Genomic DNA, 72089 nt, shown 5'->3' on the forward strand with positions numbered 1-72089 from the left:
TTTTAAGCTGTAAGAAAGCTTTCACTTTGTCCTTTTTGTATGAATTCCAAATTTCTATAATAAACATGTATAGTCTTCATAATGAGATTCAAGATATATATAGCATATCATTACCTGAGCAGTGTCAATGCCCCAGATATGCATGCATTAGTCAATCAATTTTATACTACCTTTGCAATTTTTAAAATGTTATTTAATGGAAAAGCTAAATCAAATTAATATACGCCTGCACTGAATTATCAGAATTGTATCCATTGTATTCATATGAAGGGTTCACTTCAAGTTAATGATGAGTACAAAGTACATGGAAGGTCAGCCCACAAATGTTAACCTGACCCACCAAAGCTGACTGCTCAAAGTTAATTGTTCTTGAACATGTGCTGTGTGTGTTTTCAACAGTGACAGAACATAAGAATAATCTCTGTGGAGAATTCTGACACAGGATTCTTTCATCTCCATAAGCCAATCAACAGGTCAATAGATATAGGTGTCCTTCAGATGCAGAGTGAGTCATTCTACACAAAAATCCATGCCCTGACTACCAGACCCTACTCCTGTCTTAAACTCTTCTATTAGGGTCCTACATAATCCCGAGGCAATGATTCAGATGTCATGCCCTTAATGGATGAGTGCTGGGAGACCCTCTACTCAATTTCTTGTGCCATTTCTCCATTAAAACCATGCTCTGGGTAGTTTTCTAAAGGGCCCTAGAGAATTGGGCAATTCATTGAATTTGCTCTGCTGCATTAAGACAGCAGTCCATTGGGTACCACTTATATTTCAGTCCAGAAATCAATAGAGCACTCCATTTAATGCAGAAGAAATTCACAGTCATCCTACTTTTGTGTGAGACTTATAGTCAGTGGTCAGTTTAAATTTTACTACCAAGTACATACATGGAGATTTCTTTGGAACCACCTAGTCTTTGGGCACTGATCAAAAACTTGCCACAGACAGAAAGGAAAGGAAACTCACCATAGGTCCTGAGGTCCGTTCTGGAAAGGCAAGTATATTTCACAAGATTGAAATGCAAATAAGTACTTAAGCTGTTTTTCTTCCTTCTTCAAAGTGACTAGACTTAAAATTTTCCATGTGATGACAATAAATAATTGGAGAGATAAGTAAAAGCACAATCCATGTCTTTAATATTAGTAGGGTTTTTTTTTTAGCTTAAACCTGATTAAGCAACTGAATGATTTGTTTGAAGCTAATAATGTCACTTTATTTGATTAGAATATTGAAACTGGAAAGACATTAGTCATGTCAGGAAGAAGGGATGGTGCCTTCTTAAGCACAGTTGTACATGGTTGGCCAAATATACATGCTGAGATCTCAGTGTCTGTTTAAAGTAACATTCTTGATTATTCACACTTTCTAAACATGTCTTGAAATTCCTCTTCAATTCTAGACTGGTAGGGAAGTCAGACCAATGTCAAGCAAAATTGAGACTTGCAACCAATGAAAAAAATCTCTTGAAGAATCAGTCAATTCTCAAACACTGTATTTTTTTCATTTTAACTAGCCCTGATCTTGAGTTTGACTTTAGAATGGATTGTTTTATAATGATAAGGATTCAAAGCATATATACTTGAGCAGCAACAAAACCCCAGATACACATTCATTATGTTATCAATTTTATAATTTGCCTTTAGGCAAGTGACTCAACCTCCCACCCTTGGTTCAGGAGAAGTGGCCAAACCCAATTTCACAGGTAAAACAAGTCAGCTTTCACCGCAATGTAGCTATTTATAAACAGGACATCCAGCCCCAAAATAGAAAGTGCTTTATTCTTACACAAAAGGTCAGAGACATCTGGCCTCAATATTGTTTCATGTTCTGTTGGCAATAAAACATTTTCTCTCTTTGAAAACTAAAATGTTGAGTACAAGTTAGGAAAATTGCCAGTCTTTCCTAGTTAACTGAGTTTAAATTTATTCCTAATATTTGTTCTCTTATAATTTAATAGCAGCCTAACAATATCCAACTTCCTTTTAGCTATTTGCATCAATGTATAATAAAAAGATATGGTAAAGTGGTTTTTGCAGGGGATAAAAACTTTATGAGCATAAAGTCTCTAGTTAAATGCTTATGGATGCTTATTTAGCTGTTTTTCTTCATTAAATATGAATTATAGCTCTTTAAATGCTGATTTGGAAATCAGGAAGGTTTAGTTTTACTCTATTGCTTTATATCCACAGGCAACATAAATCTGTTTAAAAACTGATTTAAGAAAGCAACTTGGGGAAGCAAATTGCTGAAGATTTGATCCCTCAAATTTTGCATGCTACATAATCAGAATCAGGTTGTATTGAATATCAAAAATGTTTACTTGAATGTGACTTAAAAAGACAATATTTCTTAAAAGGCACTGGATAGGTAGTAGTGGAGTTCAGGGCCTACTTGCAAAACTAAACACATGTAAAGTATTTAGAACTGAAACAATGCCCCATCAAGAACAGATAGGGTAATAAGAAAGCCTAATTAGACACAATCTACCTGAAGGCAGGTTTTTAAAAACAACCATATGTTGGCTTCTTTATTGGAATATATTGATAGCTAGTAAAATCACAACCCCAAATGCCAAAAACACTTGAATTATAATTTTAATACTGGAATCAAGCTATTTCTTTGTTAATACATCATTAGCCTAATACTTCAGACAAGAATATTTTATCACATAGTAGATTAAGCAATGTGGCTGGTGTCTCTGAGATCAAGGTTAGCCTAATTCACAAAGCTAGTTTTCCAAATCTTCCATGGGCCAAAGTAAAGAAATGAGGTGCAGACATTGCTTTATCTTGAGACCACCCTACAGTGATATATCATCGAACATGACATCAAGAATTGATGGAATTAAAAAGAATTGTGTGCGACAGTGTTTTTTAAATAGTTTTCTCACTCTAAATGAAGTGACACAAACTGATTTACTTCCTATTTGGCTGAAAAAGAAAAATTGACTTTCTATGAATAATATGCTAACAAGCAATATATCTCCCCACTCCCTCACTGTGAGCTGAAATGAACACACACAAGAAAAAAGAAGGGAGAGAGAGAGACTTTTAATTGTATTTTTTTCATTTTTATTGCAGATGATCAGAGACAGACTCTTGTCCTCAAATTTCTTCTTTTGATTTACTAACCATATGTCCACTTGTTGATCTTTTGACCCTGTCAATTTCCATTATTTAGAACAAGTACATTCTATGACACCAATTTCTGACAGCTTTTTGTTTGGCTTACACATAAGCCCCCTTTGCCAATCCACAATAATATAGGTCAACATCAGGTATATCTTTCTGGAAATAAGCAAAAGATAAAGGAGGCACATTTTCAGAGCCTTCCATTTTTGACTAGCACACAAGAGTCTAATCATTCACAGCTAAATCAATTCTATATTGCTTTATTTTTTTAACTTCAAAGGAAAGAAGAAATTAAATTATACAGCTGGTCATTCATCAAAGAGCTGAACTTCTCATAAATGGCCAACTATTCAGAAGTCAAACTGAAAAATCTGTGTTTGCAAGAAAAACCAGCAAACTTATGAACCCAATTTTGTAACTGGAAACTATTGTAATTTTACAGTGAAATTAATGTTTGTATATAAAAGATTCTGCTGAATAGGGAACCATTCAAATGCTGAAGTATGATGGTTGCAGAAATTATTTCAGAAAAAAATAAATTTTCTTTCTGTTCAATCTAAATCATTTTTATTGTGTTTGGGGGAGAAATCAAACTGATTTGCATATCAAAATTAGAGATGTTGTACTGACTACATCACTACTACCTTTAAGATAAAGAATAGAGAAAAGAAGTTTGAACTAAAACAGTAATATCTGAAAAGAAATGGGCTGTAAGCCACTTCTTAATATATCACTGAAAAAGAACTGATTAATAATGATAATTATTTTAATCACTAACTATTGATAAGATGACAATTATTCAGACAAACTGGAAAATAGTTTTGACCAAAAAAGCCATTCCTTAAATCCTCCTTTAAAAAAAAAAAGAAGTTTTATGGAGAACCAAAATGAAAAGAAATTTCCAAGGATTTTCTTCACAGCCTAAAGTAATTTGGTTAACTCCATTGAGAGTAGTAAGATATTTTTCACAACAAATTACCCATACATAGGGCCAATGAATTGCTGAGTAAGAGGGAGAGATACAGAGACAGAAACAATAATCTTAGGCCAATCATTTAGTGTCTTTTTCTAAATTGTGGTGAAATGTCAATTGCAATTAAAAAATGAAAAAATATTGTAAGAAAAGTTATTTTTTCTTTTTAGGTAACTCTCCCACCTTCCTCTAAATCAGCACAAATATCTTCTTAACAAGTTCCCATTCTATCTACTAAATTCTGTCTCTCATGAAACTCAATCATGCTCCTTATTCTTTGTTTTAATCCTCACCCGAGGGTATGTTTACATGCAAACATCAATTGGTTGCTTCCCTTACGTACCCTGACCTGGACTGAGCCAGCAACTTAAGTATGTGTGCTGACCAGGGATCAAACCTGCAACCTCTTGATATATGGGACAATGCTCCAATCAACTAAGCCACCTGGCCAGGGCACATGCTACCTATTCTCGAGACATCTCTACTCATTCCACTCTTGATTCTAATTTTGTTGTCCAAACATTTGAGATTTTTGTTGTTGTTAAAGAATAAAAAGCATCTGATCTGCATATCCAGATTCCATTAAGGCACAGCCCAAAGTTCATTTCACTAATGTATTCATTTGTAGACCTAAGAGCTTTATTTGACTTAACTATATTCCCACTTCATTCCACAAAGAACTTGAGGTCATTATGAAAGTTTACTATATCCTGGTATTTTCTCAATTTTAAAAATAGTCAACTCAAATATGCTTATTACTACTATACATGGAGAATGTATATATATGTGTGTGTGAGCATAGATGTGTGTATATATATTCCATTGTGTGTATGTATATATATTCAATGGAACATATATATGTATACACATATACTATATATGTATTCCATGTATATACATATATTTCATGTATATACATATATATGTGGAATGTGAATACATAAATATACTTAGTACATAAGTACATATATCCTATACTTTCTTGGTAGTTAACCGAGACCAGAAAAGAGAAAGCAATTGGGTAAAAGTAATTATAGAATTAGAAAACACACATGCATTGAGCGCGGGCTGTGAACCAAAGTGTCGCAGGTTTGATTCCCAGTCAGGGTACATGCCTGGGTTGCAGGCCATGACTCCCAGCAACCACACATTGATGTTTCTCTCTCTCTCTCTCTATCTCCCTCCCTTCCCTCTCTAAAAAAATAAATAAATAAAACCTTTAAAAATAAAGAAAACACACATGCACAATGTGAAAAGGTCAGTTATTCAAGTATAGTGTTCAATGTGACTTTCTTCTTCTGCCTTTTCAATTTCTTCCAAGTGAAGAATGTTTACAAAAGAGTGTTAAGATCAGATGGGGAATCAGAACATTGTTAAGGATAGGACCTAAGATAGAAGCAATAAAGGCCTAGCCAACTCATATCAGCATTAGCATATTTCACAATATATTTGAGTCATTTTGGTAAAACAAGCTTACTAGACCTATTTTGTTTATTTGTTCTTGCATCTTCCTGGTCACATTAATGCATTATGCATTATGTAAATTACAAAGAAATATAAAGTATTTTATAGTAAATATTTTGCTTTCTTTATTTCTGAATCTATATCCACAGTTTTTTTAAACTGATTCACAGCTCCCTCAATTTAATTCAGCAAGTTTTTTGAACACCTACTATGTACTGTATAGTAAGGTCCCTTATAGTATATAGAGTTTCAACAAACAGCATTTAGTGTGGGTAGGACACTACAAAAAGATAACACATCTTGGTTTTGTGTGGCAGTCACTATGGGCACTGTTTGAACATTCCCATGACTTTTCTTAAGATATATACATATAATAGTATTGCACTCAGAAGATGGGCTTAAACATATGACTGACTTAGACCAGTGAAATGTTCATAGAAGTAATATGAATCTTGTCTAGGTAGAAATTTTAATTGTCATTTTGTGATTTACTACATTCTCTTGTCCTTGTCTAGATTTTGTATGCATTCATGGATTGAGGTGAATCCTCTGCCAGCTTGTGTCCATGACTAACCATGAGAAGCAGAAGCTCCAGCGAATGTTTGATGAGCATACAAAGTGAGTGAGACATGAACTTTTTTGCCATAATTAAAAACTACAACAACAACAACATAGAAAGGTAAACATTTGAAAGGCATAGGAAAGACCAAAAAAATAAAAGCCAGTTATAAAGATATAAGAAAACCAATATCATGAAAGCCATAAAGGAAGAGTTTCTAAAAGAAGGGAGTTCCAACCATTCAAGAGCTACTGGTAGAAAGGGACGAGGAAGAAGGGGTAGAGGATATAGAAGGCTAAATAAGAAGGAGTGAAAGAAATGTCCCAGAGCTGAAAGGAGATCAAGTTAAGGAAAAGGTTACAACATTCACCTTAGAAGACTGGTGAGAAAAAGAAGTATGATGGAGACAAAAAACTTTGAAAAAAGTCAACTCAGGTGATCTTATCTTCTCATGAAAGAAGAAAGATTGTTCAGAAAAAGGCAGGAGGGGATGGGCTTGAATAAGAAGGTTTAGAAGAGCCATTTCAGGGAATGTGATGAGGAGTCCATCATGGTGGGAAGAAGATAATGTAAATGCACAGTCGATCCACTGAGTGCTGGTTCTGTAATTATACTCCATACTGGGGATATAATTCATTACACAAAATGATCATACACTCAGTGCCCTACCCATTCAGCCCTACTGACTGATCATGTTTAAATATAAACTGAAGTACCATCTAGAATTTGTTTATAAATCCAATTCATTTCTTAGCTCTTCAGTGAGGATTCTGGGACTCTAGATAACTAGCTAACTCCACTTGGCAAATTTTAATTCTTAAGAGGATATTGTGAATTATATCATTTTATATAGTTGAATAAAGAAAATCTTCCTTACTTAAGCTTTAACAGGTAATAAGTCATACAGATTAAAAAAATGGAACATAATCTTTATTCTCCTGCTCTATAAGAAGAAATATTTCTCCTAAATAAACACAAGAATTGATGGTGACTATGAGCCATTTATAATATAAAAGGGGCAATGAACCCCTTATTATTATTATTACATAATAATTGAGGATGGAAATTCCTTTCACATTGAGCATCTGCATGAGTCAGAATGGCATAAGGCCAGGGTCTGCCTTAGACCTGAGCATACCCCTCAGGCCACTACAGTGAGGGCCTAAAATCCTTGATCTAATTGCAAAGAAATTGAAGTGACTGTGATGAAGCTGTGGTGGGACAGCAGTGAGGAAATGCAAACTTCTCTAAACCATTCTAAGTTCTTCATTACTGAATTCTAATGAAAACTAGTCCAATAAAGAAGAAATAAAAGACAATACCCAACAGAAAAAAATGCACCCTTCCCACCCTACTCTCTTCCAGTCTGTTTCAGTTATTAAGATTATAAAGAAAAATGAAATCTCTTGAAGCCTAATGCACAATTGTGCACCACACTTGTTTATCCCTTTGAAGCTATATCAGGCACTGCTCAAAAGAGGCAAGCAAAACAGCATTTTGGTGTTTACGAGAAAAATCATTCTCTAATTTTCTCAGAATTTAAATGAAAGCTGGGGTTTAAAGCCACTGAAACAGAATTAAATGTGAAGTTTAGAAGGGATTAATTTCATAAATTTCTTACGTTGTTGATGGAACCATCTGGCAGTTTGAGAGATAACCATTAAAGTCTACATAGAAGAAAATTTCTTTCTGTAAGATTACAATGACTGTGGATTATAACAGCAGGAGTATAAAAACTAATGCATATTTTATCACTGAAAACAAATGCTCTGGACTTTAAAGTCATGTGAGATTTTTGCTCACTTCTAAAGGAAAGCAACTAATGTGGGATGCACACCTCTGAGGGTCTCAGACAGACTACTTCATCTGATCTTCATGGAGAGTTGCAAAGGAATTTTCACTTGTACTTTTCTGAGGAAAAAAATGGAAACCAAAGAAGTTAGGTGGTATTCACCATATTACTAAGTATAAACTGTACACACAAAGTTTGAACTAAGATCACTCTTGCTGAAAACCTCTATGACACCATACCGTGCTGCCTCCCACAGCAGTGAATGTTATTTATCAGGTAGGAGGGCCAGGGATTTCATTGTAACTACCTACTTCCTACTGTAACTAACTATCAGGTGCTTCTGGCCAATGGGAGAGTTCTTGATTTGACAAGTGCCAGTTCTCCCATTAGTGTCTCAATTCAGTACTGACCAAACTTCATTATCATTATTCTGTGGAAGAGAATATATTCCATTTCAAGATAATGTGACTCACAGACAAAAGCAATGCACCTTAAACTTGAATATTCATTGAACTCTGCTGAGAAGCCAGGAAAATATGCAGATACATGGGCCAAAAAGTGGCTCCATGATACTGGGCCCAGGTATCTGTATTTTAATAAAGTCCCCAAGTGCTTCTGATGCTTCTTAAAATTTGAGATCTATGAAAACAGGATGGTCATAATGTAGAACAATGGTCAAATCACCTACTCAAGCCAGAATGCCAGGAACAGAGTTCCAGCTCCTCTTTGTGTGGGTTGTGTGACCATATAAAAGTTATTTAATCTTTTTATAAATCCGTTTTCTCACCTGCAAAATAGGAGTCATTAACAACACCCATGTCATAAGATTCTTGTGAGGACCAATGAACCCATGTGTTCTGAGAAGAGCATCTGGCAATCCTAAATGCACCAGGAATGATAGGGATTCCTCATCCAATGCTTCATTTAAGGAGGCTCAGTGAGAGGGCTTCATAATGCTTCCAGAGTCAGGTGGCCGCTGCAAGTTCTCTGCCTTTCTTTTAAAGCAAAGCCACTTTCCACAGGTGTCCACCAAAACTCAGGACATAAATAGACTTTTTAATGACCTTAGCTATGCACAGAGGGACACACTGTCATCTGCTACTGTGGATGACATGACCCCAACCCTCATCATTGTTGTGCAGACCCTTTTACACCTTCATTACAGCTTCTCTGAAGGTGCCTACTCAATGCCTCAGCCAATTTCTTAGACAGCTATGTAAAGAAAATGTCAGTATTTTCTTTACACAGCTATCATGAGTAATTTAAAATGGCAATGTAGCATAATATTCATATCCTAGGCATTTCTTTAAAACCACTTCTGTGAAATGTATAATGGTTGTATTGGGAACCAGTCTTAGGCAGTCTTGCCCTACAAACTAGGGATCACAGAGGTTAAACAATTTTCAACAAAGGTCACGCTGACAATAGACAACATCACTGAGACTTCTGAACCCTGTTGGATATAAACATCATGAGAGCTTCCTGGGTGAAATCTGAAACTGGCCCCCATACAGAGAGGGCTAGAAGAGACCAAAAGAAAGGGCAGACTGCCCCAGAATGGTAGGTGGTCATTTTAATAAGCAAGGGAACTTATGAAGCTTATCACCTTGAGTGCAATGAGGCAAGCTGATCTCCACACCTGCCTGCAGAATCTCAAAAGTTTATATAAAAAATATAAACGACATATCACTTTTAAAAGTTTATACAGAGGCCTTAACTGTGTTCAGTCACGCACACCATCCACACAGTCTCAACAGCATGCTGTTCTCTCAAGGCTCTGTCTGTGGAAATGGCTGCCAGTAGGGGGACACTGGGTGGACCACACATTCCAAGAACAGGGGTGCTCAAGGAGCCTTCCACAGACCAGATAGGGCTCATAGGTCGTGTCCTCTTAATGACCTCCCCCAACAAACCCATGTGCTATACTTTACCCAGTTCAACACCACTCCCCTCAGCTGTTCAGAGAACTTCTCTATAATATGCTACCAACGTTCACCAACATCCTGTACTTCTTCTCATCTTTACCTCCCTCTCTGCCCTGTACAGACCACGGTTACCATGGTTCTGCAGCCTTGGTTATTTGTCATGAAATTGGACACCATATTGTTTATTGGTTATGACAGCCTTTTCAAATGACTTCCTTTCCATCTTTCCAAATATATCACCACTCTACAGCCATTCTTGGATTAATCACCTTCAGATTCCTGAAATCTCCAAAACGCACCCTTAATTGTCAAACCACTTTGTCTATCCTCTTCCTGCATTATCTGCCTGGAACCACTCTTCAACCCCCACATTGACATTCAATCTGTATAGCTAACTCCCATTCCTCAAGACTTTTTTTAAGAGCCCTTAACAATTAACTATGGAGACAAGGGAGAGGATTTCTATAGTCCTTCTGGTTCTGGATCATTAATTTGTTCTGAATGAAAACAAATCAGGAATTTCTTTCAGTTTTCTCAAAGACTTTTTGACTATAAACCAATACATTATTTAAGCTTTTTAAACAAATGATATTTAGGCCATACCAGATTCACTGACTGGCACATGGAAAAATATACACTACTCACAGAGTATGACTACTAAAGATCAGTATATTTATTTATTCATGATTGAGTTAATCAATCCTGCATTCAGCAAGCAGCTATTAAGTGCCTTCTGTATGTCAGGCACTGTCTTGGTGCTAGGGTACCACTGTGAATGACCAATAGACATGTGCTCTGTTCACATGTAGTGTACATTTTGGTGACAGAAACCTAAAATTAAAAAGGGAACAAGTAAATAAAAATATAATTCTTGTGACTTATAAAAAGATAGGGAGAAGATAAATAAAAATATTATGATAAAAAGTGAATGGAAGAGGCTAATTTAACAGGGTAGACAGGAAGGCATATCTCACAAAGACATGTTTGACCTGAGGTTGAATTATGAAGAAACACCAAATCAAAGATTTTATTTAAGGAAGTGGGCAGTGGCCATATTTCAGGACAAAAAAAAAAAAAAACAAGTCTGAGATAGAAACAAATTTTAATTCTTGGAGAAAAAGATAGGATGCCAAGATGGCTAGGTGATAATGAGCAAGGCTGGGATTGGTACAAAATGAAGGCAGAGAAGTCAGAAGGAGACAGAGCCTTCAGAGCCTTGTAAGTGAGGATAACAATCCTAAATTCTACAGAGTTGAAAGTGACAATAATCAGACTGAAATTGTCTTTTAAAGAATGTTAGGTTTATGCATATGGGGAACAGACAACACAGAGATGAGAGTTGAAGCACAGAAAAGGCTACTGAGATAGTCTGTGAAAGAGATGTCAGCATTAGTCCTGAACAAAGTACATCTTCTGTGTAGTATCAATTAATAAAAGACAAAACAAAACACAGAGTAGGCTTTGCAGAATAGATGTTGCTATGGTACCCACTTATTTTTCCCATTACTTGAATATAAGGACACTCTGTACAAGAGCTCTCAAAGGCCCTCATCTTTTCCCACCAATTTTTCTGAATCTTTTCAAAGAGAAACACCAATTGGATTTATTAGTTCAACTAGCTTGTATGCATCAATTCTCCATGTGGAAATCAGCCCACCCTTGAACTTGGGAACATCCTTGTATTTTATCATCTCACTGGATGCAGTGCACCTGCTATTTTCATAAAGTAATTATTTCAGGAAAGAGACAGTCATTACATTGTTTTCTCTGCACCCGGCACTCTGTAAGTGACAGCTGAGTGATGGAATAATGAGCAGAGCCCTCATGGGTGCTCAGGCTTTAATGCTGTGCCCATTTAATGATACGTATGAGTAAGAGGTGTTTTTTTCTCCTATTTCTTTGAAAAAAGTTCCCTTTCTTGGCAGCAGTGGCTTATTTCTGAACTGTCATCAACTTATCAACATTTTAGCTAAATGGGAGTACAAACGTCTAAGTATGCTTTCACATAAGGTAAACATGTCAACTGATTCACATTCTGTGATAAATAATAAGGATTAATAATATGAAGGATAACAGTGATATTGGGTAAAGTTTAGAATTCTCTTTTACCTACTTAGTATGGCTTACTACTTACCACTTACTAGCCAGAGAGGACACAATTAGCATTTCTTTATTCACAGAATTGAAGCACAGGAAAACATGATATGAAGATCTGGCTACAGCAACAGTCATTTTGGAACATGAAATGCAGTGATGCTAACAGTACAGAGAGTTCTAAAGATGATAAAGATATGATGCATAAATTTAAACCAAAATTTGTACCAAAATATGCTGCCTACTTAATTCAAATGAAAGCAAATTAGATGTTTGTGAAAGAAGCTAAATAGCACAGCAAAAAGAGACTAAAGCAGAAAAAATATTTAAATATTAATATAGGAGTTTTAGATGACTTGTTTACCTGCTTAAGAGATTCATTTATACCTAAAGGTAAAAAATATTTTAAATAATAAGATAATAATCTAAAATTGAGAATAAACTATTGTAGTTATTCTTAACAGGAAGCAAAGGAGTCTTTACCAAAAATGGTAAAAATGTTCTAGTAACAGAACTTTACAATGTCATTGAATGTTGAAAATTTTGTTGTTTTATATTCATTCATTCACATTTTTTATGGTAAAAGATGCAACAAATTATATTAGTAGAACTGGTTAAGCATCAATGATAAACAATTGTATTGTTTATTATTTACCACAGAATATAAGAAGAAAAACAACTAGGGGCAGAGAAATTCTAGACACATATTTACAAATATACTTTGTAAAAATTGAAAATATTCTCAAGTTAAGAATATTTATTATAAAATTCTTCAACAAATAGTGAAAGGTCAATATATACAATTATTTTCTTAATTTCTCCTTCTTATCATTCATTATTAGTGTATAGAAACAGAATGGATTTCTATATATAATTTTGGACAACCTAGAGGAAATAGATACATTTCTAGAAACACACAACCTTCTAAGACTAACCTGAGAAGAAACAGAGAATCTGAACAAACCAATTTTTAGCAATGAAATTGAAACAATAATTTTTTTAAAATCCCAAAACACAAAACCCCAACACCAGACAGCTTTAACATAAGCTTTATGTTAAAGGTAGGATATTGAAAGAGGCCCAAGTAAATAAATACATGCTATAGGACCAACTTGAATTCTGACTTTACTTTTCAATGAGAGAACATTTGGGAGCAAATGTTTATTCATTTTGTTGTCAACATAGAATTAATCATATATAATTCCTATATTATAAACTTCAAAGAATCTACTTTGAAAATGCTACTCTTGGTTTATGATATGCAATTATTTTCCAATGAATCTCTGCCATGCAAAAGAAGCAGTCAAAGAAGGGGTAAGCCTACAAATATTACCATAAAAGAATTGCTCCTTTTAAAAACAGTCACTCTCAATTTCTAGAAGACGCTACTCTATTTTTGTGTGTATAATGTTCACTTTTTTGCCCCAATTTTTGAGGGAAAAATAAGGATGTATATTGTACATAGGTATAATGATTGTATGTCATGTATAATAATGTATATAATAATCCCATGTGTAATGTGCACAAAAATGTGGGTGCTCCTTATACATAGCAAAATATGGTATATTTTCCTTCTCTTCATTCAGGATGGAGTTATATTTACTATTTTTTTCCCAAAAGGTAACTCTGTACATTTCTTTTCCCTGTTTTCAATTCTATTTTTGCCTTTACAGTTGTTAACAGAAGTTTCAATAACTTTTTTCTTCGTTGTACACTAAGAAGAGTTCACAGAATAATTGTCCCATCACATAAATATATCTCATAGTGTCTAATCTTGTTCCTTCTCACAGTTACCATGGCCAGAGACTTAGTTACAAATAATATGGCTGAAGCTCACATATACCCACCTGTGGAGTAAAAACAGCTTATATCTCCCCAAGGGGTATCTGACTCAGATTAATGGGGCAATGTTCACACTATGAGTATGTTATCAGAATTATCTTATCATTGGGCTTACAAAGACATTTTAATACATTGTATTTTAGAAAGTTATGCTCTTAATGTCAGATAGGTAGATAAATAAATGAGAATTTCTTACATTCTAGAATTTCAATTCAATACTTTTGAAGTTTTTATGTTGGCCTTGCTTTCTGTCTTCATCCTAGACAACCCCTTATGCCCATATGTGTTTACAGCACAAATCTATTTGTGTGTAATGTCTCCCTCTGCTCCACTATAAAACCACATATGTTAGATGCATTCAGGAGGGATCTTTGTGAATTGTACTATAACTGAAATGAACAATCATGCCGAGCTCATGATAGAAAAGAAGTTCTCATTGTTTAGAAGGAAATAATCATGCCTATATTGCATTTTACTTTTCTTAACCTAGAACATTTTAAATTGAAAACAGTGTGTTGTTCCAAAAGCCCGTTAAAATGGAAAACTAAGGATTTTTTTTTGTTAGTTCTTTTTAAACCATAGATATTATCCAATTCTCATGTTACTGTGACTTAACCTACCTAAAACAACTAAAATCAAAACATTATAAAGTAAACTAATGTTTAAAAAATTCAAACTGCCTTTCTTTTTCTGCCTAAAGGAAGAGGGGTGACAAGGCTGCCGTGAGTGTGAGGGGTGCACTTAGGAAAACAAGCACTATGATGAACATTCACAATGCTGGTATTATGCTGCTGATCAGGGTGTAAACTAATTTCAAGTGCAAAATGTAGGTTTGGGATTCATGCCTTGGATAAAACATAATCAACTTCCATTACTTCGATGAGTCAGAGCATTTTAATCTTTTCTAATTAGATGTAATTACTATTCTTTCTCATAGCAGGATAGCATAGGAGTATAAGAAATGTAAGATGCCACATATATAAGGGGGGAAATTACAAAAAGGGAAAATACAGCCATCATTAGAAAATCAGAGTGTTTTTGTTCTCAGATGACACTGGCCATGCAGTCAGTGGGAAAAATGGACCCTGTGACAAAGCATCTTAGGTAATTATCTTTTGATAATACTCCTTTATAACAAGTAGGTCAAGGTTCAAGGATAGAAATAATTTTCATGTGAAGAACAAAATTTTAATGTCAGCATTTGTGCATTTTTTTAAATATTTTATTTATTTATTTTTAGAGAGGGAAGGGAGGGAGATAGAGAGAGAGAAACATCAATGTGCAGTTGCCGGGGGTTATAGCCTGCAACCCAGGCATGTACCCTGGCTGGGAATTGAACCTGTGACACTTTGGTTCGCAGCCCGCACTCAATCCACTGAGCTACACCAGCCAGGGCATATATGTGCATTTTAATTAGGGTAATTCAGCTGATCAAAATAAGTTGTGTTTTAAATATTGTAAGTAATGTACTTTTTACCATATAGACTTCTATACCTTTTACCTTTACCTTCTAGTAAACCAAAGCCAGACTTCTTTATAGAAACAAAATAAAATATCATCCAGAACTTAATGGATCAAAGATGCACGTTTCCAACTGCAATATTAAAAGCTGTTTCCATGAAGAAACATCATAAAAGCAGAAATGTACATGAAATTTTCCAGATGACTTTATTTTCCATTTAGGAAAATTTTTTATCAAAATATTTGTTCATGTAGAGAAATTCTTTACATGTTATCTTTTACATATGTGTTCTTCAGTGAATACTTTTTTTCCTATGTAGATTCTATAAAATCTTTTAAGAAGTCAACACAAATTTAACAAGTTATTTTACAATTATTCAGTCTGCTTGCCATGTAAAACATATAATTCTTTTGGGGAAAGCAATCTGTTTTGACACCTGAATTAACTGCTTAAGTTGCCTACATAGATCAAATCAACTGGTTAAATATTAATTTTAATTCATCACTTAACCTTATGTTCTTCAGAGAGGGAAAATCAATAAGCCAAAATAATAAATTTTACTAATTAAAATTATAAAGATTCACCCTGGCTGGCATAGCTCAGTGGATTGAGCGTGGGCTGTGAACCAAAGTGTCACAGGTTCAATTCCCAGTCAGGGTACATGCCTGGGTTGTAGGCCATGACCCCCAGCAACCGCACATTGATGTTTCTCTCTCTCTCTCTCTCTCTCTCTCTCTATCTCCCTCCCTTCACTCTCTAAAAATAAATAAATAAAATCTTTTTAAAAATTATAGATTCACCTTTTAGATGCTGAGTTTTATGTTTCTTCCATCTGTAAAATGTTAAATTTGAAACTTTATACAAATAGATTATACAACATAACAGAATGTCCCCCCAGGTCATTATTCTATTTCTGAATTTATGGTGCCAAACTCAGACAAATTCTGGACAAGCAATATACATTACTCAGATTACCGAAGTTTTCCTAATTGGCAATTCATAACGTCCAGCTGCTCTGAGAAAAAAACTTATCACCCATTGAAATGTTAATTTTTTCTGCCTCATTAAAATCTTCTGCAATATTCTGTGTGAATATATTGTTCAATTAGCCATTATTTCTGAAGATACACAAGGAGGTGATAAATGATTAGGACACCAAATACAATTTGTAGTATCATAGCAAGCCTATTTAGCACTGTACCCACCTACATATTTAGACAATGTTGAACTGATACCATGGTGGACAGGAAGAGAGTTTCATCCATGGAACACATTACATTTTATATCTTTCAGTTTTCCCATGAATTCATTATTAGTCTTTCTAATATATTTTCATAATTACTAATGTATTTTAAAGATTTTCTACAACAAAGTTAGGAGATCTTCTCACAAATCCCTTGGTATTTAGATATAGTTCATCCCGTGAATTAGATATAGTTCAATTGGGCAAAATTTTTACAATACAATCCCTGATTGTATCCTCTGTGCATCCACAGTGTGACTCTTAGCTATTAAGATCACTGTGTACAATTGCACAGAGGATAGGAATCACTACACTAATAAGTAATTTCTAGATTTTTAGTCTGTCCTAAAATTTAACAGAGAATTTCCAAAAAATTACAATTAATGGGAATCTTACTCATGCAATACTAATCTGTTCTTCTCTATTAAAAACAAATATTTTATCATATATCAGAATAGAAAATCAACATAAATCAACTATATTTTGTACAGAAATGTCTGCTTTCAGTCACTGTGAACCCACATCCCATGGCATGACATATACAGTGAAAAGGTAGAATATGTTCAGACATTTAGGATTGGTATATGGCAGGGTTTTCTTTCTGATGAGTAAAGATTAGCAATTTTTATAAATGCCATAGAACATACTAAACCCTAACATATTCCCTATTTATATAGTACACTTATGGTAGTTTTAAACATTCCCTACTGCCTTGGAGAATGTTTTACTTATTTTCATTTTTTTAATAGCAACAATAACTACAATAATATTCATAGTCATATATAATTTGTCACTTTTCTTTTTTCACAGTGTTTTTGGGGGTCCTTTATCTGATCTCTTTTAGTAGAAGGTAATGTAGGACTCTGAAGACTCTGTAACCAGGGAACATAAATAATAACACAGCAAACAATAATATAAATTCTGAACTGCTGAATTTAAGTTGTTTCATCTTAAGAATGGTTCTACTAATAAAGTCAAATAAGCTATAAAGGCCACCTCTCCCCTCAGCATCTCTTTTCAGTTAATGTAACAGGAACATTACAATATTTCTTAGAACATTGTAATATAGATATTATTACATTGACATTTAAAACTCAATTTTTGCTGAAACTTTTGAATAAAATCAATCTATTTCAAACAGAAAAACATTTGTACATTACCTCACCCTAATATCAACCAGTATATTGTGGCTCCATATGAAAATATTCAGATATTTAAAGATGAGGTTAATTTTCACATGGGGCTCTACAAAACCATTCTTAATGATTTTTATCCCAGATCATTTCCCACATATTTTTATTGTCTGTCTTTAAAGATCTAAGGTCATTGACTATTACAACTAGTGTCTACTAACTAGATAGTGCTACTTTTCTTTTTAACTTACTAATTTTTTCTCCTTTCCATTTGTTTACCATGCAATGCAAGGGGATGTGGAGCATATTAAACTAAATAGTACAACAGACCGCTCCAGAAAGTCACATCCTGAGCACCCCTTAAAAGGAGGGTCTCTCACTAGTCAGCATTCCCTTGTTGCAAACTTGGAAGCCCTGATCTGTTGCAGAAGCAGCTTCCAGAGAACTATGCATTCAACTGGCCATAGTCTGGGGGGCCCTCCCTACTCTACAAACATCTCATCTGGCATCTTTCAAAAATGTACAGCTTAACAGAGGTTAAATTAGCATATAAAAATGAGCACATATTCAAAGACTGCAGCTTGATTAGATTTCACATACAGATACACTCAGGAGAGCATCACCACCTTTGAGATGCTGAACACATCTATCACCTCCAGTTTCTTTGTGCCCTTTTGTTATCCATCTTCTCTGCCCTTGCCTGACTCCTTCCACAGGCAACCACTGGTCTGTATTATGCTATACAGATTAATTTTCATTCTTTAAAACTTTATATGGAATCACACAATATGTACTCATTTTTATAGAGGAGCATCTGGCTTCTCTCACACAGCAGAATTACTTTGAGATTCATGCATGTTGCTGTGTGTTTTAAAAGTTAATTCTTTTTTCGTCATTGATTAGATTCCCATTATATGGATATACCACAAAGCATTTTATCCATTCAGCCTCCTGATAGGTATTTGGGTTGTTTCCAGTTTTAAGCTATTACAGATAAATCTGGTATGAACATTTATATAAGTCTTTATGTAGACAAATTCCTTTATTTCTCTTGAATAAATGCCTCAAAGGAGAATATCTGGTCATTTGATAGGCATGTGTTTTGCTTTTGGAGAAACTGGCAAACTGGTTTTGGAAGTGGTCTACCATTTTATCATTCCCACCAGGTTATATGAGAGTTCCAGTTCTTTCAAGTCCTTGCCTACTCTTGAAATAATGTTTTATTACTAGTGGTTCTAGAGACTATATATGAGTAACTCTTTGTGGTTTTAATTTAAATTTCCATAAAGTATTATTGATATTGAACAACTTGTAAAATACAAATATGATAGTCATATATCTTCTTTAGTGAAATGTCTGTTCAAATCATCCATTTTTAAATTGAGTTGTCTTCCTGATATTGAATTGTGAGAGTTCCTTACATAGTATAAATATAAGTCTTCTGGCAAATGCATATTTTGAAAATATTTTTCTCAATGACTTTCTTTTCATTTCTGTAGCATCGTCTTTGAAAGAGCAAATGTTCTAATTTCAGCAAAGCACTAATCACTTTTTTCCTGCAGTTTATGCATTTTGTGTCCAGTTGAACATTATGCATTTTGTGTCCAGTTGAACATATCTTAGCAAAATCCAAACTAATCTCACTTTCTGTTAATTAATATTAGCATGTTATATATAATTTCATATTTTTTTTACTTTTAACCTCTTTCTGCTTTTATACTTAAAACACATGTCTTGCAGGCCGTCCACAGCGGAGGCTTTTCAAATCTAACAGATAACTCTCTACCTTGTAATTGGAGTGGTAGACTATAAACATACTATGTAATTATTGATATGGTGGTGTTTAACTCTACTATCTTACTTGTTGTTTTCTATTCGCTCCACCTATTTTTGTTGCACTTTTATCTCCCTGTCAACCTTCTTTTGAATGAAGTATTTTTATAATTCCACTTTATCTCTTTTATTGGTCTACAAGCTTTATGAACTGGTTTATATATGTCTGTTTGCTTTTGGTTTTTAGTGGTTGCACTGTAGACTTTAGAATACCTCTTTCACTTACCTTAGTGTACCCTCTATCAGTGTTAATCCAATTCACATACAATGGAAAGAGCCTTTGGGCTCTTACCAGGGCGTACTTACCAGGGCGTACTTACCAGGGCGTACTTACATCTCACCTCTCCCAGCCTTTGTTTTATTGTACTCCTCCATTGTATTTCTACATATATTATACATTTCAAAATTCAGCCTTGTTAGTTTTAAACACTTAATTCTATTTTAAAGAGATTTCTAAGATAAAAGGAAAATGCAGGACATTTATATCATTTTATCATTTCCACTGCTCTTCCTTCCTTTGTGTATATTCAGATTTGTATCTGGAAACATTTTTCTTCTCCCTAAAGAGCTTCCTTTATCATTTCTTGGAGTACAAGTCTGCTAGTGATGAATTCTTTCAGCATTTGTATGCCTGAAAGAAGATTTATTTTATATTCTTTTTGAAAGGCATTTTCACTGAACGTAGAATTCTACACTGACAGGCTTTTGTTTCTTTCAATACTTTAAAGATGTTGCTCCCCTTTTTCCTGGCTTCCATTACTGCTGAGAAAAGTCTGCTCTTATTCTTATCTTTGTGCCTCTGCCTAATGCATTTTTTTAAATGTTACTAAGATTTTCTCCTTACCACTGGTTATAAACAATTTCATTAGGCTTTTCCTGATAGAGTTTTATTTGTTTTTAGTATTTAGACCTCATTGAATTTCTTGGATCTCTGAGTTTATCATTTTTATCAAATTTAGAAAAATCCTGGCTACCATTTTTTTAAATATGTAATCTTTATTATATTTTTGCATTACAATTTAGTTCCCTTAAAACCCCCCTCCTCCCAGGAATCACTACACTGTTGTCCATGTCCATGAGTCCTTTCTCCTTTTTGCTCAATCCTTCTACCTTCTAACCATTTTTTTAATTAATAAATTTTATTTTTTGCAGAAGTTTTAGGTTCACAGCTAAATTGAGCAGACAGCACAAAAACTCCCCTCATAGCCTTCCTTGCTGTAGACATTCTGCGGGGTGGTATGTTTGTTATAATTGGTGCATCTACATTGACACCTCACTATCATCCAAAGTCCACAATTTACTTTAGAGTTCATTCTTGCACATCCTATGGGTTCTGACATGCACCCACCACTGTAGTACCATGCAAAAAATTTTCACTGTCCTAAATGTTCTCTGTGCTCTGCCTATCCACCTCTCCCTCTCCACAATTCCTAGCAACCTCTAAACTTCTTACTGAATCCATAGTTTTGCCTTTCCCAGAATATCATGTTGTTTGGAACATACTGTACATAACCTTTTCAGATTGGCTTCTTTCCCTTAGTAATATGCACTTAAGTTTCCTCTATGTTTTTTTTTTTTTTCACAACTTGATAGCTCATTTGTTTTTAGTGCTGAACAATATTCCACTGTCTGGGAGTGCCACAGTTCATTTATTCACTCACCTACTGAAGAACACCTTGGTTGTTTCTAATTTGAAGCAATTATAAGCCAAGATACTATAAAAATCCATGTGCAGATTTCTGTGCAGAAACAAGTTTTCAATTCATTAGAGTTGATACCTAAGAGTGTAATTGCTTGATCATATGGTAAGAATATGTTTAGTTTTGTAAGAATATTCCAAACTGTTTTTTAAAGTGGCTGTACCAGTTTTCATTCCCACCAACAAGAATGAGAGTTGCTGTTTCTCCATAGTCTCATCAACATTAAGTGTTGTCAGTGTTGTAGCTTTTTAGCCATTCTATTGTCGTGTGGTGATATCTCATTGTTTTAGTTGTCAGTTACACACTGATATGATGTTGAAGATCTTTTCATATGCTTTCTTGACATCTGCATATCTTCTTTGGTAAGGTATCTGTTCAGATCTTTTGCCCATTTTTAATTCATTTTGTTTATTTTTTTTACAGTTGAGGTCCCTTATCAGATGCATCATTTGCAAATATTTCTCCAAGTCTATTGCTTATCTTTTCATTCTCTTGAGTCATAATTTTTCAAATACTTTCTCTATTTCCCTTTATTATTTGAGAATTCCCTATTACATATATATTAGGACACCTGAAGTCACCCCAGGGCTAATGTGGGTCATTTTTTGGTCTTTATTTCTTTACGTATAAATTTGTATAGTTTCTTATAAAGATTACCTCCTATTCACTTTTCTTTTATAATGTATAATTTGCAGTTAATCAGCTATTAATATGATCTAGTGTATTTTTCATCTCATACATTGTATTTTTTATCTCTAAAAGTTTAAGTAGAGCCTTTTTTATATCTCCCATATATCTCCTTAATGTTCATTCTTTCCTCTACTTTTTTGAATATATGGAATATATTTAAAATAACTCTCAATTTCCTTATCTATTAATTCTACCATCTGTGTCATTTCTGTCTTTTTCTGTTGATTAATTTTTTCCTCATTAGAGTTGCATTTGCTTGCTTCTTTGCCTGACTAGTGATTTTAGATGCCAACTTTTCATGCTTTATCTTATTGAGTGTTGAACAGTTTTACATTTCTTTAAATATTCTTTAATAAATTTTTATTTATTAACTACCTTGTGAGTTGTTTTTTTATTGTATTTTTTCCATTACCATCTAACCCCCCTTATACCTTCCACCCTCCCCCCACAATCACCACACTGTTGTCCATATCCATGAGTCCTTTTTCCATTTTGCTCAATCCCTCTGCCCCTAACTTCCCCCACCCCAAAACTGTCAGCCAGCTTTCTATGTATGAGTCTGTCTCTATTTTGCTTGTTAGTTCAGTTTGTACATTAGATTCCACATATAAGTCATGTCAAATGGTATTTGTCTTTCTCTGACTGGCTTATTTCACTTAGTGTAATGTTCTCAGGTCCATGCATGCTGTTGCAGAGGGTGAAATTTTTTTCTTTTTTTATAGCCGAGTAGTATCCATCATGTAAATTTCCCATAGTTGTTTTATCTCTGAATCACAATGAGTTATCACCTCACACCAGTCAGAATAGCTATCATCAATAAACCTACAAATGACAAGTGTTGGCAAAGGTGTGGAGAAAGGAGAACCCTTTGTACTGTGGTGGGAATGCAAATTTGTACAGCCACTGTCGAAAGCAGCAAAAAACTATGGTACATTTACACAATGGAATTCTATGCAGCAGAAAGAAAGAAGGAGCTCATACCCTTTGCAACAGCATGGATGGAGCTGGAAAGCATTATGCTAAGTGAAACAAGCCAGGAAGTGAAAGACAAATACCACATGATATCACCTTTAACAGGAATCTAAACAACAAAACAAAACAAAACAAAAAACTAGCAAAATATAACCAAAGACACTGAAATAGGGGATAGTCTGACAGTGGCCAGAGGGGAGAGAAGAGGGAATTTCAGGGGGGAATGGGTAGGGATTACAGGAACAAATTTGGAGGACACATGGACAAAAACTAGGGGTGGGGGGTAATGGGGGGAAGGGGGGAGGGTTGGGTGGAGGGGCTGGAACGGGAGTAGGGGGGAGAAAACTGTACTTGAACAATGATTGAAATAAAAAAAAAAGAAAAGAAAAAAAAAAGAGATACCTCAAAAATTAAAAATGGAACTGCATTATGACCCAGTGATCACACTTCTGGGAATTTATCCAAAGAAACACAAAATGAATTATTTAATTTGAAAGAACATAACCACCCCTATGTTCATTGTAGCATTATTTGCAATCTTTAAATATTCTTAAGCTTTGTTCTGAGGTGTCGTTAAGTTACTGATAAACAAGCTAATCCTTGTAAGGCTTTATTTCAGGCTTTTTTTAAGGTGGAACCAGAATGGCTTTCAGTCTAGGATCACCTTAGCCCCACAGCCAAGCACCCTTCTGAGTACTGCCTCATGTAATGGCCCATGCAGTACAAGGTTTCTCCATGCTGTCTAGAAGAACATGAACTCTTTCTTTCCCTGTGCAAGTTGTGTGAATTGTTCTGTCTTCCCTTGCTAGTAGATTTTCCCCCTGGCTTCAAATAGTTTTCTCAGATGTATGTACTTGTCAGATAAAGACTTGAGGGGAGCCCTGAGCAGATTTTCAGAGCTCTCTCTTCTCTCTCTCTGTGCCTACCTAATTTTTGCCAGGATTCTGCCAGGAAATCTGCCCTGCAAATTTCACCCATCTTGGCTTAACAAAATTTGGAAATGTCTCTCTCAAACTCAGGGAGACTACTAGACTCCACCTGTCTTCCCCCTCTCTCCATGCAATGAGGTCAATCATTGATATTTATCTTGCTTATTTTTCCTTTCTTAAGGATCAATATCCTGTGCTGACAAGCACCCTATCTCTGCGATCTGTTGTTTAAATTGTTCTGTCTTGATTTGGTTGTTTAAGGCAGATGGACAAATACAATCTCTGTAGTTCCACTGGCAACAGAAGCAGAATTATTACATTTTCTGTTTTAATGTACTAAAGCTACATTATTCATTTGCCCATATCATAACATAGCTTAGCAGAAAAGTTAAAAGACACTAGAAAAGTTCTCTGGACTCAGACAGTCTTGGGGTGACCACAGAGGCTACAGTCTACAGCTTGCCTGACACAAAAGTTCTTGACATAAAGCATTCATTTGGGAGTGATTCTCAAAAAAGTGCACTTGCCCATTCAGCCTAAAGGCCATTCAGCTAGTAAGGCTAACTTTTTGGTGCTCTTTTATCTTCATGCAAAAAATAAAGCTACAGGAACTTCCTGAAACAGGATAGTACAGGCAGTGCTTATGCACACAGATAAAGAAAATCATGCTCTCTTCCAGCCTAGGATCTGCTAAGATGTTCTCTGGCACCCTCTTCTTGTGTTAATGGCTCATTCATGCCCTATGTGAAGCTCCAGAATCAACACAGGTTTCCACTTCCACAGTTCCTAGTCATCCTTTTCCTTCTCCCTTTAGCATACACAAACAGTGGTCTTGCTTGTCAAAGTCATGTTGCTATAGTACACCTCATAGTTGAGGAGAAATGGGGCTGGAGGTCTGTCTGCCTATTCATCTGGCAGCAAACCAAGGGTTGATGTTGCCATGGCACAGGCAGACTTATTCCTTTCATTACCATCACATTTGTCTATCAGATACTTATAAAATAGCCCAGTGTTCAAAATGCAAACAAATATGAAGCTGAACATTTAAAGTATCCTCAGACATATAAACATTTTCAGGTATTTTATAGACTTCCTGTCATACTGAAACATGTAGGGTTTTATACATATATGTGTGTGTGCATGCACATATATTTATACACACATAAATTGTTGACTTTTTTCACGTAACCTTGTTTTTTAACTATTTAAATAATTACACAAATTCATTGATGGATACAAAAATATTTAAACATTTCTCAGTAATGAAATAATTCAGTTGTTGAAATTTTTGAGCATTATCAGTTTTTGCCAAACTAAATTTTTAATGTCAAATAAAATTGGATAAATGTTATATATGTTTTTTGTTATACTATTTGAATTCATATCTTTCTATTGCTGTGCTTTCCCTAAGTGCACAAGTTGCTCATGTATACACACCCTGCAGAGATGAGAAAAATCAGAGTCTGAGAGTGTGTGTGTGTGTGTGTGTGTGGAGCACAGTGGCCAGCTCCCTGTTGCATGAATCAGTTTACATCTGAGGGTTTCAGGAAGCTGCTCTCTAGTTAGCTGGCATAAGTTGCAGTTTTAAAAGGCCTCACTCACCAAAATGTCTGCTCTTGACTGATCTGTCAGAAATCTCTAATTTTTCTGTCACTGCTTAAAGACCTTTTAAAGGTGCTATGCATTTTAAGTGGGCTAAAATAGACTTTTACTTAAGAAAAATAACATTGCCAGAGATTAGTCCATCAAATTATTCCATTAGTACCAATTACCATTTGAAAGAATGCATGGTTCTAAGGGAATGGAATTTAAGATAGACTAACTTTAATAGCTAGCAGAAGGGATAAAACATACCGTGGTGATGACAAATGCTATGTGTAGATATATGGTAGGGTGGTGTTGGGTTTCAGCCAGAGCATCAGTGGCGAACTTTAAAGACAAATATCAAAGTAGCCACATCATGCCATGGTGATGTCAAAGGGCTATATCCAAAGGCCATGAGTTGCGTGTGTCTACAGTTGTGGAGACATATTTTAAAGTATCCTAGACAGGACAAAGACTGAGATAGATAGGACAAAGGTATCTACTTTGGTTCTTTTCTAGAGCTTCCTACAGTGCATATAATCCAACACCAAAAATCAAACTGTTAAGACTTTTCCCAGTAGCTACAGAGCCAAACAATTCTAAAGTAATGTCAAAATATACTAAAAAATACATTACTGGGTGTGAAGGGCAGGTTTGTATTTTAAATTTAGAGAAGGAAGATGGAGTTGCTTATGTATTACAAATATGAGCTCTATTTTTATGTAAGCAAAAGATAGTCAGAATTAATAATACAATTTCACAGTAACTTGTTCTCATAAAGGACTATCAGATATTTTTATAATCCTGAATGTACACTGAAATAGCCCAATTCATAAATAGGTTTTCTTTCCCACATGGAGAAGAAACACTAATAAGCAGACATCAAACACTGACATACCCGTCCCAAAGCCCTGAGATCATTTACCTGTTTATTACAACATCTCTTTGCAGCGATAACAATTTCCCCACTTCCAAGGGTTTTCTTCTTTCCTCCTAAGTTCTCACAAAACTATTCAGTATTTCTTGGTTGGCTGTTAAACTGCCAGTTACATACACAAAACTACCAGACAGATGAACTTAACTGATGAAACAAAAATTTGAATGGAAGTTTGTACAAATTACTGGGTTATTTTGACATCTTATGGGCATAACTCTGCTATCTTCACTCTACTATTCTATTTCTTACTAGGAATGAAAAATGTATAAGAGACAGAAAAGAGAAGGGAATGGGAATAAAACATAATGGTGTTTTATCCTGACATCTTTTAAGACTCACTAGCACAGTGGTAAACATTTTGGTACAGAAAGTTTTAAACTCTCGGCTATGTGGTGTTAATTATGTCAAATTAATTAGTAGTTGCAGCACAGTGGCTAAGCAAACATGTTACAGGAACAGACTGGCCCAGTTCACTAGCTCTAGCCCTCACCAGCTGTGTGACCTGAGCAGCACTTAACTTCTCTGTGCCTCAGTTTTCTCTTCAGCAAAATGAGCTGAAGGTGGTACCTACCTCACAAGATTGCTGTATTAAGCAATGTATGTAAAAGCTAATAGAAATGTATCACACTCATGGAAATATCTTTACAAATGTTAGGCACTGCTTTTACTATCTTTTATCATTATTATAATCGACTGAGTACTTACAAAGTGATGCCAGTGTGGGAGAATGAGAGAGATGTCACAAGTGTTCCCAAGGACCTCCAGTGTCCTGAGGAAATGGTGAGAGAGCAAAGGTGCTATAGTTGGTAATTCTAATTACTAGTTCAACAAGGTCAGCCTCAGCTTGGGCTGTCTCTGCTATAATGGGATTCTTGGAAAGACAGGCATACAATGAAGGCCTTGAAGAATTAGCAGGGTTTTAAAAGTTGCTTAGGGTTGCCCTGGACATGTGGTCCACAGATGTGTTTTGTTTGGCTTATACAGTATTTTTAAAACATTTTAATGAGTTGCCTACATTTAAAATTAGATCATCCTCCACCCTGCTTCACCCATTTAATTACCTTCCTGGTTCCTGTCACTATTTGAGTGCAACCCCTAATCTATGGTCTCAACCCCCATTCTCATTGTCACTGGTAACTAAACCCTTTGGTAAACATATTAGAATGATTTATTTTCTTCATACAGTGTCACAAAATTCTGCTTCATGCATGCCAACAAGAGTTCATCATTTTTTTAAGTGGTCTTTCTTTCTAGAAACTGATTTCTAACCAGTCCAGTTTGGACTACATTCAAGGAATAATTATAAAAGGGGTTAGGATTTCTTCAACTGTTATGTCTCTATTGTTTTCTTTTTGTGGACTATTGAAATAGGGCTTAATGAACTATCTTTTACAGGCAGACAAAATACAGCATATTGGTGCACTGGGAGAACTTACCACAAATCATTTCAAAAATTGGCAACAAAAAAATCTTCCTACCAGGGGTAACCAACCTTTTGGTGTCTCTGAGTCATACTGGAAGAAGAAGAGTTGTCTTGGGTCTCACATTAAATACACAAACACCAATGAAAACTGATGAGCAAAAAAATGGTTTTAAGTAAATTCATGATTTTGTGTTGGGCCACATTCATAGCCATCTTGGGCTGTGTGTGGCCTACAGGCCATGGATTGGACACCCCTGGAACTCCTGATATGACCTTGGTTAAAGCAGAAAGGACTGACAGCATGCATTCTGGAAACAGTAAGAGAAACACCAAAGTTTGTGTTTACTTGATATTCTGACCACCTCCCAATATCTCTGTCAGTGAAAGAAGGATCCCAAGCACTAAAAGGTTTGAGATGGCCAAATGCACAGCATCCGATACTGGGCAGACAGTACTGAGAGCCGTCTGTAAGTCACACGCACTGCGAGTGTGGGAGAGGAGGTTATCACTGCAGGCTGTGCAGGGTCACATGGGGGTCGTACTAGAGAGCCAAGTGAACCAGCGGGGATATGGGAGGCTCTTCTTATAGTACAGAGGGTGAGGTGACCCTTGGTTCCCACAGGAGGACAGGATTGGCTTGTTCATTAGTTTTGCTGGCTAGCAGGCAAGTGGAAGCCATTAGGTTAAGGTCCAAGCACCACGGCCATGGTCTAGCTGGCAGGGGAATTACCAGGTAGAGCCTTTCTTACTGGGTGGGGGCAGAACTGATGACAGCAGGGAACTCACAGCTCAGCTTTGGAGGCCATGTGAGGCTCAAAGATTTCAAGGCAATGCTTGGAATTTCTGTTCTTACAATTCCCATGAATACACACACACACACACAACCTATTTATCCTGATATTTTGAAATCAGGTACGGAAGAGTGTAAATTTTCAACTAATAGTTTTCAAGTATAGATTATATCTCTTTTAACATCACAATATTGCATTTTCAAATACACTTTTTTGAGCAACAACTGTCATGTGCTATTCTTTTTCTATTTAAAATACTGTAGTATGTTCTTTTGAATTGTTCATAGCAGCACAATTTAAAATAGCCAAGTACTAGAAGCAACCTTAATGCCCACCAGTAAATGAGTGGATCAAAAAGCTGTGGTACATTTACACAATGGAACACTACACAGCATAGAGAAAGGAGCTCCTACCCTTCATGATAGCATGGATGGATCTGGACAGCATTATGCTAAGTGAAATAAGGCAGATAGTGAAAGACAAATACCATATGATCTCACCTATAAGTAGAACCTAATCAACAAAAGAAATAAGCAAGCAAAATATAACCAGAAACACTGAATTAAAGAACAAACTGACAGTAACCTGAGGGGAGGGGAGAGAGGGATAATGGGGGAAACTAAGGGAAGGTCTATCAAGGAACATGTATAAAGGACTCAAGAGGTTAGGATCCATGGTGAGAGGCAGGGATGGGTGGGGCAGGGGCCCAATGTGGGGTGAAAATGGAGACAATTGTACTTGAACAACAATAAAAATAAGTAAATAAATAATAAAACTATTTTAAAGATAAAAAATAAAATAAAATACCATAATATGAATGTATCCTTCCTATAATTTCCCACTGAGTCACTCAAACCATGTCTCTACATGCCATGTCTTTTGTTTTTTAATAAATTCCTACAGGCTATGGATGATAAGTTCAAAGACACAGGTTCTATAGCCCAAGTCTCAATTCTCAATCTTTGTTCATTATTTTATGATTCCTCATAGCATTTCTTTCAAGATCACCTTGTTTTCACTACTTTAAAATTGCCTTTTTATGACCTACAGGGGATGACTCACCTCACATTGTACTCCCTGAGAGACTGGCGCTCTCCACAAAGAAGCAGCAGATGTCTATACTGCCAGCACAAAGGGAAAGTATAAAGCAGTGCACCACCAGGAGCGGTGGGTGATAAAATGAACCTGAGGGCTTCAGAGAAGTTTGTAAGGATACATTTGTATATTGGTCCTTTCTAAGCTGCACTGGGTCAGTGAGATGTCTTAAAAATGAATTAAAAACATGTTTTTTTCTGACAAAGGTACTTCAGAAAAGCAAGGTAATATTGTTCAAAAGAAGAAATTTTATTTCAGGAAAATTCTGTTTGATTAAAACATGAATAATTAAGATGTGGTGATGTATTTTCTGTTTTTCACTTTACATCAGAATTCCTTCTGTCCTGTATTTGCTTCAGTCTTGATTACTTCAAATATGCAACTGCATGGTGTAGCATACACTGTATTTCCTGAAAAGGAGTTCTTATCTGAGATATAAAAATTAAAATGTTGATTTCTCAAGAACTATTTTTTTACAAATTTAAATAAAATGTTTTTAACTGGTACTTTCTTTTTTATTTTATTTTAATCATTGTTCAAGTACAGTTTTCTGTCCTTTACTCCCATTCCAGCCCACCCACCCATCTCTCTGCACCTACCTCCTGTTTCCACCCCCCTAGTTTTTGTCCATGTGTCCTTTATATTTGTTCCTGTAAACCCTTCCCCTTTTCCCCTGAAATTCCCTCCTCTCTCCCCTCCGGTCACTGTAACTGGTACTTTCAAATGATGACTCAGTTTCCACATTTCATAAAGTGGTACAAATAGTGTTGAGCTTCACAGTAATAATAACAACAATAAATATGCCTCTGATCTACAAGAAAAGAGTCTGGAACCTTATTCTTTTATACATAATCTTTGCCTAGATGTTATCTATTATAAACATTTTCTTAGAAGTTCTGATTGTCACAAACAATGAATACCCTGATCTTAGAAGAAAAATTCTTCCTCAGGTGACTCTCATTTCTCTACAGAAACCACAGTGCATTCCCTGCAGGTTCAGTACAGAAGCCTTTCTTTAAATGACTTAAAAATGCTGAATCTAAATTTAATATCAAGAAAAGGATTCCCGACTTTCCTAATAGAGCTCTTAAATTGATTGAAAATATGAGCCTAAAGTCAGAATAAAGGCAGATAAATAACCTAATGGAAGATTTTTTAAATGACGTAATCCTGGCCACACATCTATCATAATTCTTCCTAGGACATTTTTTTGATCAGAGAATATCTGAAGCAAAATGAAACAGCCTGCTCTTGAACTAAAGATTATTATGAACAACAGGGTCTATGCTATGTTTTAATATATCTAAAAACCTATTATTTTGTTAGAATTGTCAGCCAGAATAAAAAGAATGTATGTACCTCAATGCCATAAACAATGACAAATTTAACCTCCTATCAAAAATCAGTTAATGATTTTTCAGCTATCTGCATTAAACTTTTTTCCCTTTAATATTCTTTTATTGGCCAGTACAAAATAAATATGTTCTTTGAGTGGTGCATCATACTCACTGAGAATAACCAAAATCCAGGAAATGTATTATTGAACTCAAAAACAGACAACAGAGGACTTATTTACTAATGTTTGTAATTTCATAAATAATTTATCTACTTTTTATGAGTTTATCTTACCATATTTTTTCCTAGTTCACACATCTAAACAATTAAAAAGCTATAGATCTTATTTCTCCATGCTTTTGTTTAGGGATATCAGAATTAATAAATGAAGTATACACATTGTATAAATGTGTTTGCTTCAACATGTGCCTCTAGTCTGCCTCAAGCCAACAATGTTTGTGGCAATAAGCTGATAATACATCCTAAATTTTAGGCATTGGGAAGTATTGCTAGTGTTTTCACCATTTGTAAACATAATGAGCCAGGGGCATTATTTTATACCATAACTATGAAATAAATATGCTCCTATAATTTCTTATTAAATTAATATTTTGAAGTTGCAAATTTTTAAATACTCATACTGATTTTTAAGACAGGAGTAGTAAATGGATACTGCCCTTAAAGAGATTAAATCATGCTTTAAGAGTGCAACAATTTTAAGTTAGTGTGCTACTAATACAAGTATAGACTTATATCAATGGAAGAAAATAATACATAAATTTAAGGTGGTGTTAGAAGTTATTATAATATTAGAAGGAAATTTCAACAAAGTATTCTGGCAACATTTTAGAACTATTTGAGGGGGAAAAAAACCACTCCTCCCCACTTCCACCCACTTCCAGGACATACTTTATGTCAAAGAATACAGGTGGATTAAATATTTAGTATTAAAAAATTATAACAAATTAGAAGAAAATATAAATAAATATTGATATTATCACAGGTGGAATAATCTTTCTAAGCACATGAGCAAGAGCAGAATTCTGAAAGATAAAGTTACTGTAAATAAAAAAATTTGAAGTTGCTACAAATATAATAGGAAAATGGTACTATATTTAAAAAATTAGTCTACCTTTTCCACTCTAAAAGGATACATTACTTATACAATCTTTTTTCCCAAAGTCAACTAAAATCACTAAATAATGCATTTTCAACATACCTTAAAAGCCTTGAAGAGCTATCCAGATAACAGAGAACTATTCAGCCAAATTCTGGGAAGAAGTAAACCCAGGGGGGTAGGCAGAATCTTCAGAGAACCAAGCCACTTTTGCCCTGAGGTCATTTGCATAAATCTGCTAACTTGGGCTGAAGATAGGTAGCATCTACTTACAAGGGCAGAAATAATGGTTCAGAGTCTGCTCAAGGTGTTAAATGTCAAAAAATATCATCTGTGCATTAAGCTGGGACCCCTAAAGGCTCAGCTCTCTGTATAAAATGGTCCTTATGTTGTCCAGGAGGGAAATAAACATAGATTTAACTTTGACACTGAAAAGTTAGAAAGCATGTTGTAAATTTAAGATAATTGCTAAAATAATAAAAACCGAGTATATGATACCTGAATTAGTACACAGAAAAAAAATAAAATGATAATCAATCAAACTACAAGCAGAAAAGCAATAAAATAACAAGTACATACACACAGTATTAGAGAACACAAAATAAGATGCTAGATTTAATTCCTAATATATCAGTAATTATAAACAATATAAATGGCTTAAATGTTCCAGTTAAATAACAAAGATGAATAAACTGAATGAAAAAATGGGTGTGCCTGTAATCATAATTATAAAAGGTTCAATTCATCTAGAAGATAAAGCAATTAAAATTGCACTTATTCCTAATGACAGAGCCTCAAAATATACAAAGGGAAAATTAACAGAGCTACAAAGAGAAATAGACAAATCCATAATCACAGTGGGGATTTTTAACACATAATTCTCAGTAACATAGGAAAGAAAGAGAAAAAGCATAAGTATATAGGAGAAACAAAAATAAACATAACTAACCTACTGGATATATATAGAACCTTTCAGAATAAGCATTAATTATAACCATATGTGAAAGTTTTTTAAATTGACAATTTACAACATTCAGTTATAAAACAAAAGTCAGCAAATTTCAAAGGACTGAAATCATACAGATAGCAACAAAATTCCTACATATTTGGGTATGAAGAAAACTATTCATAAATAAGACATAAGTAAAAAATACAGCATAACAGCAATCAAAACAATTTAAATTTTGGGATGAAGATGAAGCAGTAGTTTTTTCTAAATACACACTTTTACAAAGAAATCTTTACTCTCATATATTTGTAACATCAAGATTTATTTAAAACCTGAAATAATTAAAACAATGGTCATATTAACACAGAAATAGATAGAGAAGTAGAATGGAGTGAGTCTCAAAATAGACTGACACGTATATGGACTCTTACAGGGGAAGTGTTGCATATTAGTAGGGAAAAAAGGCTTTTCAATACAATTTTGATTTCTTAGCATGGTCTACATCATCTTGTCCCTAGCTAGTCCTCTAAAGTCAATTCCTACTACTTTCATATCCCTCACTCCCCACCTGCTATGCTGGCCTCCTCACAACTGCTCGAATACACCAGGCATATGCCTGTCTCAAAGCTGTTGTCCTCCTGCATGGCCTCATTTGCCCATGGATATTCCCATGACTTGTCCATTCACTATATTTATATCTCATTAAAATATCATCTTTTCAAAGTGGCGTTCCTTGATTAGTCTTTTAAAAATAGAACATTTCATTATCTTTTACCTCATCACTTCATTTTCTATTGCCATTCTACATTTTCTGGGCAAGATAAAGGATTTTTTTTTCTGTGTGCCTAGTTCCTGGTTCATTATCTGAGACATAATAGATCCTTATTAATATGTGCTAGATGTATAAATAAAATATATGAAAAATATTCAACCTTACTGGTAGTCAAAGAAAACTCTTCAAAGGAGCTACCATTTCGGGACTACTTCAACTCAAAATCTCCTACACAGCAAATAAAACCATCAATAAAATGAAAAGGCAACCAACAGAATGGGAGAAGACACTTGCAAATGATACCCTGATAGAGACAAAACTCAAAAAATACAAAGAGATCCTACAGCTCAACAAAAAAATGAATGATAGTATTTAAAAATGGGCAGAGAACCTATAAAGATACTTTTCTAAGGAAAATATACAGATGGCCAATGGATGTATAAAAAAATGTTCATTATCACTAGCTATTAGGAAAATGCAGATGAAAACTACAATGAGATACCACCTCACACATGTTAGAATGGCTATTACCAAAAAAAAAAATACAAGATGTAACAAGTGCTGGAGAGGATATGAAGCAAAAGAACCCTTATACACTGCTGGTAAGAATGAATATTGGTATAACCACTATAAAAAGCAGTATGGAGCTTCTGCAAAAAATTAAGTATAGAGTTACCACATGACCCAGAAACTTCTCTTCTGGGTATCTACTGGAAAAGTTTGAAAACACTTTTGTAAAGATATGTGTAGCCTATATCCACTGAAGCATTATTCACAATAGCTAAGACATGAAAACAACCCAAATGTCCTTCAGTGGATGATTGGATTAAAAAGTGGTACATATTCTGATGGAATACTGCTCAGTCATAAATAAATGAAATATTGACATTTGCAACAACATGGATGAATCTTGAGAGTATTATGCTAACTGAAATAAGTCAGACACAAAAAGACAGGAACTACATGATTTCACTCATTTCTGAAACATGAAACAAAAGGCAACAAATGAACAAAACATAGACATAAACAACAGAATGGTGGTTACCAGAGAGGAAGGATGCTGTGGGGAGGACACAGAGGGTAAAGAGGATTAAATATAAGATGTTGGAAAGAGACTAGACTTTGGGTGGTGGAGCATATAATAAAGTATACAGATATTGTATAATAAAACTGTATACCTGAGATTTACATGATGTTATTAATCAATGTTGCCCCAATAAACTCTATAATAATAGAAAAAGAAAGAAAAAATTAGATCCCATTTTTTCTCTGAAGTAACAAGGACTTTGAAATTTAAATACTCAACATGGTTAAGCAAGAAAATAGACAAGCCCTCCTGTAAATGCTGTAGAAAGACATCTGGAATTAAAACTGACATATTAATGAAGAGTTTTTACAATAAATTTTTTCCATATCTAGATATCATACCTAAGAAAATAATTTGAAAATATAGTTATTATATAATCAATGATATTTATTGTGGCATTAATAATAAAAATAGAAATAATAGAAACATCAACAAAGAGGACAATAGCTGAGTAAGTTTTATAGATTTCTATGATGTAATATAATGCATCATTTTAAATGATATGTACAGGTAATTTATGTAATGTGGAAAAAGCATATAATATTAAGCAAAAAGGATGGGATATAAAATTATTTGCATAATAGAATACCATAGAAAGAGCTAAGATATACGTTTAAAAAACAGAGAAAGTAAATACACAAAAATAAAAATAATAATATACATGAATATGAATGATGTAATTTTTAAATAATATTTTCTGGAAGGAAAAAACTTAAAGTTCTTGATTAGTAGCATTAGTGAGAGATCTTTTTGGGTTTTTGTGTGTGTTTATTCATATATTGGTCAAGCACATTCAGTTGTATTATTAGTCTTAAATGCTCTTTCTCAGTGATATTTTGCCACTCACATTTCCTTGTCAGATCATCTGATACTCTTTAAGCAACTCATTCTATCAAAAAATTACTTTCCTATCCTCTTTTACTTTGACATGATTCATCCAAGAAGTTTTTCCTCACTATCTTACAGCTGTTTACATTTCCTTCTCTGAAGCAACTGTGTGTCCAAGGATATGCCTCTAGCTAAACTTTCATGATCAAATATGACCTCAACTGTTCTTCCCTGCTTTCTGTTTCTATGCACCTCCTCAATCACCTACCTTGTTGGTCCTTCTGTTGGTTTGTCCAGCATCCTCAGGTGTAGCAGCTTCTGCTTTTCTAAGGAACTGACTTCACTGACATCTGACTACAGAATATTTTCTCAGCTCATGCTCTTGGAGCAGAGCAGACCAAGTGCCAGAACAGACTTCAGGGGACTCAGGCAGAGTACTACTTCACAGCCAGGCCTTCAGGAGGAGAATCTGAAAGAAGACTTAAGTATGTGTGTGTTTGTCCCAACAATTCGAGGGTCAACTCCCATAGTCTCAGAGGAGCCCGTGTACTCTGAAAATTCCAGAACCACTTTTATATCACCATTACCTTCTTGATCCACAGAAGGATTAGAGCCACAAGTTAAGCTCAACCTCTAGCTCAGTGCAAGAAAGGGGAGAGACCTTACAGGTTCAACTTGCCAACAAAGAGGAGATCAAATTTTCCCAAAGAAAGGAATAGTCTATTTTCTATGTCACAATTTAAAGAGGTCCAGTTTTCCCAGTGTGTATGTCATTACACACTTGGATAACTTCTGTGGCAGAACACCGTGATATGTTTCATCTCTGCCCTCAGGTACGAGTCACTCTGAGAGGCTGAGCTGAAGCAATACAGCATGACCATTTGTACTTTTTCTATCATCTTCCAAATTTCTCCTTTGCTTTGTCCATCAGTTTATTTTCCTCTTGATCAGCTGAGAACACAAGAAACCTCCTCAACAGACTAAAGGAGCACAAGCTATATCTCTTCCACTTTTTCTAATGTGTTTTTCTGTTGTGAACCCTCCATGAGAAATCTCTGCTTGCTCTTCAAGTGTGTACTGTGCACCCAACATCCAAGCAAGACATGGAATAATTTTATATATTTGGATACCTGTGCCTTTGCTTTCCCAATAACTAATTTCTATAGAATATACTATATTTGGATATTTCAATCTGGCCTGAAATGACTTCCTCCATACTGCACTCAACTGCCAAATGTCTCTCAAGATCATCAACCCACAGTAGAGGTTAGTAAGGCTTTAATCAGGTGACTATATATCTAAATACAAGTTTTTTTACCAATATAATTATAACATAACCATATCACAAAAATTTTCCAAGCTGAAAATATTTGCATCACTCCTGCCTATATCAGTACCCCAAAGGCTAAGACAGTGAGACAGAGTAAGTCAAATCTATCTGGAACAAATACTATTAGTCATACTTTCAACTTAATTTAAAATTTTAACTATCGATGGTGTTTCTTCTGTTTTAACCCAATAGACTTTAACTCATGTAATATTTATCAAAGCACTGATAATCTGATAATCTGAATATGGTTTTATAAATAGAAACCCTCCAAAGTAAAGTTCAGGAGTTCATCTCCTGGTTTCCGCTGTTATTCCCTTCTCAGTAGTCTTTCAAAAGAATTTCCATGCCTGTAAATCAAGAATAATTATAAGCAAACTCAGTCACTCATATCACATTTACTTATCTTTGCCAAATAAATTTATTTTACAGCAATTTCAACTTATTCTAATACAGTCACTATTGCTTGTCAGTAAGTGATACACATTTGGTTTTCACAAGTTCATAAAAATTGTACAGTTACTAAATTTCAGAGTAAGAATTTAATTCTGGGAGAGAAAAATATTTACAGTAAGGGACCCAGATTTTTAGATGCTAAAAATGATCTCTCATTTCATAAGACTGAGAGTAGGACTCTGTATTCACACTCTGTAGATCACGTTTAAGGAGCGAGAACAAACTGAAGGAGCAAGGTAATGACTTCATTTGAAAGACCCCAAAGATCAGGACTAGGAGTCCAAACCTAAACCTCATGAGGGCATATGAAGTAAAAGGAGTGTAGAATAGATAGGAGAGGTGGTGATAGAAGTACCCAAAGCCTACTTTCTCTCCCCTCAGCAGTCTGCTAGAATGCTAAAGTGCTCTGAGAAGTTAAACCACTCCTCCTTGCAGGTGTTCAGGTTTGTATTGGATGCTACCATGGGGAAGTCTAGCATATAAAAGGAAGAAACTGAGTAGGTGGGTAGTGCTCCTTCTCAAGGCCCAGTAGGAGGCCTGAGTTTTCTGCAGCTCACTCTCTGCTCACCTCCCTACATTTTCTGCAGGAAAATGACAGTGGTCCGGCCTTTGATTTCTCTCATAGCTCGCCACACTTCCTTTCTAAACAGTAAACACAAAGTTTTCAACTCCTTTTACTACTTTTAAAATCATTACTTTCTTGTGGAATTGCAGTTTCCCTTTGAGGCAAAGTCACTTCTAGATCAAAGTGGACAGACCCCGCTTGACTTAAATACTGTATTTTAGGGCTATAAGACACACTGGACCATAACACACACCTAGGTTTTAGAGGAGGAAAATAGAAAAAAATTTTGAAGCAAAAAATGTAGTAAAACATTTAATAACCTGTGACCCCACTCCACCGCCATTGCCCCCCACAGCAAGCCAGGTAAGCTACATTTGGACTATAAGACACATGCCCATTTTCCTCCCAAATTTGGAGGAAGAATGCATTTTATAGTCTGAAAAAATACGGTATATGTTTTCCTAAGCAGTTTGACTCCATTACCTGAGAATTTAGCTACATTCTGCAGTCGTAAGTGCCACCACAATACACTTTCACTATAGAACTGTCAAAATATAATATGGCCTGTGATAAAACCTAATAGGTAAATAAAGTAACAAAATCAACTTCCTTTTCAAAGGGGCAGTGCAGTAATATTTTAATATGTACTTCCAATACAAGATACTAACATCTTACTAAATGCATTTATTTGCAGTTTGTATGTCTTATTCCCAGGCCAGAACATTATTTGACTTACACTGTGGTTTTGTTAACATTATAATCAAACTTATAAATAAAAGGGAGAAATTTGGCCTGTAAGGAAGGAAGTGAAATAGAATTGTATGCACAGCAGATCTCAATGATTTCTCTGTAATATGTTAAAATATTGCCTAAGAATTGTGGATTACAACAAACAGACTGTTATGAATTTCTCTGTATTATGGAGGTGACTTTCAAGATGGGAATTTTTCCTGGTTTTGTTTTCTACTATAAATGTACCTTTTTCTTTTACTCCTTTCTTGAACCAGCTTCTAAAACTGCATAATCAACCATTTATCTTTCCTTGGGTTGTTTTCTGTTCATAACCTTTTCAACTGAGTGTATTTCTTGAGGTTATTGTGTGTGTCGCTTGCTTTCCTCAAAGTACACAACTGCATTTGTTTTATACATGAAGCAAACTAACAAACCATGGGGTGGGAATCTGTTTTCTTTTAAAGGTGACATTGCATCTTGGTTCAAAAGTTAAAATAATTCTCTTTTTAACAAACAATTTCTCTCTTAGATTTGGGACATACACACAAATACAGAAAAAAGGGAAATATGGCAATAGAAATGTATACTCCTAAAATACTACAAAATGTAAATAGAAGCTTATCTCTTTTTTTCACATATATCCACGTAAGAAAGGTCCTAAACTCACAGGGTTCTTCTCATAAACAATCAGTGGAAAATATATGACCTCTATGTAGCTGAAAAAAGCACCTACTAAGATCCAGAAGAGTTCATATTTCATTTGTTATCCCCATGTGTGTTCCACTGCAAAGACACTCTTTCAAATTTACAATTTTGTACTCATTTCAATAGTTACAGTTTCTGTCATTACTAGGGCACACTGACAAATTATCAATGACATATTTACACTATCAATAGCATCCTCAGGGAGCCAAGATGTTGGAAAACATACTGGAATAGCAACGTGTATAGAATGTACTAGTTTACCATCTGGTTGTTTGGGTGAAATGCTGGAGAGAGTTATTTTGTTTGAAGTAGGCAGCATTGAGATTTTGACTGGTTCCATGAAATCTCACTAAATAAAATTTTCTATGTATGTCAATGTAATATTTTCCCCATGGTAAGCTTCCCAACATGAAGCAAGTAAATCCTGTTTATATGGCAGCTCTCAGCCTTCCTGGGGAAGAGTAAGCCTGAGTCACTATGAAAACTGTGTATGTGAAAGCTATGAATGTGTCTAAAAATGTCAGCCAAACATATGAACCACATCATCTTTGCATACTTATGCATGTATATTCTTTTCATAGACAAAAGTCATTTGTCAGCAGTAATAACTTTACTAATATTCAGATAAGCTATGTATCAAGTAAAATGATTTGCATAGACTACTAAATTGCTTAATGTACAGGCATTTAACTATCCTCATATAAAGCCTGATATGTCGCAACAGATCATGGAATATATTGTTCACTTACAATGGAAGTGTAGTATAGTAGCTGTCAGCATAGATGATTGTGTCAAAATTCCTGTGTTTCAGTCTCAGCTCTAATAGCATCTATGTGTCATTGGACAAATTATTTAACTTCTTTGTGCCTTAGTTTTATCATATGTAAATGATTATAATAATAAAACCTCCATAACAGTAATGTTTTGAGTATTAAATGACAATACATATGTAAAGCACTTGGAAAATAAGTAATATATACATTAATAAATAATACATATACTACTTGTACATATGCAAAGTAATATGTACACAATAAGACAATTTTTATTATTATTATTATTACAGATAAAGGAATGCCATCCATATATCATTTACCTGCTTTGGCAGAGCTTTTTCACATGAAGTACATTGTTCATATGGACCATTTTTAACTCAATACAGATCACACTGGGCTCATCATGGACCCTGTCGTATGTAGTACCACCTGTTCTGAGAGAAACTGTCCAGTCAATCCAAGTACCACAAACTTTGCTCTAATGCAGGGGTCTCCAAACCCCAGGAACTAGGCCACACAGCAGGGGGTGAGCAGTGGGTGGTGGCTCCCCATCACTGGCATTACCACCTGAGTTCGACGTCCTGTCAGATCAGCAGTGGCATTAGATTCTCATAGGAGCATGAACCCTACTGTGAACTGTAAATGGGAGGAATCTAGGTTGCAAGCTCCTTATGAGAATGTAATGCCTTCTGATCTAAGGTGGAGCTGAGGCAGTGATGCTAGTGCTGGGGAGTGGCTGCAAATGAAGATTATCATTAGCAGAGAGGTTTGACTGCATAAAAACCATAATAAATCAATTGCTTTCTGGCTCATATCAAAACCCTATCGGTGAGTGACAATTAAGCTGCATCTGGTGGCAGGCTTTATAGGGGCAAGTGAGTTGAGATTAATTGAAGCACATCAGCACTTCAATTGCACTGATGTACTTCAATTGTACAACTGCATCTGGTGGCAGGCTTTAAGTCAGAACCCAGCACTTATTTTAGTCCACATGTGGCCCACCTGTTATTTTATTTACCCCTTCTGTCAATGCTTCTTTCTTGCACTGCACACTTGTCTCAGTCACAGTTTTGGTAAGCCCATGTGCTAACCGTAGCCAAAATGAGTAAAACAAAACAAAGCTGGAGAGCTTCTTTGAAAAGGGAGAAAGACCCAATGATGAGACAGAAGAAGACTCTAAGACTGCCAACAAAAAGAAAGCTACATTTATAAGAAAACACCAAGAGTCTTACTTAAATTATGGGTTTATTGCAAGCCCACTTTTCATAATATGTGGCGACCAGCTACCCAATGAAGCCATGAAACCTTCAAAACTGCTTTGCCAAATGGAGACAGAGCACCCTGCATTAAAAGACAAGACTTTGGAGTTTTTCAAAAGAAAAATTGTGAACCTGAAAAACAAAAGCAGTTATTGAAGGCCCCCATGTCATCAAATGTGTCTGCACTGAGAGCCTCATTCTTAGTGTCTAACCGCATTGCTAAAGCTAAAACGCCCTTTACTACTGGTGAAGAGTTGATCCTGCCTGCTGCTAAGTACATTTGTCATGAACCTTTAGGAGAGGCTGCAGTTCAAAAGTGGCACGTGTTCCTCTTTCAGCTAGCACCATAACTAGACGAACTGATGGAATAGGAGAGGATATCAAGGCACAACTGTTAGAGATGGACTAATGAGTCACTGTGGTATGCCATCCAGGTTCATGAGTCTACCGATACTGACAACAAAGCAACAAATGCTTGTTTTTTGTGTGATACATTTTTCAGGAGGATGTGCATGAGGATGTTATGTGCACTTTTGTTGCCAACCAACACCACAGCTACAGAACTAATCTTTGAATGATTACATGTCAGGTAAGCTGAATTGGTCATTTTGTGTTGGTAGACGCATGGATGGAGCAGCTGCCATAACTAGATGGTGTTCTCGTTTCACTACTCAGGTCAAAGAGTTTGCTGCTGAATGTTAGTCCATGCACTGTGTCATTCATAAGGAAATGCTGGATGGCCAAAAAATGTCACCTGAACTTAACATTTTGCAGGATGTGATTAAAATTATCAACTACATTGAAGTACATGATGCCTTTAACTCACGTCTGTTTGCATAGCTCTGTGAGGAGATGGACACAAAGCACACATGTCCTCTCTTACACAGAAGTGGGATGGCTTTCTAAAGGTGGATCACTGGCCAGAGTTTTTGCATTATAAGAGCTGCTCCAGAGATTTCTTTTCAAAAAACAGTCACCACTGGCAGCACATTTTAGTGACACAAAATGGGTCGCAAAACTTGCTTATTTGTATGACATATTCAACCTGCTCAATGAACTCAATCTGTCACTCCAGCAGAGAATGACGACTGTGTTCAAGTTGGCAGATAAAGTGGCTACATTCAAAGCCAAACTGGAATTATGGGAGCAATAAATGAATGTGGGGATTTCTGACATATTTCAAACAGTAGCAGAGATTTTGAAAGAGAGCGAGCCAGGGCCTTCTTTCTCCCAGCTGGTGTGTGATCACCTATCTCAGCTTTCAAAAGAGTGTGAACCTTACTTCCCAACCACAAAAGACCCCTGAACTGGGAAGGAATGGATCTATGACCCTTTGTGAATAAGCCAGGTGAATCGACTTTGGCTAGAAGAGGATCAACTGCTTGAGAATGCAAGTGATGGTGGCCTTAAAAGCATGTTTGAGACAACTTCAAATCTCCATATGTTCTGGATTGAAGTCAAGGTGGAATATCCTGAGATTTCCACAAAAGTATTGAAAAGCCTGCTTCCATTTCCAACATCCTATCTTCGTGAAGCTGGGTTTTCTGCAGTGACATCAACAAAAATGAGGTTACAGAGTAGACCGGACATAAGCAATATGCTTCATTGTCACTGTCTCCCATCACCCCCAGATGGGAGCGATTAGTTAGAGGAAAACAAGCTCAGGGCTCCCTCTGATTCTACATTATGGTGAGTTGTATAATTATTTCATTATATATTATAAAGTAATAACAACAGAAATAAAGCACTCAATAAGTGTAATGTGTTTAAATTATCCCAAAACCACCCCCCAACCCATTCTGTGCAAAAATTGTCTTCCATGAAATCAGTCCCTGGTGCCAAAAAGGTTGGAGACCACTGCTCTAGTGGGTTATGAAACTGAAAACAGACATCCTCAGGAATGCAAATTGTGTGATATAGAGAAAATAAGTTGGGCAGCAGCTGAAAGTTTACACCAGGAGAAGACAAAGCTAGAATAGGGCCATAAGGAATCCAGAGGGGTGATTTATAAGGAAATAATGAAGAGAAGGAGACATAAGCAGGAAAATGTCACAGGAGAAAGATTAGAGTAGAAGGCAATACAGTCCAAGAGAGGTATCAGGGTGAGAGAGAAGGAGGCCAAAAAACCCCCAAGAATTTGATAGTGTCTCTCAACAACGTTCCAATTCCAGCCTAAGGTCTGACATACTGATTTGACTTAAAGTTTCATATGCTCATTCTCACCTCCCCAATATGTACCTCTGTTAATGGGGTTATGTAAGGGTTGTTAGCAAAGAAAGGTGCATTAACTATATATCTTATTTTTTTGTGTTTTTGATGCTGGGTACCTGGACCTTGCTGATTTAGGGGAGACTGCTCCTCCCTAGACTACCTAATTCATAGAGACAGTAAAGGGACTTGCCTTTCAGTGCACCTTTGAAATACAAACCGATCAATCCAGAGCCCACACCTCCAACAAATTCTTTCTTTTATGGGGCTCTCACATTATGGACCACTAGCCACCTGCCCTAGTCACCCTAGGACTAGGGACCAGACAACTAGGACAGCCCAGATGCTATAGTCCGTAGCCCATGGAAATTATTCACAATATGTAATCTTATACCTCCTCACTCTGCTTCATCTATTTTTTTTCTTGTAGAAACCACCATAAGAGTTTAGCCCACTGATCCCGTCTCTCTGTCTGCTCACCTGCCCTCTGTCCTTCCCCAAGTGGCCCTGCCCACATGGTGTGTCATGCCTCCTGTTTCCAGGGGACTATAACAAAAACTTCTTTCTTCATGATGATCATTTCTGTGTCTGTGTGCCTTACCATACCTTATTAAAACCAATCCAGACACCATTAAAACAGAAGGCAAGACTTTTAAGTTGGTAATACATATTTTTGAGTGGCAGGTACCTCAAGGGCACAGATGAAATACACCAGGGACACCAGAGTCTGAGTAAATGATTTCTGAGAAGTGAGAAGCAGAAAATGAGTTCTCAGAAGGGGTTGCATTTGAGATATAAGTTAAAATGACTGGTACAACTTGGACGTATGCTGCACAATGAGACGGGTTAAAAGTCCAATGGAGGGAGGAGCTAAAGCACAGGTGGAAATGAGTGGGATATAGAATAGGGATGAAGCTGATCAACCAAAAAGATTTGAGGAGGGAAGTCCTGGAAGAAAGGTCAGAACTGAGTTCACATTTATGCCTCTTTGAAATATTAGCCCCCCCATACTGGTTTTAATGCTTAGTGTAGATGCTATGAACTGAAATGTATGCCCAGAATTTCATGTGTTGAGGCCCTAACTCCTAATGTATTTGCAGATGGGACTTTGGGAGGAGATTAAGTTTAGACAGGGTCATCATGATAGAATTAGTGCCCCAATGAGAAGAGACTCCAGAGAACTTGCACACACACTCTCTCTCCTCCACGTGAGGACAGTGAGAAGGTGGCCATCTGCAAACTGGGAAGAGAGCACTCACCAGGAAACCAGATCAGCCAGCACCTGGATCTTGGACTGCCCAGGCACCAGAACCATGGGAAATAAATTCCTGTTGTTTAAGCCACGAAGTCCATCTTGTTATGGCAATCCAAGCTGACTAATGCAGGAGGGCAGGGTTCAAATATAATGCCAACTCTAAAAATGAACCTTGGCAAACTTAATGTTGTTATAGCCTTGTCGTGTACTTGCTAACCTGATGAGGGGGTTGGTGGCTGGCAGGAAAAGATGTACATACAGATAAGGTAACAGCACAGCTTCTGAAGCTGCTTGCATTTATGGTCTAAACACCATTATGAGAAGTAAATGTTTCCATCACAGTGTGACAAATGTAATAGGTTTTGGAGGTTGCATTTTCAAAAATTAATAAGACACATGCTGTGTGAAAACATTATGTTCAGAGGTATGTTTTCAGAAGTTTCTAATAAAATATCTCAAAGAAATCATCCTAAAAATGAAGTAATAAAGTTTCACGATGTATGGTCCTAGAAATAGTGCATGGGAAATAGATTTATAACTGAAGAGTATGAGAAGGTAACAAAAAACTGGGGTACAGTCAGGGTTGCTGCTCCATTAATTTTTTAAATTACTTTAATTATAGACTTTTGCCAGAGTACAACAGGGGATCAGTTTGTAGGTGTTTATACAGGATTGAGGAAGAAAAAAATACACAAACAACACAAGTAATATGCTTTCCTCCCAGGAAGGAAGAGCTAGCTTCAATCCCCACCAAGTCTCATTCAGAAATCCCTGTGAAAAAAGAATCTCCTTCTAATGCTGAATTCAAGGAAAATTTTAACAACTGGGTAACAGTTCAAGGCAAGCCTTTTCTTGAATTCATTGGCGAGTGGAAAATTACTTGATGATTATAATTTGGATTACTGTGACTTTTAAAGATAGTCACTTGACTTTGATTTGGCTTCTAGCATAATCTTCGAAAAGCATATGCCTGGTTACTTCATACTGAAAGAAGAAAAGTGAAAAAAAGCAATTTACTCTTTACATAAGCCACATTTTCACTTCTGTCTGTGTACATACAAACAATAAAGCACTGATATTTTAAGACTATCATACTCCCAAGTACATACAAATGGACTTTGCTTAATCCCTAAGAAGATTAATATGTGAGGCACATGTGGGAAGGAATGCATACTGGGAGAAAGAAGGCAGGAGCTAAGCAGTTAGAGATTTTGTAATCATCAAAACCAGTTTAGTTCTTTATGCTTCCATTCAATTGTGATCAGCTTCCTTGACTAGAATAAAGTATTTTTCAATTCATTGGTCTGTAAGTATAGACTACTTTTGCAGTTTCAGTTACCCATGCAATGTTGCTATGGAATTGTTTTATATTTATCAAAATCTTCTATTTGTTATCAAAGTCAATCAACACTAGACACACTTCAATTGATGAAGTTGTAGAACTGCCCAGATCTTCCCACTGAATGTCAGGTGAACTAAAGTGACAGTATTTCCTTGGCATCTCCTATGTACCCAGAATCGTATAAGGTGTTGGAGATACAAAATGAAACATGAATCAAAGGGTTCACAGGATACAGTGTACAGACAGGAAAGGGTAGCTAGCCACACCCTGCCTTATAGATTAACTGCCAAATGAGTGGTTCAGAAAATCAGTGTGTAAGAATCCCTACTTGTGAATCACCACTTTAGTCCAGAGGTTAGACAAGATACTTAGAGTTTTCCCAAGGGTGACAATGTTTCTGATGCATTTGGTTCTATTCTTGCCCATGTCACCTGTGAGCAAGTAAACATTTGAGATGTAATCGGGCATGAACAGCACAAGCTTTTGAGTGAGATTGCTCTGATCACATTGTCTAGTGCGGTCACTTACTAGTATAAGACCTTGGCCAAATCATTCATCCCCCATGAGCCCAGGTCTCCTGAGTAGTAAAATGTGAGGTATAAACCTTCAGTTCAAAGGAAAATTGTGAAGATTCAGCAAGAGAATGGTTGTGAAGCACCTACTATTTAATGGGCACTCAAAATAAATATATAATTTTAAAACCCAGTCTTCTTGCAAATAAGTTTGAAAGCTGGCTTCAGTCACGAAAAACACACTGCCAAGTGACAAATGACCTTCCCTGCTGTCTCCAGGACAGACCAATGGCTTCATTACCACCAGCTGAGCTAACTGGCCACAAAGCCAGGAAATTAGAAAACATCCAAGCCAAATGCTAGATGACTAGAGAAACAAAAAAGATATGACAGATATGGAGACTGGCTAGAGGAGGTCAGATCAGTCGAGGAGAAAGCAGAGCCCCCACTCTAAGGCCATGTGGAGACTGAAGTGTAAATAACTTTGCTGAAAATGTTCACTTGTAAGCAAATGCCTACATGCTCTGTTCTTTCTGTACATTTTGGTCCCTTATCCAACCATAGCCTCACTTCCATAGGCCAGCCTTGCAACTGTTCAAGATCCTCCTTCCTCCTGCCGGAAGATGCATTGAACAGACCACATGGAGACATTCACATAGCTGAGGATGTCAGTAGGAATTCCACTACACTGATTTACTTCACTATCAAATTCAATACTAGGACCAGAAATCCTGCATAATCATTTAATATGAATCTATTTCATTAACTAATTTAACATCATGAATAATTCATCACATGCATTGTTCATTTATAGTTTAGCATGTATTTCCCTAGATGTAGTCTCTATATTAGCTTTGCCTCATTATTTTTCTTGCAGAAAATGATTGAGACATACAACATTTCTTTATCAATGAAAATAGGATGGTTCATTATTCTTTGTCAAACTAGGTCACAGATTTCCCTATGTAACATAATATTTCCCATCTTTTATTTTCAAAACCCTTTCCTATATACATTCTCGTTTTATCCTTCTAATAATCATGTTTTTTAAATCAACCTAATTCTGTTATTTTATATTTATTTTAAAAGCAAGGAATCTGTAATACCAAGAGACTAAGAAACTTACTCAAGTAAAATGTAGTGATAGATTTAAAGCTAGAATTCAAATCTCCTGGGTTCTAAGTCATTCCATTTTTTTTTAGCAAAATTCCAAAATTTGGGGGTGTGGAGCAGGGAGTCCATTCTTGAGAAATTATCTACAGGAAAACATTAGTAGATAAGCATTTAACTTTAGTGAATCAGTTTCAAGTCCTCTTTATTAAAATAGTAACAATTTTTAAATTATGTCTTCAAAGGTATATTTTATTATTATTTCAATATGGTGAGGCCAATGTATCAGCAGACAATTGCCATTGAAAACATAGTCTGTTACTCATAGTTCCCAAGAGGAGGAGGAATGCCACTGCCTTACAGGGACCCCACCAGGAAGTACCAGGGTCAGAAGAGGCAGAGGGAGCAAGGGGGAAAGGTGGATAAGAGTGGTTTCCCTGGGAACGACTGGGTGAGGCGGGGAAAACAGGTCTAGGGTTGGCTAGTTTGAATAACTTCAGCAGGCTCTGGGGCACAAGGGTTGTCCTTAGTTGTCTAATCCTGGCCCCCTGGCCCTGGGGGATTAAATCAGGGGAATAGTGGCTCTGAGGGTGAATACAGCAGGTGTTGGGGTGTGGATTCTGGATTGGTTAGCTTGCATACGTGAAAAGTGCTCTCAGAGGTGACTCATTTACTATCTCTAGGAAGTGGCTAGTCCTGGGAGGAGCAGTTTCTCAGAGGTCAAAGTTTTAGAAACACAAGGTTAAAACAAATACTTGGTCATTCATATGGGCTACACGCAGTGCTAAATTCTCAGAATCCGTTATCTTAGATATACTTTCTCTCAATCCTACAAAGTAAATACAAATATCATCATCATCTCTATTTTATAATGAGGAACCTAAGATTTAGAGAAAACAGTTAAGTGGGGGAATGAGGATTTGGCCCTCTGAAGCCTGTCTGCAGGCCTCACGTTTTAAGCACTGCACTGCAGAATCTATTAGGCAAATTTAGGAAATATCATTGACAACTTAAATTTTTCCATAGTGTTTCCATTAGCCCCAAAGATTAATTTTTTATGTTTCCATTAGCCCTCAAATCATACCCAGGTTATCAGGTTCCTAAGCTGACCAGTTAATATCAGTTTGTGTTCAGGTGACATGGTTAAGAATCTGCTGTGTGACTGGAAGTAGAGAAGGGAGTTAGGATTAAAACTCTGGGAAATTTGAGAAGTCTCTTGTCTAAGAAACTTTTGCAGTCAAACTACAAAGCAAGTCTTCTGATATTTATATTTTATTTTATTATAAATTCTCTCTTTCAAACTTATCTTGAATTTTGTGTCCAACTCAGCTGTATAGCACTGTCATGAAATGGCCAAGAAAAAGAACATAATGCAGAACTCTCAGAGATGAAGTTCTAACAAGGGCATGGGGAGGCTGAGTTTAAAATACTATAATATAGACCTCAGACCTTAGGAAAAAAGTAAGTATGCAAATCCTGTTGTTTCTAAGGAATTTTGAGCAAGGCCAACTAGAGGACTCACCTAAAAGGAAACTTAGATCCCCTAGTTGAATTCAGGGATCTACCAGGAGAGAAAAACTTTCTGAAAATGTCCCATCTGTCAAAATGATCAATTCAGGTATTTCCCACTGCCAGCAAAACTGGCCACCATAACCTTTGGGTTCCCTAACTACCAGAGTTGTTAATTGTACCAACCACATTATGGGAATCGGTGACTCTGTGTATTCCTGATAATAGCACTCATCTCTACACCTCCCACCCATCCACCCACCACACACACATTGCTATAGCCCTGTAGAGTTAGCAGGGCTACCTTGTGAAGATAAGGACTCATGCTAATTGCAGGATCTTATTAAATGTACTGAACTCAGGAAGAAAGAGTTCCCAGCTCTAAGCAGTGTATCTCTTCTTTATTCCACTTAGTCTCCAATCCCTCCTCGATTCATAGGTCTTCAATATTTACTATCCAAACTGAGACACTTTTGAGGGTGCTCTGAGATCTAAAGGGTCACTGTTAAAGGTTACACAGGGACAACAGGCATAATTGAGTTTGATTTCAGGCAAACAGGAGTGCGTGAGCACCTAAGCTGTGGGGAAGAAAGACCCAGTGTACCATAGCATTCACGCTGGCTTTGAAGATGCGTGTCCTCACATGTCATCTGTGAGTCTTCAGGGGACACCAGAGAGTCAGTACTTGAATACCTCCTTATGACCAGGTTACTCTGTGAAGGTTCTCCCAAATACCTAAGTAAAATGAACACTAAGGTTTACATAGCCTTCTGTGGGAAATTATAGCAATGTTAAAGAATGGTAGACTTCACAATCTAAATTTACCCCAATCTCAAAAGAATCTATAAAACACTTGAGATAAACAAGAATTCAAGATATCACTAAGAATATAGCATGTTACAGAGCCAAGAAAAAGGTCCTATCTATAAGAACAAAATTAAGAAAAAATGGCTCACCCCAATACCACTTGAATGTTCAGCTCAAATGTGATTAGAAAAAAAATTAGGATGTGCTACTAAAACCACTGATAATATAAAGACTTCATATCTGAGATTAATAAAAGACTGAGAGCCCTGGCTGGTGTGGCTCAGTGGACTGAACACCAGTCTGAGAACCAGTGGTCACTGGTTTGATTCTCAGGACACATGCCTGGGTTGTGGGCCAGATCCCCATTAGGGGGCATGTGAGAGGCAACCACGCATTGATGTTTCTCTCCCTCTCGTTCTCCCTCCCATCCCCTCTGTCAAAAAGTAAATAAATAAGATCTTTAAAAAAAATTAAAAAGGAACCAAGAATCAATACCTCTAAGCCAAGATTCAGGAACATTCTTGATTTAATTATATGTGCAATATTGCTTCACAAAGGGTCAGTTATCTACTTCTCCTCAGGAGATAGAAAATCTGGTGAAGAGTTATGAAGGGTACGCAAACATGCATAATGAGAACTCGGTGAGCACCATCAGATGCTAGAACAAACTGCTAAGAGGTCTCAAAGGAAGAAAATGTCAGGTCAAGCACAGGGTGATTATAATATTGAAGAAGCAAGAAAGGGTTCCTGGAGGAGGCAGAATTGAAACCAGCATTGAAAGATAAGAAAGATTTTAATAATCACAGAGAGATGAGAGAGACATCATCTGGGCACAGAAAACGATGTTATCAAAGGAAAAAAGTGAAATGTTCTTCATTGCTGGAATGAAAAGCAAGAAAGGCAGGTCAGGGGCCAGAATGTGAGATTGTCAAATTACTGTACAACGTGTTCCCATGTATAATGCACACCCATGTTTTTGACCCAAACATGCAGGGGAAAAAAATCATTCGTTTTAATTTTTTAATGCAATTATTTATTTATTTACATTTAGAAACAAAACCAATTATCATATCCTAGGGTATTATTTTGCATATGAACACTGTTATTACTTTCTGGAGTTACACTTTTAATGCATAAGCATAAATAAAAGAATTAAAAATATTTATATAGATACAGAATTACTACCACCCAGATATAATGTGCATTCTTATTTTTCCCTCAAAAATTTGGGCAAAAAAGTATGCATTATACACTGAAAAATATGGTAGGTAGCTTCTAGTACAGACTTTCTTTACAGCAATTGCAAGGGAATGATCCAGTTCTAATCTCTAAAATTTTGCCAGGATTGTTGTGATTATTCATAGGAATTAGCATACCTTTTGGAAACAGAATATTGATGGAACTATTTGTACTCTGAGATCTAAAAGTAAAATCCCCTAAGTCAGCCCACCTATGGGTAACCTAGATTTTTTCTTCAAAGAAAGAAACAATAAAATGTTTTTTCCATTTTAATCTAAAAGCAAAAATAGCAAAAGTGAAGTTGAAAACTAGGAAAGGATCACTTTGGATTTTTGCACATTAAAGCATTACATAAAATACAGTTTTTGAATATCATAAAAACATAAAAGATGCTTTTGAATTTCATAATATCGAAGGATGGCCTTTCTGCAGAACAACATAGTAGAATAATTAGGGCATAAATCATGATTCCTAACAGAATATGTCTTACAAACTCTTTAATAATAGTAGCTAGCACTTAAATAGTGCTTGCTATGTGCCCATTACCATTTTAAACACTTTGCACATAATTATGGAAACAACTCTTTGTTCAAATAAAATTTTAGGCCCAGTGAAAAATAATACAAATACTTAGGAGCCCTAAGGATCACTGGGCTCTGAGGGGCCCCGGTTTTTAAACCACTGCTGCAGCCTTCTCACAAAAGTGGGCCTGGGAACCCAGTGTCTGGGGGTGTTTCCATGCTCCTACTTTGAGAATTGTGGGAGCATTAAACAATGGTGGCAGATGGTATGTTTATGTGCCCTACACACAGTTTTTAAAAAAATTGTATTGGTTGCCAATGGTTTAAAATTAAGATATTTAATATCAAAATTTGGATGTCGGGCTTCTCTTAAAAACTCAGAAGAAGCCCTGGCTGGCATAGCTCAGTGGATTGAGTGCGGGCTGGGAAACAAAGTGTCCCAGGTTCGATTCCCAGCCAGGGTACATTCCTGGGTTGCAGGCCATAACCCCCAGCAACCGCACATGAATGTTTCTCCCTCTCTCTCCCTCCCTTCCTTCTCTCTCTAAAAATAAATAAATAAAATCTTAAAAAAAAAATTATAAAAAAAAAAACAAAAAAAAAAAAACTCAGAAGACCTGGCTGGTGTGGTTCAATGGATTGAGCACCAGCCTGTGAATCAATGTGTTGCCGGTTCGATTCCCAATCAGGGCACATGCCTGGATTGCAGGCCAGGCCCCCAATAGGGGGCACATGAGAGGCAACAACACATTGATGTTTCTCCCCTTCTCTTTCACCCTCCCTTCCCCTCTCTAAAAATCAGTAAGTAAAACCTTTAAAAAGAAAAAAATAAAAATTCAGAAGAACTGGCAACCATGAATCACATCATCTTATGTGACAGCCATACCATATAGGGCAGAACCTGGGGTCCACCCTTTAGACAGTAAATGTGCTTTGCTGTTCAGCTCACCAACACTCCCACTGGCTGGCCCCCTTCCTGGACTAAAGATATGGGTTTGAAAATCCTGAGCTAGGGTACACATTGCAAATACTGACTATAGATTTCCTGAAGGCCTGTCAGGGATCTAAGTTGCCAGATCAAAAAGAGGTTCACTTTGAATTTTTGGACTCAGCCAGGAAAATGTGGAGGCTCAGATAATGTTGACGACCATCTAGTATTTGAAGATATAATCTCATTTTTCCAATTATTTTCTTTACCTTTTTTTTTTTAGATTTTATTTATTTATTTTTTGAGAGAGAGAGAGAGAGAGAGAGACATCAATGTGCGGTTGCTGGGGGTTATGGCCTGCAACCCAGGAATGTACCCTGGCTGGGAATCAAACCTGGGACACTTTGGTTCCCAGCCCACACTCAATCCACTGAGCTACGCCAGCCAGGGCTCTTTACCTTTTTTAATAGAATCCTTCCATGACAGAATTAGAGATGATCTAGGCAGGGGTGTCTAACCCACAGCTCCAGGTTCACACGTAGCCCAGCATGGCTACGAAGGCAGCCCAACACAGTATCACAAATTTACTTAAAACCTTTTTTGCTCATCCATTTTCATTAGTGTTTGTGTATTTAATGTGTAACCCAAGACAACTCTTCTTCCAGTGTGTTCCAGAGATGCCAGAAGGTTGGACACCTCCTCTTACAGATGTGATAGAGGAATCAATCCCAGCACTTCAGTTGAATTTTTTCACACACTACTATTCCTCCACACCACCAAACTCCTGAAAGATTATTTAGGGTTGCCTTCATCCCTTGAAAAAACTGTTCTTTTGCTTCATCCATAAACGTTTTAATCTATTGTTACTGTGGTGTGTGAACAAACTGATGAGTGTGTTTGTTTAAGAGGATAGAGCATAAATATGGTTTAACCTTAAATTAAATGAATAAAAATGTAAAGATGGATAAATGGTACCAATCATTAAATGTATATTATAGAAATTAGCCAGGTTTTTGTGTTTGTGAACAGCACAGTCCATCATTCAAGAATGACATTGAGTCGATTTTTTCCTACTGTAGGTAATAACAACAGGGGCTAGGCATGACCTTGAACTGAAAGAACATTGAGCTGACCCATTAAAGTTTATCATCCTATTCCTAAAGCAAAAAGAAGACTCTGGAGGTCTTTCTTGGCTTGGACTCAGATTCTAATTATAACTCATAAAGGGATTTCTTAATCTAAAAATAGCTTCTTTGAACTTGAGTAAAGAATAAATACTAAGAGCTCATGTGTGAGTATCCCAGCAGGTTATAGTCATGGCTAGGAAGGAAACATTTTCATATACTAGTAGTTTTCTGGCATAGAATTGGCCATAAGATCAGCTGTATCAGTTTGCTAGAGCTATAATCATAAAATACAGACTGGATGGCTTCAACAATAGAAATTTATTTTCTCACAGTTCTAGAAACTAGAAGTCAGAGATCAAGGTGTCAGCTAGTTTCCTGTCTCATGAGGCCTCTCTTTTTAAGGCCTCTGATTTTTCACGTGGTCCTACCTCTGGGCAGACACATTCCTAGTATCTCTCCCTCTTCTAATAATGACACCTATATTGGAATAGAGCCTACCCATATGACCCCACTTAATCTTAATTACCCTTTAAAGGCCCTATGGTTCAAAAACAGTGACATTCTGATGTGTTGAAGGTCAGCACTTCACCATATGAGTTTGGGGGAAACACAGTTCAGTCCATAACATCAGCTCAAGTAAGAGGACAAAAAAACAGAGGGACCAGAAGAGAGGGATCTTGATTTAGCCACAGAGCTTATATACAGGATGTCTTTCCTGGATCCAAAGAATTCTTACTACATTGACACAGGGGGTTAAACTGCTCCAAGATTGCAGCTGAAGTGTGGTCCCCTTGGCCAACCACATTCTCGTATGTCTGTATACCTATTGCATATCTAATAGGCAAACTCAGGAGGGCATGGGCAAGGAGGCTCTCAGAGCTGGCGCTTTCCAACACAGAGAAGGAGCACCTCCTTACATTTCACAACCTAGGCATGTCTTTTGGCTCATTCCTGACTTGGCCCTCCGACATCTAATTATTAGGATAATAGCACCAGAAAGAGCTGAAACTGAGGAGTCACATAACTTCTGATACAAATCTCATATTTGTCTGAGATGTGTCTGAAGGGAGAGAAGCATGAAACCACCAGAATAACTTCCTTCTTCCCTATTTTAAGTTTTAGATAGCAATCAGAAGGGAAAGTAAAAGAGACAGTGAAGGAAGGCTGATAGACATGAAGTTATTTGGAACATATATTTTGTCTAAGATACCTACAGAATATATTAAAATCTACCTGCTGTTTTAAAAAAATGGGTAGGTTCAAAAGGTGTAGAAAAAAATACAGTTAAAGAGATACTGATGGCAAACACATTCCTTGACTCGTGGAGAGGTGGTAAGGTAATACAGTGATTAGACCCCCACTCCACCCCTATGCCCAGCAGAGGACAAAGACATGGGAGGGTGAGGTACACACAAAATCCCTTAGCCTAGCAAATCTAAGGTTGTTCTCTGCTTTCACTGGACAGGCCTCAGATTCAAACTTGCTTTAGCAGGAAGTTAATTTTCTAGCACATTATTGGGAAAATACTGAGTATCCTATGCTCAGGATTTTTAAAAATTAACAGGGTATAATTCATGCCTGTTTTGAGTAGTTCACACAAATGTCAAACCCTGAGAGCCAATGGTGTGATGTGTGTTTTCCTCCAGGTCTCTGCCAGATGGAAGTCTATGAAACTCAGCTGTCCAAAGCCACTCCTCACAGTTCTCCTCATTAGGTACCAGGTTTGACCAGGGGATCTTTCAGTGATTAAATTATTCCAGAGATCCTTAGTTTAACTATGGTATATAGGTTGACATAATTGGATTACTTAACCTGAAAAAGAGAAAGGCAGAAAAGTGACTGCCCTAACTATACAAAGAATTTTTTTTATTAATACTATTAGCTAAATGAAAGGTTATTGTAAGGGACCAGGTATTCTATACATACAATGATGAGGGGAAGGCATAAATGAATTTTAGGACAATTAAGGTTAGCCAGGAGAATCTTTTGAAATTGTAAGTGATTAAACACTAGACTGTATTTAGAAAGTGTTAACAAGGATAGTTGTTTTACAGAAATACAATCTCTTAAAATTCTTTAAAAACTTCATGATTAATCCCTTTCACAAATGGCATTTTCCTTCAAGTCTCAAGTGTATTGCTAGCAAATATTTTAGTCATATAAAAATGTGCTAGAAAAGCCCCATTTGCCCGTAGTATATATTCTGTAGGTGTTTACTGAATGGCAATGAATGAATAGAAAAAAATAGTTCAGTAGTCAAAATCCAGAAGTTTATTTCACTTATTTCACTCTTCAGTGGAGCAACAGTAACCAGATCCAATTTTTCAGTGACAAGTTTACTAAAGAGCATTTGCTTCAGTGATAGACCATGTACTGATTAGAAAAAAAAAGACTAGTGTGTAACAGACATTATGAGGTCCTGAAAAGGCATTTGCTTAACACATCTCTATCAGCCCACAAACAATTCCCAAGCTGCGCTTCACTTCACTAGGTGGAGCTTTCTGGAAGTGAGAGAGGAGCATTCTTCAACCTTGTGGCTCTAGCTCCTTCAGAATATGGTATTTCATAGACTCAAATAAATTAATATGTCTCCAAATAGAAGAAAAAATTAGGGTATTTCTTAGGATGCAGATAGGAAAATTGAATGACTGTTTCTTCAGGGCCCAGAAGTGGGGAAAACCAGTGCCTGGTTGCTGTCTCTAGGCCAGATTTAAAGTCACAGGTGTAAATCTGATGGGGTCAGCACCCAGGCCTTGGCCAGGGAATGGTGGATTCTTAATTGGAAACCTGGGTTCCATATGAAAAAAAGAGAGAGGAAGAGGAACACATGCTAGGCAAATAAACAAATTAAAAAATGGGGTCACTTTTAAGTACCCTCTGTTTAAGAGACAGAGCATGAGCATTTCAACTCATGCAACAAATTATGTCCAATTTAGGAAACAAGTGATATCAACACTTACACTATAAAATGTATCCTGAGAAGTCAGGTCTAGAATCTGTGGAAATGAGTACTCACTTTCAGTTACTAGACTCACATTATGACTGGTTTCTGATAGCCCCTTAATTTCTTTCCTTTACTTCTTCCCAGGTCCATTTCCACCAATTGTAGACAGTGTTGCAGGAAAAGGGAGAAATAACTTCAAGTTGGTTAGAACACAGAGATAAAGTCAAGGACATGTAGAAAATAGTGGACTACTTTTTATCAGAAAGTATAACAGATATTTTTTAAACTTCTAAATTAATTTTTCATTACCTCTATTTGTTCTATTTATAAGTCAAGCTTTCATCCATTCCACTTCATTCTTTGGAGATTTCTAGTCCTAGTTTACTAACTCTCTGCAATTTAAAATGTGGGTCAAGAGCAAGTTACAAAGTCCTTTAATTAATTATGCTTTTTACAGCTTTAGAATTCTCCTCCCAATGACAGCTCATTACTTATTGCCTCCATTTATTTTCCTTTTTCCCCAAGCTTTACTAAGGTATAACTGACAATTAAAGATGTTCAATTTGATGACCTAACAATCCATATATTGTGAAATAATCACCACAATTGAGCTATTAACATATCTACCGCCTCATATAGCTACTGTCTTCTTTTTGTTGTGGTACAAGAACACTTACTATCTACCCTCCTACCAAATTTCAAGTGCACAATACAATATTAGCCATAGTCACAATGTTGTATAGTAGATCTCCAGAGCAGATCTTTCTTCAGTGCAACCTCTTATTATAATCCCAGTGGCATGTTTAAAAATAAAAAGTAACCTAAAATTCATATGGAACCACAAATTCAAATAGCTGGAGCAATCTTGAGCAAGAAAGACAAAACTGAAGGCATCACATTACCTGATGTCAACATCTGTTACAAAGCTACAGTAATCAAAAAGTATGGTGTGGGCATAAAAAACAAGACATAGAGATCAATGGAACAGAAGAGAGAGCCCAGAAATAAAACCTCACATCTACAATGAACTGATGTTTGACAAGGGTAACAAGAAGATACAGATAGATCTGATCAGATTACTGGGGAGAAGCAGGGAGGGGCTGGAGGAGGAGTTTGCGTGGGCGATGGTAAACAGTTTAGGACAGGAAAGCTCATGGAATTTGGGGCAAGAAGATTTGAAATAAAAGAAGGGCGAGACCCCCCCCCTCACATGCACGTGTGTGTGTGTGTGTGTGTGTGTGTGTGTGTGTGTGTCTCAGATGCTTCTTCCTCAAGGGAGCCTGGATGATCTGCTGCTGCCTGCACTTCCCAATAGATGGTATTTTGGATGAAAAGGAACTCCAGTACAGCATAGGATCAGGCTGGTCTGGCAGAGGGTGGCAGGGTTGTTCTTCTTTGAGTGTTCTAGGGGGACAACCTCTGAGGCAGAAGCCTGCCATTCTTCCAAAACTGTGTAGCTTTTGTATTTTATGTTGTTTTAGTCTGTAAACTAACCCTATAGAAATAAGATCATTAAAACTAACTGGGGGAATGGAAGAGAACCCAGGTTAAAGACTTTAGCCTTAACTGATAGGCTTAAGTGACTAATGAATATGGAAATCTGTTATTCCAAAATTGTGTGGCTTTTAAATAAAGACTCCTTTCCTTTATCACCAAACTTTTGCCCCTGGAATTTTGGCTGGAGTGTGGTGGCAGACAGCAGGACCCAACTGCTATCCTGTAACAAAAACACACAATGAAGAAAGGGCAGTCTCTTCAATAAAGGGTTTCAGGGAAACTGGATATCCATATTCAAAATTATGAAATTTAACTTATCTCATGCCATATACAAAAATCAATACAAAATGGATTAAAGGCTTAAATATAAGAACCAAAAATTTCAAATCACTAGTAGTAAACATAAGGGCAAAGTGTCTTGACATTGGTCTAGGTAATGTTTTTTTCGATATGACATGAAAAACACAGGCAACAAAAGCAGAAGTAGAAAAGTGGGATTCCATAAAACTAAAAAGTGTCTGCACATCAAAGAAAACAATCATTGGAGTGAGAAGGCAACCCTAAGAATGGGAGAAAATATCTGCATACCATATATCTGATAAGGGGTTAACTTCTAAAATATATAGGTAATTCATACAACTCTATAGGGAAAAAAGACAATCCAAACTTTCTAAATGAGAAAATGACCTAAATAGACACTCCTCAAAAGAATCATACAAACAACCAACAAGTATGTAAAAATATATTCAATATCATTAGTCATCAGGAAAATTCAAAGGAAAACCACAATGAGATGCCATCTCATGTCTGGTAGAATGTCTATTATCAGAAGACAAAGGATAACAAGTGTTGGGAGGATGTGGAGGAAGGAATTCTACACACTGATACTGGGGATATAAGTGGTACAGCCATTATGGAAAACAGTATGACGTTTCCTCAAACAATTAAAAACAGAGCTACCATCTGATCCAGCGATCCTACTTCTGGGTATTTGTCCAAAAGTATTGAAACCGGGATAAGAGATAATAACACTCCCATGTGCACTGCAGCATCACTCACAACAGCCAAGATGAGGACACAACCTAAGTGTGCATGAATTGATGAATGGATGAATAAAATGTGAGATAGATAGGTGGATAGATGATATACATAAAATGAAGCATTATTCATCTTTAAAAAAGAAAGAAATCCTGCCACTACAACAACATAGGTAAACCTGGAGGACTCTATGCTAAGGGAAAGAAACGAAACACAGAAATATAAATATTGTATGATCTCAGCTTCTATATGGAATCTGAAATTGTCGAACTCAGGAGCAGAGAATGGAACGGTGGCTTCCAGGTCTGTGGCGAGTGAAATTGGGAGGGATCAGTCCCAGGACACAAAGCGTCAGTTATACAAGGTAAGTAAGTTCTAGAGATCCAGTATACCACTGACACTTTGTTTTCTTAAACCAGTCTGAACAGTCCCATTTGTATGTTTTTGTCTCTTTCTTACATTCCATTGGTCACTCTAAAGTCTTCTACATTAAACATAAAGATTTATTTTAAGAATTCTATACAAATATACAAAGAAATATTAACTCAGAAAACTGAATGAAAGCAGTTCTTAGTATTATTACAAATCTGTCAGGCCTTGGTGACTTTCTATTTCTAATTATATACTAATTATTCAGGTAGTAAAGCTAAATCATAATATTTAAAGGCTAAAATCAAATTAGAAGACAGTGTATTCAACTCCTACTTAAAGGTTTTTGGAGCTATTTTAAATTTTATTTTCATAAAATACTGTACATTTAACTTTTAATCCCCCAAATATTTAGTGAGCATCCATTGTGCTGTGCCAGGGACAGGGAATATAAAAAGAAAGAAAATACTGTATTTTCTGAATGTGTAACAATTAAGCAAAAAATAAAAAAGTACATAAACAATTAGATATAATGACAAATGGAGATAATTGTGTTGTAGGAAGCCAATATATTATGATTCCCTAATAACATCCCCAGTCTTGACAATTCACTAGAACTACTCACAGGACTCAGAAACGCACTTATACTCACAGTTAACATTTTTACAGAGAAAGAACACAGAGTGAAATTAGCATCAGGAAAAGGCAGATGAGGCAAAGTCTAGGAGAAACCAGGTACAAACTTCTAGGAGTCTCCTCCCAGGGGAGCTACATGAGCATGCACTTAATTTTTCCAGCAATGATGTGAGACAACACATTCAAAGTGTTGCCAAACAGGGAAGCTCTGATGTTCAAGCCTTTTACTGGGGGCTAGTCACATAGGTACAGCAGCTCCTGCATGCCTGGCACTACTCAGATTCCAGAGTCCCATAGCAAAAGCAGTCGTGCACCCTAAGTCACATTGTTAAGGATAAACTATCTAATCAAAATAGCATGGTGCATGCCTAAGACCTCAGACAAACAGAAATCTCACATCAGGCAAAATACTCCAAAAGGCTCAGTATTTATCTTCAAGGAGATGTGAAAACAGGGCTTTCCTTGGAATGTGCAGGGTTTTTGCACTCTGGCTTGCTGAACGAACCTTTTACAGCACCATGTAAAAGAGAATAACAGGGTATATCTTGTTTTAATTGGTCCTTCAGAGATTCCTTCAAAGAGAAGGAAGTACTTATTCTGACACTTGAAGGATGAGTAAGCAAAAAGTAGAAGTCTTTCAACTAGAGGGAGCAGCAAGTGTGAAGGTTCTCAGATGTGAGAGAGCTTTGCCCCTTCAGAATACTAACTTTAGGCCAGAGTATTTGAAAGAGAGCAATTAATTCAAGTACAGACTGGCTCAAAAAACAAAAACAAAAACAAACAGACAAAAAAACACACAGAAAAGTAGACAGGAACCAGACTGCATGGAGCCTGAAAAATTGTGCTGAGGATATTCTGCCTTACCTTCCTCTCAAGTGCAACTGAAAATCATTGGGGCATTTTAAACTTTTTTATTTTATTAAAAAAATTATTCTGGAAGCTTCAAAACAAATGAATTAAATGAATTATGAGCCAGATGGAGAGACCAGTTGAAAGGTTACTGAAATTGCCCTGGTAAAAGTCACTATAGCTTGGACTAGAGATAGAGTGAGGATGAAGAAAAGTAGAGGGATTCAAAGCGTGTTTTGGTGCTAGGGGAGTCCAGGATCACTCCCAGGTTTCTGGTGTGGGAAACTGGGTCAATGGGAGTTGTATTTACTCTAGCAAGAAGCCTGGAGGAGGATCAGATTTACCAGGGAAAGAGTTTAATACACATACCAAGTAATTTTGTGACACATCCCACAAGTAGCAAAAGAGCCAGAATGAAAGATAGCAATTTTATCCGAGACAATCACTGTTTCGATAACTACTGATTAAACAGCATAGTTTTTTTTTTTCCCATTCAAATTCCTCATTCAGCAATCCTGGCAGAGGGGAGTCACTAACCACTTTTTATAACAACGTTAATAAAAAAGCAAACATCCTTGCCTTGGCTATGCTTTCTTTCCCTCTCCACTAAGAAAGGTTGACTACTTGGGGAAAAGAAAAAAAAGAAGAAAGAAAGAAAAGAAAGCAGAAAACACATATATTTCAAGAATTCAAAGTAAATTCACAGGAAGTCTAAGATTCTTGATGTGTAAAGACTTCTGGGTTGTGGTCCATCATCTGTATCAATATACAAGTACAGCTCTGAGGGTCCGGACAATTAAGTACATAACAAAATGCTTTAAAAAAAACAATTCATAAAGACCTACAGGTTTAAAGCCCAACATTAGAGCAATAAGCCATAAGGGAACAACAGCAGATAATAAAGAGAAGAGAATCAAGATTTTAAGTCTTTCATTGTGTATCATTCCCAATACCTTCATTTTTATTCTTGACTGATATTTTTAACTTCTATGCATTTGTGAGATAACTCAAGTAGAGTAAAATATATTTTCTCTAAATTCTGACCAAGATAATAATAGCCTAGTCTAAGGTTAAAAAAATAAGCATAACTTCAAAAAGGAGAGACCTCCAATAATTAATTTGTTTTGTACCATCAAAGTTCTCAATACATGGCTAATGCCTGAGAAATGCAGCTACTTCCTTTCACTACCTTAGCAATAATATTTACTTTCAAATAAGCAACTTTAAGATCAAGTGATACAAATGATATTGTCACAGACAAAACCTATAGCTAAGCTGCATGTCACCCGTATTGTACTACTTTTATCAATTTAGGTAATTCTTACACCTTAATCATTCAGCCCCATCATAACCATTACCTTCCAATGTGTTGCTTTTAAGCATATGACTTAGAAATGGCACTTAACATATTGCTCTACTGCTACAGGCCCTTCAGAGTTGGACACTATAATGAGATTTTGTGTTTTATATTGCTTTTTTCCAGAATAAAATTAATATGAGAAATACATAATTTTAAAAATTAATGCATATGGAACATTTTCAAGCCATACTGACAGTCATCTTAGTAAATTATCTTAAGGGAAGTAAATTATGAAATATCCATCAATAAACCACACTGGAGTCATGGAAAGTAACTTTGCTTTGCCATCAGAATTTGTTGCTCTAATGCACTCTTCAGGCATGGCTGACATCCCTTGATGCTTATGATCAGGCAGAAGGCACATTATTCCATCCCAATGCGCTTCTACCAAAGGGCAAGTCTGTTTCAATAACTTTTCAGATGGCCAACACAGAGCTTTCCTTCAGAGCTCTGGGTCACTTGTGTGGTCTACACTGATTTCTGTCGACATGTAAATGGGAGCCAGCCACTTAGGGAAGTGAATCTTCGTGAACTTTCAGATCAATTGAAATGAACTATGGATTTGTTAGTTGTTGAACTCTTTTGGCATTTGCAAATTTTGATCTTCAGAAAGGAATTTAAAAATAAACAGGCAAGGGAAGAAAGGCCTGCCTCTGAACTCAATGACCCAGAGTCACACTTGCTTTTTTGGCCTCACAGATGGCTTCACTCTGTTCTCAGAGAGTTTAAGGCCAGGTTATGCTGCAGACAGCAGAGCATTCACAAGCTTCTTGGGAATGTTGGAAGACATGTGGAAAATATAATGGGCATTTGGCGATTAATATTATAGACCAGCAGATATTTCAAAGCCCCTTTTGCTTTTAATTTTTAAATAAAGTTATCTTCAAGCAGCTACTAAGATATTTGAACACATGAATGGATTCTTGGGCCCAAGTGTGTGTGTGTGTTGTATTGGTTGTGAGTGTGTAGGTATGTTTTAAAATTCAACCTATTCAAAATTATGTAGAGTTGAGGTCACCAAGAGTCTGACCTTCCAATAATAATGTATTACAGCAAATCAATTTGTCTTCGGGTACTTAGCATGATGTTATACACATTTAATTAAAAAAAAAAACCTAAAGATTAAGCAATGGCTTCAAAAGTTCAAAAAACTAGTGAACATTAAAGCTTGTATAATAAAAACTCCAAAAATGCTGAAACATCTTGGTACCTTGTATAGCCACAAAAAATAAAGTGGCTAGTGATTTTATTCTGTTCAAAGTGTACAGCAGTGAAGCCACAAACAAAAGAGAAAAACACTCATAAATAGAACAGACTAATAGCTATCAGAGGGGAGGGTTTTGGGGGCTGGGTTAAAATGGTGAAGGGATTAGGTAAAAAAAATCATTGACAACAGCATGGTGATCACCACGGGGAAAGAGGGGTAGACGGAGTAGAAAAGGGTACAGAGGGGATGAAGGGTGACTGAAGGAGACTTGATTTTGGGTGGTGAACATACAGTACAATATACAGATGATATATTGCAGAATTGTACACCTGAAACCTATGTAATTTTATTAACCAGTGCAACCATAATAAATTCAATAAAAATGTTTAGGCGGCCTAACATAAACACAATTCTTAACATGTATTAGGCATTCAAAAATATTTATGGAATTAGTGACTCATTCATTAAGTTGGCCTTTTAAAGTTTCCACCAATTATTCAATTAAAATAGTTACTTTAACTGAGAATCAGTTGTTTCACACTGAGCACTGCAACTAGTCTCTGGAACTAACACAGCTCCTTTTCAATGTCTAAGTCTTATCTCCCACTCAGCTTTGTCAGGTGCATTTTAGACCTCTAGAAATCTGGTAAACACTGCTTGGAATTTTCTTTCCTATGATTTAAATTAGATTCTCAATTAATTTTTATTTTTTATTTATTTTTTAAAGATTTTATTTATTTATTTTTAGAGAAAGGGGAAGGGAAGGAGAAAGACAGGAAGAGAAACATCAATATGCGGTTGCCCCTTGTGTGCCCCCCACCAGGAACCTGGCCTGCAACCCAGGCATGTGCCCTGACTGAGAACGGAACTAGTGACCCTTTGCTTCGAAGTCCAGTGCTCAATCCACTGAGCCACACCAACCAGGGCTCAATTAATTTTTATATATCTAGTTTACATATTGTGTATATAATCCCACAGATGGCACCAGTTTCCTATCCCTTAGGCAATATGTATGTTTCAAATAAGCCAAATGGTAACTTCAAAGTAAAAGGTCAAAGGAGGTGTTGTGATGGAAGTCGGCAAGAAAACGTGCAATTATAGGTCGTGCAAGAAGAAAAGGAAAGGTTGAGTTCAAAAGGTTAGGCACTAAGGATCTACCAATAACCTATAACAACATTTTACTAATATTTCCTGTATAGTTCATTGCTTAAAAAACATGTGTGTGCCCATTGTTTGTCATAACCAAAGTTCTCCTTCTCCAAAGGTAAATCCCATTAGGTTAGAAATATGTTTCTTTAATTTTCTCTGAACAATTCCTAGAAGAGCTCAATGCCAAAGGCATGCTTGCTTCTTGTTGAAGACAATGATTCTTTTATTACACATCTTACTTTTTAAAAAAATTCCTTCACTTCAAAACTAGTTTTACAACCTTTGCATTATTTGTTTAGGCCTTGCAGGTACTTCATTGTAACTCCTCTCCAAGGTCCCCTGGTGTTTGTTTCAAGCAAACACACTAGCAGCCAAAAGACAAAGAGCCTGTGAATCAACTTGATGGGAGCTTCTCACGTGTTGAGCTCACATATGGTTACTGAACGGAAAGAGAAAAGTACCCTGCTTGTTTTTGAAGTATTTGGGTAATTTTGTTTGTGCTGCCATATGCCACCACACCCCTCAGCCTATATTTCAAATCTTTTTTTTTCTTTAGGCCAGGCATAGTTATAAAAAGAAGAGGAGAAATTCGAGTTTGGAGGTTTAATTATCTTCATATGTTGAGCACCTAAGACATCCATACCCGACTTTCCTGTATTTATCACATGGACTCACTTGGGATGTCTCTTTTTATTGCCTCCTCAAATCACTGCTGTTGATGCTCAGACAGAGAATGCTACCACCTCCAGACAGGAAGTATGTGATCTTGAGATGATTCGCAGATGTGGGAATTCAAATTGACAGCTAAACACGCGCTATGATTCATTTAAAATAGCATTTTACTTTTAAAGAAGGAAAGAGACCTGTGCAATTTTTAGAATATAACATTTAAGCCTTTAAGATATCGCCTGGTAATTTTTATAATGGAACTTAATGGGGTGAAAACCAAAATCTTGAGAATTTAATGAAATGTATCTGTCTAGAACTCAAATTGATATCAAACATTTAAAATGGCACATAAAAACACAATCTTCCAAACACTAGGACAGTCACATGATTAAAAAAAATAAACATAACCTTCAAAATGTTTCCTTCCTCATTAAATATCAATTGCTTCAAGAAAAACAACACCAATGTGCAGTTAAAAGATGGTCCTATCCCTGATGGCACAGTATTTCAGGCATAAAATTCTTCATCTCCACCCTCACCTATCCCCAAATAAAGAAAAACTCTGGGTCTAAGTAACGGCTTATGAGAAGCCATTCCTCTATCACTGGTACTGGAAAGAGACTGTGCCTCTGGCTGTCTCCTTGCTGTCAAGAGCCCTCCAGAAGGCCACAGCCCCTCCCCGTCCCCACCCTTCCCAGGGTTTATGAGGACTCTGAGGATCTGGAGCAGAGCTTGAGACCAGGCAGCTTCAGCACGTCAAAAGCTAGCTGATGGCCAACCTCAAGAATACCATGAAAAGCAACATTGGAAATAACAAATTCTTTACTTCCAGAGTTTTTATGCCAAATCTAGATTTTTCTTTTTCAACAATAGATTGGTAGAATGTTTTAAACATTCTATGCTTATAGATTGTCTAGGAATCATGGACAATCTATAAGCATAGAGACAAGATTGCCAGCTTCTATTCACATTTTAGTGTCTCTCCCCATAAGACATACACTGCCAGTTTTCCATTTGCAGAGCAGTGAACGGCATAATTAATAGTAATAGAGCTAGTACATCTCTACAAACCATTCACATATTTAAATGAACACTCCAACTCTGGGCTACTTTTGCACTGATATTATTATAACCTTTAGATCTCTATTTTAACTTCTGAAAGCAATTTACCTCATCAGTTTAATATCAGAGACAAAACTGGTATGCCTCATTTAAATATAATTTTCATCTTTTATTTCTTTCAAGATTTCAAATTTTTCCTTATAGTGGTAAGGAGTAGGCTCCCTACTGCCGCATCACTCAGCTTTGGAGCAATTGCTTACATTCTACCCCATCTACATATGCTCCCAACTATGCAGGGCTCTCTGAAAATTTACAGAAATTTCTTCATGAGAAATGAGGCAGAATAAGAAAATCAGATGGTGGACCAGATGGCAAAAAGAACAATCTCAGCTCAAGATAATGTATTTATTTCACACACCTCACCTGGAGTCCACTGAGCAGTAAGACTTTGCATATATTTGTCAGGCAAAATACTAGATGGCATTTCAGGATGAAACTACAGTGGAGGAAAAGGATGAGTGCCCATTGTGGAGGGTGGGGAGGAGACCTGACTCCAGACTGAATCCTCTTCAGACAACATGATGATTCCTTCCATGGGTTAAAGCCTTTGCATATGGTTTGTGGTCCCTAAAGACAGAGACAGAGCCTAAAGACAGAAGGCAAGTGAATCTATAAAACTTGGGAGCTCATCAAAAAGTGCAGCTGACCTTTAACTTTTGAATGAGGATCAGAGGTAAGGAAAAAAATTAAGTTGATGTCATACACAACTCTTTAGATTACTTACTCATTTGCACTAAATGCCATTCTTTTATATCTAATATAGAGAAATATAATGGTAAACACTAAACAACTCAGAACACTTGTAATACCAGAAGAAATTGCCCAAGCTTTGAATAAAATCTCTTTCAAAACACAACTAAAATTTTTGTAATTTAAATAGATTGTTTAAATGATTCCATTTAGAGTTATTTCTGATTTCTTTTGAGACTTGTAAAATGGGCTGTTTCTGGCAAACACAAACACAACAATAAACTCTTCTCTGACAGAGAAGGGAAGATAAATCAGATAACAAATTGATACAACTTTCTTGTTTTAGGATTTGCAACTGGCTCTATTTTTAGATTTAAATATCTAAATATCCATTCAGGTCCTTTCACATAGTCATATAGTTGCTTTGAGCAAAATAACTTGCATTTGCAAGATAACATAGAGGATTTGTATGTCAGTATCACTGCACAGAGACTGGGGCTGTACCAATAAGAACAGGGGCTTTTGAAATGAGTAAGACCCAGATCTGAGTTTAGACTTCACTGCTTATCTGTTTCACTTAGGAGAGGTTACTTCAGTTTTTGAGCTTCAGGTTCTTACCCTGCAAAACAGTATTGAGGCTCCCCTAAGATAATTGACAAAAATAAAATAACTTAGGCAACATCTGGCAGATAAGAGATGATTGATAAATTTTAATTGTGCACTCATGGGTGACCAATCCAAAGAGAAATTAAATCTTTAACCTATTTCTTTGATACTTTATCCCAACCAATTAAATTCATTACTCAGTGTTAGTATGGTCTGTGATCTCAGAAGATGATCTGGGACCAAATAAGATAATATATATAAATAGTTTAATATGTATTTTATGTACTCTTCAGTATGACTTTAATAAAATAGTCACCTAAGGGCCTGAAAATGATAGGGCTTCCTTAATTAAATAGATGGTCAAGACCACAGAAATAAGACCAACCAACTTACATTATTCTGAGTGCTCTATTAAATTTACCTTTTCAAATCCTTTCAATAACTCTATAAACTAAGTATTATTATTACCCCCAGATAAGAAAACAGAAAGGTAGCAAATGAATGATCTGCCCTAGATAGTAGTTATCTTAGTACAGTATGACTATCACATACACTACTACATCACAGTAGTTGAAGTATACCAGGGTTACTTGCTTCAAAGTAAACCCCAAATTTGACAACCTCAGGGTCCAATAAAATTAATTTTGCTAAAATTAAAAGAAACAGATATCCTTGGTTTCAATAGGAATAAATTATTCAAGACCACGAGATGTTCAAAAATAACATCATTTCAACTCAGACAACTCCATTTTGATGATAGGGCAAGAGAGAAGACTTTTTATTCCTGTGGTTTATTGAGTTACTACTCATTTGCATCATTTGATCTGTATGGAAACTGTGAAGGCCGTGATGGAAAGCACCCATGAGGAATTGAAAGATTCCATTTGTCTTCAAACTGCCTTCAATCTACTAAATGTGATTTTTAAAAGCCATAGACTCTTCCACTATTATGATGTCTATTTGAAACAATTTATAAATTATCCAGATAACACAACACATAAGCAAAAGTGTATCTAAACCCTGTCAATGTTTCCCCATTATCAGTGCCACAGAACTGTGCTTATTGTTTTGCATTTAATATTATAACAGCATGAAGATATTCCTTTAGTTCTAAAATATATCATGGCTTCCATCTTTATTTTCAGATTATTTTTAACTTCTGAAAGCATCTTCATTAAATCCAGAAGACCATATTCCCATGTGATTAAACTGAGTCAGTACATCTACTTTGTTAACTTGAAATCATATTATGTACTATTATGTTAATAATGATTTTCTTTAAAAAAAAGAGACATGATAGTATTTCTTCTAGAAAGACTTCAGCAGGATTTGGGGAGAAAAATAATAATCACAATTACAGCTGCATAAGTATACTTCACATGCTATATTGTATGTTTAGTAATCTGAGACAAAGGATAAAATGTGGTCTGGAAAAAAAACACCCTGTTGATAATATTTAGCTAGGATCTGCACTTGCATGCTACTACAAATATGCCATCTCCACTGCTGTGTGTTTGAACATCTGAGAAAAAGAAAAAGACGTGTCCGTGGTGCAGCCAATATAATTCAGGAATTGAATGATTTTTCAGCTTTAGGTGTACAATGGACAAGGTGTTCTGGGATCAGAGTAAGAGTTTAGTGGAAAGCCTATGACTCACATGAATACTCATGTGAATGTGTACTTAAAATGATATATTTACTCAAAATGATATATTTACTAAATCAACTGTATAGCCAGCATTACCATTATTGACCAAAAATTTGTTACTAGCTGATTGTCTGAACTGTCTGTTACCTGAAATGTCAAGACAGGTTGGTTCCTACAGAAGAATGAACCCATCATAAGTTAAGAGGCCACATATCCTGAAATGAGAATTAGGGAAATTCCAGAGGGAAACAGAACACTGGAAATGGGGAAAGGCATCACTTTGGGTCATTTTTACATTACCCTGAAACCAGATATCTCCCAGGCCTGCTCTTCAAGTTGATTTTCAGGTCCTGAGTGGGCTAGTCAGCAAAATTTATGAAATTTCTTGTGCTGAAATGAACACAGATGAAGTATTAAAACATAGAACAGAGATGATATGAAAGTCACTTGGACATTGAGTAGTCAGCAGCGACCAGTTTGTCAACCATCAAGTGTGTATTGAACAGCCATATGTCATCCAGCAACACCCAGCAGGGCAAAAGTAGGTTTCTGGTTCTTCATGAAAAAAATAACACAATGGTTAATAAATAATAATACAAGAATAAATTCTGTTTCATGCACTCACAACTGTCAACCTACTTTTGCCCTACACTGTACATTCAGTAACAATGTGACTAAATTCATTTTTAAGGTGAACCATTATACTGTTGAATCAACAGTATAGTAAACTTCAGTGACTAAATCCCCAACTGCACCCATCCTTTTCCTGTGATCATGCTCAAGGATTAAAGGAGAGCTTGTATACAAAGCTTATGCCACACTGGTTTATATAGAGTAAGCACCAAGCAGACATTAATTTTCATACAAGGATGAAAGAGTTACTTTTAAAAGTTTAGATGGTTAGAAGAGGGTTAAAAAGTAAAACATAAGATAATAAAAATTTTGAATACTGATAAGTCAAAAAAATATTATATCATTCAATATAGTTTAAAATTTTATAAAGCAGCTGAAGGCCTGGAGCAGGCAAGGCAATTGCTGGAAGAATGGGTGGTACCACCTTTGCGTGTGGATAAACCAGGAGGAACAACTAGGGAGGAAGTGAGACAACCTGCACAACCCAGGATTCCAGTGTGGAGAAATAAAGCCTCAAAACTCCTGACTGAAAACATCTGTGGGGGTTGAGGCATAAGGAGAAACTCCCAGCCTCACAGGGGAGTTTGTTAGAGAGATTCACAGGGTCCTAGAATGTACACAGACCTGCCTACCTGGGAATCAGCACCAGAAGGGCCCAATTTGCTTGTGGATAGCAGGGGAAGTGACTGAAAGCCAGCAGAGAGCCAAGCAAATGACACTGTTCCCTCTTAGACCCCACCCTCACATTCAGCACCACAACACAGCGATGTGGGTTGCCCCACTCTGGTGAATACCTAAGGCTCCACCCTTTATTATGTAACAAGTGCCCCAAGACAAAAAAAGAAGAAAAATAGCCCAAATGAAAGAACAAAATAGAGCTCCAGGAAAAATACAACTAAGCAATGAAGAGATAGCCAACCTATCAGATGCATAGTTCAAAACACTGGTAATCAGGATGCTTGCAGAATTGGTTAAGTATGGTTGCAAAACAGAGAAAAAAAAATGAAGGCTATGAAAAGCAAAATAAATGAAAATGTGCAGTGAACCAACAGTGACAGGAAAGAAACTGGGACTCAGATCAATGGTTTGGAGCAGAAGGAAGAAATAAACATTTAACCAGAACAGAATGAAGAGAGAAGAATTCAAAAAAATAAAGAGACTTAGGAACCTCCGGGACAACCTTCAATGCTCCAACATCCAAATCATAGGGGTGCCAGAAGGAGAAGAGGAAGAGAAAGAAATTGAAAACTTATTTGAAAAAACAATGAACAAGAATTTCCCCAATCTGGCAAAGGAAATAGAATTCCAGGAAGTCCAGGAAGCTCAGAGAGTCTCAAAGAAGATGGACCCAAAGAGGAACACACAAAGGCACATCATAATTACATTACCCAAGATTAAAAATAAGGAGAAAATCCTAGAAGCAGCAAGAGAAAAGGAGACAGTTACCTACAAAGGAGTTCCCATAAGACTGTCAGCTGATTTCTCAAAAGGGACCTTGTAGGCAAGAAGGGACTGGAAAGAAGTATTCAACATCATGAAAGGCAAGGATCTACACCCACAATTACTCTATCCAGCAAAGCTATCATTTAGAATGGAAGGGCAGATAAAGAGCTTCCCCAATAAGG

Source organism: Phyllostomus discolor, chromosome 3, assembly GCF_004126475.2.
Source record: "Phyllostomus discolor isolate MPI-MPIP mPhyDis1 chromosome 3, mPhyDis1.pri.v3, whole genome shotgun sequence".
NCBI classification, from domain to species: domain Eukaryota; kingdom Metazoa; phylum Chordata; class Mammalia; order Chiroptera; family Phyllostomidae; genus Phyllostomus; species Phyllostomus discolor.